Here is a 72,089-nt window from a genome sequence, read left to right as displayed (position 1 = left end):
ATAGAGCAAAGTAGAACAATAAGAGAGAGAGAGAGAGAGAGGGAGAGAAATGAAACTTTCCGGAAGGCAGAATAATTCTCCTTTCTGTGGAATTTGCTTTGAATGGACCATCTTTCATTTTCAACCAGTGAAACATTATATATCAAAGAAATGGACACCAAGAGTGAAAGGTAGATTATAGACTTTAAAATGTGGGATTGGATAACTAGGAGTGATGAGAAGAAACGAGAATTCTCTCATTCCTGATTGTGAAACTGACCATCATTGCTCTAAACTGTCCCCTCAAATCTTGATTAGGACCACTTCCTACTAAAGATTGATTTTTAGAAGACTTGATAGAAAAATATCAGGATGCTTGAGAGTTTGTAATTTTCTTATAGTTTTTAGCAAACTGCTACAGATTCAGTCAAACCTGTACTGATGGACAGATGAGCGAGAAGAAAATACAACCTTATTATGAGAGTATGAGAGGTCTTTTTGGCCAGTAGGAAGCAATCCAAGATGATTAAGATTCAAAAATATATATCCCACAAATAGTTGGAAAATCTGAATTTTCTGCCCCTAGCCAGTCAATGAAAATGAAAGCAGAGAAACAAGAAACTCAGTATATTAGTTTCTTGTTACTGCTGTAACAAATTGTCACAAATTTAATAGCTTAAAGCAGCACAAATTTATTCCCTTTCAGTTCTGGATGTTGGAAGTCTAAAATCAAGGTGCTGGCAGGGTTGTACTCCATTCAGAGGCTTTGTATTCCATTTTCTTGCCCTTTTCAGCTTTTAGAAATTATTCATGTTTCTTACCTCACGATCCCTTCCTTGTATGACTCCAACCTCTTGCCTTCCTGTGACATCTCCTGTGACATTTTCACCTTCTTACCTCTTTTTATTCAGGGCCCTTGTGATTATTACATTGGATTCAATCTGATAATCCAGGATAATCTCCTTATCTCAAAATCCTTAATCTAATCATGTCTGCAAAGTCCCATTTACCCTGTAAGGTAATGATTCACAGGGTATGGGAATTAGGGCTTGGACACCTTTGTGGGGTGGTCATCATCCAGCCTATCACACTCAGCTGGAAATCTTATGGGACCTAGAAAAAAGTTTCACCCAAATACTTCCTAATCGTCACCTTCCTTGGAACAGAGAGAGAAAGGTTACCTGTGACATTGTTTAAATCCTCAGATCCGTAACAAGTGCAAAGCCAATTCTGGACTTTCTAGTGAAATGATCTGTTAAATCCAGAGTTTAAGATTTTTTTGAATTGAGTTTCTGTAATCTGCAACCCAAACATGCCTGATCTGTACACTGGCTCAGGGTCACAAAACAGCAGAGCAAGATTTCATGCCAGGTCATCTGATGACCGAGTCCATCCTCTTGATCATTATAAGGGTCGCTGATAATGCTCATTTGCCCTTTATTTGAGGGGGGGGCCCTCTTAATTCTTGGTTAGTGCTCTCACTCCCACCTGCCTGCCTTGGCCACAGGGATTTACGTTGTGGCTTCTTGTTCAGGGCTACACTCTCTTCTAATCCTCACCAAATTCCTAGCCCGTTTCTTCCAGTACTTTTTAAAATATGGTAAACAGAGACTCACTGAGAAGCTAGGCCCCAGATTCTAGGGCTGCAAAGACATGTATCTTTCCTGGGGTACAAGAAAGACTTGCTCTTTAGAGAGATAACTAACAATCCCCTTCCAACCGACCCCATCTCCAAGACTGGAATGCATACTTTTAGTAAAAAACAGTTGAATTTTTAAATTTTGTTACATTAAATTCTTAAACCTCAAGTGTTACCCACAGACTTCACTACTGGCTGCCTGGAAGACACCATCCTTTGCTTCAAGACCTTATATTGCCCAAATGACAGCTATTGCTTCAAGCTAGGCTTAAATATAAACACAAGGTACGAAGATGGCATAAGGTAATCAACTTAATCTAATTTATGCAAGGTGGTAGGCAATTATTGTTTTTCGAAGTGAGATATGATTACTGATTGATTTTATGATGTTATAATATTTTGTATTTCTGTAACAGTTCACTTTAGCTGGGCTGTCCTGTCAATTTGGAATGTTAGTCCCTTAAGTGAACCAAATCACGTTATCCTGGCTCCTTAGCTGGACCTAATATAGCCTTAACATTAATCATTTGGCATTTGACAAGTGAAATGTGGGTATTTGCATAATGTAATTTTGATACTTTTTAAGTTCCTATGTGAAGATTCTTTCATTATCATATTTTGTTATAGATTTCAGAATGGTTATATTTATATGACATGCTTTACCATTTAGAATAATAACTAGGGAAAAAAATACTCCAGTAAATTCTCTTTTAAAAAGGTCATATTTCATGCAGTGAAGATTATGCAATGGTATTTTTGAATTGAATGCAAATTCAAACACACTTTACAAATTGTAGGTTGTTACAGTCAATGGGTGACAACATACCTCTTAATGGATAAAATGCCCTGTGTTTTATTTGGTTGTTAGACTCATTTTGGAGCTAAATGGTTTTTGTGTTGCCGTCTATTTGTAGGAAAACTTATACATGTTACAAAACATTTTACCTGGCTTTTTATAGAAGTGAACACGCTGGTTAGCCGAGGCTGATAGAAGTCTGGATCATTTTTCTATATTTCTAAATCTGAAATATTTCTAATGCCAAAAAAAAAAAAAAGTCAAAGCAAGGCATTAGAAAAAAGATAATCCTCCCCCCACCCCCAAATTTTAATCCCCATAAAAACTAAGCTATAGGTACATGTTGCAAGTTGCTATATGGTCATAGTAATCTAAGAGTAAGAGAGAGAAACAAAATTTTGCTGTGTCCCTGAAGTGCTTGGCAGTCTCGAGGGAACTGACAGATGTTGGAGACAGGATTTCAAAGCTAATGTGAGCGCTTCTACATTTTTATGTTTATTGCTGGGCATTCGGTTGAATTAGTACTATTTCCTGCCCTTCTGGATCTCACAATCTAGTATGTCCCCATACTTTCCTAGCTTTGGTGTTAGTCTCTGCATCCTCCCATCTAATCCCCCCTATATTTTCTTCTTGCCCTAGATCTGGACTGACCTGGCCCTGAAGCTCCAGGTTCTGATTTTTGAATTAAGAGAATAGCTCTGTTATTTCTGATGGGAGGGAAACTCCCTGACCCTCCCAACCCTGTCCTCAGCAGCTGGGGTGTCTGTCTTGGGAAGTCCTTGATGACACCTCAGGCCTTCTGTTGCCCTTTCCTGGCTAGAGTTACTTCTGCTGCCTAGACGGTTAATTCATCAGGCTGGAGCCCAGTGGGTTCTCTGGCCCAAGGAAACATTAGCACCCCGACCAGATGGCTCTTGGCTTCATCTAAGCTGCAAACTCTCTCAACAGTAGGTTTACTAGCTGTGTGACCTTCAGCAAGTTTCTTAATCTCTCTGTGTTTAATTTTTCTATTCTGCAAAATGAGGCTAATAATAGCACCTTCCTTACCCTGCTGTTTTGAAGATCAAATGTGTTACTATTTGTGAAGCATTTGAACAGTGCCTAACATGTAATAAATCCTATATGAAAGTTTGTAAAACGAACAAACAAACAAACAAATGAAGAGCATTAGGATATGCCACTCCAAAATATGTCTCTTTGGCATAAAGATTATTTTGAGCTAATTATTTTTGAGAAACTGCAGACACTGGAGAAGCTCAGAAAATAGAAAGTTATCTTTTGTAAGGGAAATTGACACTTATAAAGGAGATCAACCTTTGTAAGGGTGTCTCCCTCTCTGTACCAGGAAGAGAAGGATAACTCTAAAACATAACAGAATCTTGTCAATGGAGAAGGCAGCCACTTAAATCTGCATAACATACCATACCCTTGTTTACTGTGCTTTTCCTGGAAACCTCTAACTGGCCTCCTCTGTTCCACCCCCAGCACACACCTTTCTCTTTTGTCTTTAGCTGGAGATGATATTTATGGGAGTGGCTTAGGCCATCTTAGGGAGTTACTAGGTTTTCCTGGGTCTCTCCTATGTATACATGAGGCATATTTGTTAAATTAATTAGACAAGGAGGCCATTGGACTAATGTGGCTCTAGTGTCTGGTGGCCTCCATAAGCAAACCAAAATAAAAGCCTAGGGCTTCCCTGGTGGCGCAGTGGTTGAGAGTCCGCCTGCCGATGCAGGGGACACGGGTTCGTGCCCCGGTTCGGGAGGATCCCACATGCCGCGGAGCGGCTGGGCCCGTGGGCCATGGCCGCTGAGCCTGCGCGTCTGGAGCCCGTGCTCCGCAACGGGAGAGGCCACAACAGTGAGAAGCCCACGTACCGCAAAAACAAAACAAAACAAAAGCCTATATATTCCTCACGCTTCCGAAATCAAAATGCTAAGGACAGCCAGTCACAAACAGCCAACTAGGTTTTAAGCTGTAGTCAGTCAGTAATTTCCTTACTTTGTTTCTGCCTTTTCTCTATAAAAGTCTCCCCATTTCCTGTCCCATATAGAGCTCCTAGCCACTTCCGGTTTAACATTACCCAGTTAGAATGGATTTTTGCTCAAAAAAACCTCTTAAAAATTTTAATATACGTCAATTTACCTTTTAACAACATATTAATAAATGTCTGTTCCCTTTTCTCTTGTTAATCTATCTTTTATTACAGGGATCTTAGACAAGAACTCAGAAGAAGGTAGAGGGAAAGTTAATTTTCCTCCTGTGCAGAAACAAACAAACAAATAATCAGTGTGTTGGGTAGAGAAGAGTTAGTGATGACAAGGGAGAGAATTCTAGGATCATAGAGATATCCTCCAAGTATATGGGGAAAGGGGATGAGACCAGAGTGCCTTGTATTTGTCATCCCTGATATAGACCCTAATGCATTCAGCCCTAGACACAGTTTTAAAGATGATAAATGTGCAATTACTCTCAAACCTCTATTCTTCTTCCCTTTAGAAAAGATCTTAAATGTATTCTCTAGGGAGTAACATTTATTCATTTATTCAACAGTAATTTTTTTTCTCTATTCAGTACCTACTTATTTCAAGCCAGATGCTACATGCTTACTTACTACATGTAAGTAAGTTAACCATGGTCCCTGCCCATATAAGGCTTAGATTCTAGTTGGTGAGAGACATTATGCAGATAACTGTGCAATTACTTATTTAATCACAACTGTGAAAAGCACTCTGAAGGACAAAGGTAATGTGTAACAGGAGTCCCATCCTAATCCTGTGGGTCAGGGAAAGTGTCTTTAAAGAAATGGTATTTCAGAGGAGCTGGTTAGGCCAGGGGTTTGGCCTTGAGGAAGAGAAGGGCGTTCCAAGCTGCGGGAGCAGCATGGGCAAAGGCTCTGGAATCATTTTGCACTAGATGAGATTCAACAAAGAAAAGAATTAATGTCTTACTTTAAGAAGGAAGGAATGGTAGGTGGCAGATGTTTTATATAATCACCTGTTTCCCACAAAGGCAGACAGTGTTGGTGCCTTATAATTTTACCAGCACCATGAAACAACAGTAGGGAATATTGAAAATAATTCTGATTGGAGGAAGGGAAGATTTCATGGAGGCAATTATACTAGGGTTTTACAGGATGGGTTGAGCTACAATAGACATGAATAAACTAGAGGATAAGAAGCTATAGACCAAATACATCACTGAAATGTAAAATTTTTGATATTAGCAAGACGGCAGAATTTATGCTTGTATTTTCTTAGATCTACTTCTCTGGGCTCCCGAAAGGATACCATGGAATCTGCTGCCAGAGCCACTTACAATAAAGTTGTCCTGTTTACAGGTTTTTGATAAGCTGTTTTTATTCTTTAATAAATAAGAAAAGAGGCCATTGTCCTTTACAAAATAGCTGAGGTTGTACTTGAACAAAATCTGTTTGGAAATGTTAAGCTGGTTACACAGAACTAATATGCCTCAAGGTGGTCATTCTCTCTGGATTAAAGCTGTGGAACAATTGTGGCTCCTGTTACAAGGAAAATGACAAAGGGCCATTATGAAAAGGGACAAAAATCTCTGTTCCCAGAGGGGGACTGACAAGCTGAAAGTCCCCCTGTACATGCCAACACAAAAGGCTGATTGCCTCAGATTGTTTGTTTATGTAAATCAAAAGGCTGCCATTAACTCTGCAAGTGGGACTGCTGAGCAACAAAGAAGGTGGTGATTGGCCAGATTCTTGCTCATGGGTTGGTGGCAAATCTGACAAATTCTATTACTTTTGTGCTATGCTCTATCTGCACACCTTCAGGAAAAGAAGCTTGTTATTATGCACTAAAGGAAGTCATTTGTGTCCTTAGAGTAAGAGCTGGATTTGAAGGCAAGAGAACGTATCAAGGATCTTCCCCAAAGCTCTCTCCAAGTCGGACTCAACTGTACATCATGACAGACGTTCCAGTGACATTCAGTCAGGTTGAGTGTAATGGGGATACACCCCCTGAAAACGGTCAACAAAAAATCACTAAAATCATGGAAGAAGCCAGTGATATGGATGGCACCCCACCATACTGCAGGGTAGAATCTAGTCTTGAAGATGAACCCAGGGAAGGCAATCAGAAGAAAAGTGAAAAATTACAAGAGAACATACTGCTCAACTCGTCCATGGATGAGAAGATTCTAAAAGGTAAAGCATTTTCCTTTTCTATAATTTGCTTGATTTGATTTGTAAACTCACTCAGGAATCTTTGGATGAAGTGTTATGACAGGAATAAGCTGCACATCCTCCCACCCTTGCCCCTGCCCAAGTGCAGTCCCTTATCCTATGGGGGCTGCAGAGCATAAGGACTAAATCTCTGCCCTGGGTCAAATCCAGGCTCATTTATTTGATAGCTCTGTGACCCTAGACAAATCTCTTGGCTTCCCGAAGCCTTGGTTTTCTCATTAGAAGAAGGCAGAATAATAGTTCTGATATTTGTACAGTTGTTGTGAAAATTACTGTTGGTTAAATGTTAACTACTGTTATTTATTATTATATGGACAGCACCATTATTATTCAGTCAGAAGGAATTCATAAATTCAACTTTTCTTTCTAAATCTACCTGAAAGTGTCTGAATTCGTGGTACTATAAACTTATATAGACATTAAAGGAGAGGTTATCGTTATGTTCATAAATAAAAGGAATCAGTGAAAAAATGAGTTTGAAGAATGAAATGGTTATTTTTAGTGACCACAAAAATCAAAGACATCTACCTTGTTAGAGTCTTAGTTGGTAATTTATTTATCTTAGACTACTTAAATGTTAAAATATTAATCTTGTGGGGGGGTTTTCTTCCCAGAAAAACCAGAAGAGGATCTCTATATTGTTCATAAGGCCATCACAGATCTTTCTCTCCAAGAAACAAGTGTCAATGAAATGACATTCAGAGAAGGTAAGAGGAACTTCCATTTCGTACACAGAAATTGTTTGATGGAATGTGGAAGACAGTTTTTGCATGGGATGTTACGTGAGTGTGGTATTGAAAAACCAATCCAGGTAATGCTTTCAAAAACTCAAAGCTGCTATAGGCAGATAAGGGAGTCTGGATTTATCTGTGGGTTCCACCTTAGAAAGCATTACACACTCTTCAAGACTGGGACTGCATGGATCGGTATAACTGATTGGCATGCTTTGACCTGATGATATGATATCTACGTCTTAATAAGTTAGTCTACTAAATAAACCTTTCCTTTTGATTAAGTGTCTTCAAATCTGTGCCAGGCACCTTGCAAGATGTAAACATTTCAAAAATGGGTTTATCTTAAAAGTTTACCATTGGTGGCATACTGTTTAAAATAATCTTATAAATTTATTGGATCTATAGGAAAATTCTAGGCCTCTGCTGTAAGCACAAAATGGTTACCTAATTCTTGTCAAAGAAATCTTCCAGGTGAAGAAGTTAATTTTAATTGTGTTCTTTCAGAAAAATGGGAGAATAAAAACAACATTGATTTTTAAATGACTATATTATTTTTCAAATAAACTCAAGAGTCTAAGAGACACAAAATCTTTCAGACTTCTAAGGAGACACCTACATTCAAACAATTTCAAAATAAAGTGGAAGATAAAAATCTATCAATTAATCATTCATATCCTCTCTTGCAGCCATAAACATCTTATCTCAAAGTTGAAGTAGACCTAAGTGATTTAGCTTAGTTAGCTTAGTTAGGACCTTAACAAGTAAAACATTGAAGAGATTATTGGTTGAAATATTAGAACATCACACAAAATAGTAGATGCCTAGGAGGATAAGGTTGTTGGCAGTTTCCTGGGTTTGTCCCCTTTGCCTGGACACCTCTCAGACTGTCTGCTGACTACATATGGTGGTCCACTGTGTGGTCATTCGAAGAAGAATGTAGTAAGCAACAGTCACTGTCAAGCTCTTACATTATCACAGATAATTTATAAGACCTAAACCCCATGAAATGGACTAAATAACCTCTCACCCTAACCCTTCTACTGCCAATGAACAAGCAAATTCTGAGAGGCAGGGATCTCAACCTTTCAACTAGAGCCCCTTTCAAATTTCTGATCAGAAAGTCACTGGAGACAATAGTTTTCTATGATCTTTCATTTCTTTTAAATAAAGAATAAAAGCAGTCTGGATTTTTAAAGTGGATGGTCTCAGGGTGAGTTTTTCCCTGCATGAATCCTTTCGTGTTTGGTGGAACACGGTCCTCCTGTAGGGTTAGAAGGACACATTTTGGTGTTTTTTATTTTCACAGTGGCAAACAGCTATAAAGTCCCCAAAGAGAATACTCCTGAGTTGAAAAATAGGAAGATGTTAAAAATGCTTAGAAAGAATTATAATTTAAAGTCAAGAAGTAATTTCATGCATGACAACTCCATGCCCAAGTCATGAATATGAGCAAAAAGATCAGCTTCTTTGGTTCTTATGGAAAAGAAGAAAACAAAACAAAGCTTAAAATTATAGCAAACATTCTAATACATATTTATTTATGATGTAAAAAACACTGACTGGATGCCAGTGGCCTGATAGGAGCTGTGCACAGCTAATGAGGAGAGATGAACCACCTCCACTTCTATCTCTTTGTGTAAGTTTACAATCTGATTCCTATAGTTGGGAAAACAAAATGAGAAGAGAATGAAAAATCTCTGATGGAAATGGACTTGTCAACATCTTTCAGTGAAAATAGGAAATTGTGGAGGAGAAGGGCAAAGAAGAACAGTGCCTCTCGCTTTATATAAAGACTGTTATGGTGTTGAAAGGGAATAGTGAACACAACCCTGAGTCATGTGCACTGCAGGCTGAAGCTTCCCACAGAAGTCCTTCAGGGCTGAAAGCTCTGAGAACAACCTCTACTCTCCTATTATTAATTCATTTTTTCATGCTCAATAAATATTATTGAGGATATGCTGATAGGATGTGTTTGAAAAGTGAAATTTGCCATGAATTAAATGAGCCTCTTAAAAGTCACTGCATGGTACCAAATCAGTTAATTAGTTGTCGGTTAAGGACATGTCGAAAATAATAGGCTAACCTAACACTATGTAGATATGACCTCAACATGATTTTTAAATCTTGACTCACTAGAAATCAGTGGCAGATCTTAGGCTATATAGTGTGTCCTTTCGTGGACTTGATGCATCCATTAGCCCAGCACATGACTCTTGGCCATCTGTACTCCTCCTCCATAGCCGGTACTTTAGGACATGAGAACTCTGAGAAGCATGGTGGTAAACACTGAATTTGCTGCTCTGAGTGTGACCAGTCACTGGCAGTCATTATTTCATTATTTTTACTGTTGGAAGAAAGCCTTTTTTCTAATTTTCCTTGAGGAGTGTGTGTGTGTGTGTGTGTGTGTGTGTGTGTGTGTGTGTGTGTGTTTGTAGGAGCTAGGCCCAAATATTTTTTAATATATTCACATATCCACTCATGACAGGCTAGACAGGATTTTTAAAAGTGTGTCTCAGGGAATACCAGTATCACTAGATACAGTAGTCCACAACAAAAATGCTCCATAGTCAAATGAGGTTGGGCTGCTGGATGCTAATATTCATTAGTATTTTAAAGGCTTGGATAAATTCTGAAGAGGCTTACTTAATTGTGTTTAATGCAGTGTTTTCCAAGCTAATTTGATGGTGTAGCCTATCTTTTTGTGTAAAACATATTAATAACCCACAAAACAATATCCCATAAAATTTTGGTGGAAATGATTGTCCAGAAATATAATCTGGAGAATCTGTGGTATTTTGAAATCTCTACACATCTCAATTACCAATTGATTTTGCTACAGGACATCAGTGGGAGAAGATTCCTTTGAGCAGCAGTAACCAAGAACTAAGTAGACGAAAGGAAAGGATTGCTGAACAGCCTTTAGGAGAGAGAGAAGATGAGGATCTGAAGAACAAAACTCAACATCAGGCAGTGGAAATTGAATGGTTAGGATTTCGGAAACCTAGCCAAGCTGGTGTGTTACATTCTAAGCATGATGAGGAGCAAGAGGTTTGGGGTGAAGAAATTAATAATGATGATGATGATGATTGCAGGGATGATGAAGATGAAGTTCGAGTGATAGAATTTAAGAAAAAAAATGAAGAGGGTTCTCAGTTAAAAGAGGAAGGCGATGCAAGTGAGGACTCCCCACTGAGCAGCCCCAGTTCTCAACCTGTCACACCTGATGAGCAGCCAACCTTTGGGAAGAAGGGTGATATTTCCAGAAATGCTTATTCAAGATACAATACGATATCCTATCGGAAGATCAGAAAGGGGAACACCAAGCAAAGAATTGATGAATTCGAGTCTATGATGCATTTATAAACTAACTGGAACTGAGAAGTTCTCATGCCCACTAAAGCAAAAGCTAATTCTATTTTCCTGAGATGCATCTTTGTATGCCTTGAGTCATCCCCTATAAAGAAATGGAAGCTTAGTCTCTGTTTCACTGTAGAATAATGTGGAAATAACCCTAGGCAAAACTCAGTCTGGTAACCTCAAATCAAAAAGCTTTAGATTCATTCTTGGACATTTGCTTTTTAAATCCTCACTAATATAGCCTGTGTGCTAAGCACCAAACGGTTTGACTTGAAAAGTAGCAATGCTGGGAAATGTAGTCATCAAATGAAAGAGGACTATTTGAAATGAAATGTATTTCTTTTGGTGTCTTTCTTCCTGTACACTGAGGGTGATAGAAAGTCTGGTATCAAATCTCTCTTTCCTTAAAACATGGTTTTATAGACTCTGGCAATAAACTTTCCAAAATACTTTGCTTTTCCTATTATCTTCAGATTTTAAGTTGTTTTCCTTGGCATGTACAGAGTGAAATTCTGTATAGGCTGCCTTCCTAGGTGTTACCATTCACTGAATTTTCTCACTAGAGGGGCTGAGCAATTGTCAGTCAGGAAAATTCTGTTTACTAAATGTTGGCTTTATGTTCTCAAGATGAATTAAATCCATTGTGAGATTGCCACAGGGAGGGGCTGGAAGATTGGTGGGCAATTGACTAAAGAGTTATATCAGATAGATTATTTCTGAGACTGAAAATAAAATCTTGTCTAGCACAGTTAATGTCATTAAACATGAAAATGACAGCTTTAGCACAATTTTAAGAAAATACCCCTCTCTATTACTACACTTTCTCCTATTAAGAGTATCTCAGAATAATTTTCTTTCCTTAGAAACCTGAGACAACTCTAGTCATAACTGTACTAGTTACTATGAAAATGGAAATAATTATCTTAGAATATTTTCAAAGTAGAGTGTGAGCATGTATTTTTAGAGAGAAAGCTCTGATGGTTGTTGGGAATATATAATTTACTGGACCTCAGCCCAAATCAAGATGCTTAAAATTGTACTTGTGAAGCTTCACTCAAACCAGTGTGTCAAATAATGTATTGAATATTTATGAAAAGGGAGAGTCTATATTTATATTCTTAGATAGTTCCATAATTTTTCATTTCATGCTTCTATATATATTATCCTGAGCTTTCTGTCACCACAGATAAAGGCATTTCTTTTGGCCCTAGAAATAAAAAGACAATTCCTTATTGTCTGGATGTAATACAGTCTTCATTGTACTATTCAACCCTTTGTTTATTTATTTTTCATTTTGTGAAAAACCCTGGGTTAGCCCTTCTCAGATTATTGCTTATTTATGTGTAACAAATCCCACACATTCTAAAGGCACTTTCTTTAATTCTTTATTATCATATAATATGTTTCCATGGTATCATATACTATTATATAGTGTTTATGAGACTCAATTTTGAATTTTTTCCTTTTATTCTTTCAAACAGATACTTCACAACCTGACCGTATAAAAGTCTGTCACGCTTAATCTATGGAATCTATACATTTCATTCTCGACAATGCAAGTTTTCAGAATAAAGACAGGGAAATCAGTTTTTTATTGACAAATTTAGGTAGAAGATTGATGCACTAGGACAATTACCTGTTTATTTAGAGCCTCTAAATCTTTTCACTTGGACAAGCTATTTGCTTTTTGGATTACTGTTGACCCCTACTATTTTCTACTTAACTTCAAAGCACAGTATTGTGTTATCCATCATGGAACAGGACCATATTCTTAACCTACCATCAACAGAGCCTGGATTTTGAATTATTCCAGCAGAGGCAGCCAATTCCTGTGGAACTTGAGTGAAGTGGGAGGTCTGTGGTCATTTGATGTGGCCAAGCAACTAGCTCTAATCGGGCTCCAAAATATAGTAACCCTGGCCCTTTTAGTTTTGTGCTCTTACCAGATGATTAACCAACTATGAAAGATTTTATCAACAAGACTATTTCAGGGTATGTTCAATGAGTAAATGCTTAATGCTCATGAATGAGGCAATGTAGTTGCAGAAGAGTACTGAAACTATTATTTGGCATTAGTGCCCATTGCCCTATTCTTCCATCTTACACTAAGGCCACAGAGCTTAGTGACTGTAAGTATATAATGGTGATGGGTGGCTGTTTGATTCTTGTAACCTAAGAAAGACAAGGGTCTGGTTCAAATCTCATGGGGGATACTTAACATATTTGAAAAGCATATGGGACACATTAAGAACACAAATTGGTAACTACACATGAAGGTTTACTGCTTTTGTGCTTCAAGGTTCAGGAATAGAAGAAGGACTCTGGTACCTGGTAGGAGGGAGAATTGACCTACTGTGAGAATGCTGATATTTCTTACATGACTTTTTATTTTCCTTAGATCCTGGGTGAACAGGAAGTAATAACAACTCTATTTCTCTGTCAATATAAAACTTAACCCTTCATATAATGCTACCTTTGAAGATACAGAATATATCAGACTCTATCTATCTACCTATTAACAGTTTAAATAAAGAACTGTGTTTGACTTGCTCTCAATAAAAGTCTGTGTCCTTGTTTTTGGTGCCTAGATTTTATTTTATTTATTTATTTATTTTTGTGGTACGCGGGCCTCTCACTGTTGTGGCCTCTCCCGTTGCGGAGCACAGGCTCCGGACGCGCAGGCTCAGTGGCCATGGCTCACGGGCCCAGCCTCTCCGCGGCATGTGGGATCTTCCCGGACCGGGGCACGAACCCGTGTTCCCTGCATCGGCAGGCGGACTCTCAACCACTGCGCCACCAGGGAAGCCCTAGATTTTATTTTTTTTTAATCTGCCTTTTAAAATTTAAAAGAACCCTTGCATATTAGCAGCTATTGAAACCATCAATAAATACCATTTCAGAAATCAAGAGAACACCTCATTTTAATTCATTTGCATTATTTATTTCAAAAAGGTCTTAAAATGCTTGTATATGAAATTGTAAAAAGAATTTCTGATGGATAGATATGTAATGTTCTTGAGACATTTCTATTATTTTTACAGGAAATGAACTATTGTTTTAGATACATCTTAATTCCAACAACTTGAAAAATATATATATCTTTGTAGTCATTAAGGTAATACATTGCTGTAAACTATGCTGACACCTTTATAGTAATTGTTTCTACATATTTACATGGTGGAGTACTTTTGGCACACTTTCAAATGGAGAACAGACATTTGAGTTTTTCAAAATGATAGGAAAAACATTTGAAATAAGTAATAATAGAGAATTATGGAAAAAGATGAAACACCAGCATATCATGAAGAAATATGGCCATATGAGAAAGGCACTACTTCTTTTAAAGCCTAAACTTTCATTCCTCTATAAAAACAAGAGGGCTATAAAAAGTAATGTCAAAAGTTACAGCAAACATTTGTCCATATTAAAATATCAGACAGTAACATAATAAATATGAATACCAAAACATGTACACAGTTCATGAAGAACACAAGGTAAGTAGAACATACAATTGACATAAACACAATGACATGGGTAGTAATGAGCAGTGGAAATCACCCAGATACGTGGCAAACTACAAAATCAAAGCGTTTTGTAATTAACTGCCAGCTTGGATGAGTTTTGGTTATGAATTTGGAAAGTAATTTTTACTTAGAAACTTAAAATTACATGTTTGATTTCTTCTTTATAATAAATTTGGTTGGTCAGAGGCAGAAAATCTGGGTATCTAAAAATGTTCAAATTTATTCCAAATTCCTTTCTACTCCATAGTTTCAATCTAGTTTTTCCACTAACAAATATTTTTAGGTAATCCATAACAAATTCACAAATTTAACCTTTGCCTTCTCTTGTTTTTATGCCCAGCTCTTATAGCTAATATGTATAAAACTAGCAACATTTGGGCAGTTGTTTGAAGGAGAAGAATTAACGCATGTGCATAAATCTAAACTGAATAACAAGCATCCTGATAATTTAGAGTTTGGTTACTCCTTTCAGGTCTGGAAAAAAAATACCCAGAGTGAAAATCTGTGTGAGATACTTTTGTCCAGAAGGCCAGATGCAGATGAAGCTATGCACTTAAGAGAGACTTAAAAACATCCCAAAACTGTTCTTAATTTTTCTTTGTTAGTTAAAACTCTTGGTTTTACTTTCAATTCAAAGCATAAAATATAGAAACATACCCATAGCCATATATATATGTTTTAGTTTCAACAGCTAATATAAAGACTTTGTATAGATATTTATAACCTATATCCTTGAACTGGGAAAACCTATCAGTCAATAACAAAATAGAAAGTCCCAGTTTTCAAAGAAACTATTTGTTACTTATTTGATGGCAACTGTCGTCATTAGAAACTCAGCATATTAGAAGTTGCTCTATTTGCTGGAAAATGAGATTTTTGTGTTTTTGCAAAGCAAAGATTCACATAAACTTGAAAAGCGACCCTAACTGTAGTGATAATTATTAGTTGACCCATTAGGTTGAAAACAGAGGCATTAAATCTTAGTGCGATGGTATTTTTTTCCTTTTTTTTAGGCACGGACAACACCAACACCTGAAATTCCATACATTAAACCTCATCAGGAGTAGATAATACTTTACATGGCTTATTCAAACCTGACCATGGAATGGCTATTTGCCAAAAATAAATATTTTTGTACATTAACTGTGGTTAGTGTTCCTTTTCTCATTTCAAGGCATCTTGGCTTGTAGCAGTTGTTGAGTAAACTTATGCAAAGGTTGTTGTAAAAGCATTATGGTGACAATCTACACATTGGAATGAAAGCTACACGACTTGGTTTTTTGTTTTAAATTAAAGGACTCCAATTTTTCACTTTCTATCTCTGTTCAAATTGAGCAATTTGTCAGCTTTGATTAATGGTTGGGGGAACAAAGAGTTGGTAATACCATTCACAGAGAAGCAATCTCTCTATGTCCACTTCTCCCTCTCATACTTGTTCTAGGAAATGGAAAGGAATATGTCCTGCATGAAGTCAAGGAGATAGACCACTGCGAAGTGTATGAGGATAACTGTCCTTAAGTCTACACTTCAATTGTTTAACAGAGAGGGGTGCAGCCTCTATTTCCTGTCTGTACAACATGCAAGAGAGAGACCAAAGAGGTGTGACTCTATACCAAGGGATTTTAACTAAGCCCACCTGAGTTGTCTGTCCTACTTACAGAAGAAATAGAAAGAGGAGGAGAAGGAGGGGGAGGAGAAGGAGGAAGAGGAGGAGGAGGAGAAGAAGAAGAAGAGGAGGAGGAAGAGGAGAAGAATCAAAGAATCACAGCAGCATGGTTTAGTGAAAGAGGCTCACCTTTTTTTTTTCGAGCCCAATAAAATGGAATCTGGGTTTTAACTCTCACTAGTGGGATGACTTTAGACAATCCCTCTCAGCCATCCTCGTCTGCCTAATGAGGAGAATGAAACTCCCTTCACTGAGTTGCACACAATAGTGAGATCGGGCACAAACAGTGCCTAGCACATAGTAGGTACTCAAAGGTACTTAGTCCCACTTCTTTTCTCTTTACTCCTTGTAATTTCCTTGTTTTTATCCAAGCTCTTGGGGCTTTCTTTTGGGACAGGATTTCTTTTCTATGTTTGAATGTGAAAGTTAAAGATGTTACAACAAATAAAGATGGTACTATCTGGTGCACCTCAACTCCATTCTCTTGCATGAGAGACCCTTGAAAATCATTCTAAGCCATTCATGAAATTAAGGTTGACTGGAAAAATTGAATTCCTATACACCATAACTAGTATCTTTGCTCCTCTACAGTTCCTAAGGCAATCCTAGAGGCAAGGTGTTAATATATAAGAAAGTATTTCCAAATTAGTGTTCAAAGCTAATGATACATTTTGATCATAGTACATGGCGGTTTTTGCCCTTGTGAATGACAGTTGATTAAATGTTGGCAAGAAGAATTGAGCAAATTTGAGGCTGGTGTTAAAACACAGTTGTATCAACAACAGCTGTGTAATCCTTCAAGAGAGTAGGGTAGAATCTCTGGGTAACTGTTGAAAACAAGAAAAGAACTGTGCAAGCTGGAAGGCTCAGAAGCACTCAGATGGTTTGGTAAATTAGTCTTTGATCAAATAAGTCCTGTAAAATATTATCAACTATGTTTGTGTTCAAGGTAACAAGATGCAGAGACATTTTTTTTAAAGAAAAGGCAATAACTTAAGCTAATCCAGGGAAAACTCTGAAGTCCCCAAGAACAGAGCCCCCTATTGAAGAACTTGGGGCTAATTAAGACCCTAATGTGTCCCAGCCAAGGGTTTATCTTTAGAAGTACCAGAAGACCTAGAGGCATTTATACTTTTATAAAGGTCTTCTGAAAACAAAAATTAGAGGGCAATGTTTAAAAGAATGTTGGTAGTAGATTTCACAATTAGTCAATACTCTTACAGTTAGGTCCATAAGATTCCTAACTACTGCTTAGTTCCTTGCTTCTAAGAGTAGTTGAGCAAAAACATGGTAAAAGCTGTTTTTAAAATTCTACCCAAGAACAAATATGTGATGTATGAAAACAGTTCTTTGTTTTATTGACAATATGGATCCAAATATAGCTTCACATAATAAGTATGTCAAGGTAAAGCCAGGAAGAGCATACACTGAACAGACCACAGAAGGTTCTTTTGAGCAAAAACATTCAAATTTCTTCAGCTGGTATACCCAAAGGTAAGTGTATTGAAAACATAATTCATCTTTTCGTGAACAGAGTTGACATTTTTGGTGGAAACTCTTTTTGAATAAAAAGAGATTCTTTAGACTGGCAGAAAACCTTTCAACATTTTTCATTCACACAGAGCATTGCATGAGGCATCCAGCATATTTAGTTTGGTCAGCAACTCAGTCCTTTGGCAACTGACTTGTGTTTTATCCCTCACATGGCTCTGTTTTGAAAATAATTATCTCATTTTCTAGTCATTTTCTTATCTCATCTGCAATGTCAATTATTTACATAAAACATCTTAAATATGTTGCAAATACGTAAAACTATTTCCCCTTCCAACTCTTAGTTATTGTTTTGCTTTTGTGTAATTAATTGGGAGTTAAAATTTAAACAGGAAATCAGAACTAAAGATGCCCAGTTTTACCATCAGCTCAACAGCACAGGTTTGTTTGTTTGTTTTTTTATTTTAATATTAACAAGAATATAGCATGATTGACCTCCAGAGACCCAACTCTAACAAAAAAAATTATGTATATCTTTCTTAAGAATGTTGTGGAGGAGATTTGGCTAAGCTAGTGGCCCTGTCTCTGGAGATCCAAATTCTAATCCTGATTCTCTCACTAACTGGCCTGGGATTTTTGGACAGGCCATCTGCCTTACCAAAATGAATGCAAAGGATATTAGGATTTCTAAGATATCTGCCAGTATGCCTAAGTATTGTCATACCTAAGATTATGTGCTCAATTTGGATCAAAGAAATATTGGAATTTTCCCCAAATTTATCAGTGTTATCTTTAGGTCCACATCTAGGACTTTATTCTTTCCCCCCCCCCCAATAGAGGTGCCAAATCCCCTTCCGTATTTGGACAAGTCTCGGACAATTTTTTCTTAACTCTCTTCCTAACTGTTTTTAGCTCATTCTCTTTCCCTTTCTTTGTTTCCCTCACTTTATTTCTACCTTGAAATCTTTTAGAGCCCATTTTTAGCATTCTTCATCCCTGTGACTACTGCTGAATCTAAAGTAGTATTTTCACATAAAAGAACTTTAATATTTTTCCGTGCTCTATTTCTGCTTTATTCATTTCAACTCCTCTTATTTGGTCCTACATTAGAGTAGGTTCAATGATTAAATGTATTTTTGGTTACTGCGGTGTGCTGTGACCCAGCCTCTATTTCTTTGCATTTTTTTCTTTCTTTTTTAATATCCACATGAGTCTAGAAGTTAGTATGAGTCTAGTATGGCCATTTTTAAAAGTGCAATTTAAAAGCACAGAATGAATGGAAACAACATCCATGTCTAGAATTGAATAAGCATGTGACTTCCTCACTTAAAGTTTTTCCACTGACTCAGATTGGGAAAAACATTATACAGTCATCTAGATCAAAACCCTGCCATCAAGGAGTATTATATCACTACTATTTCAAACTGTTAGGTAAACATGCATGTAGTTGGGAGGGATTTCACCAAGGTGAAAGCTGTGTGTTTCTGAGGTCTTTTAGCCTAGGAACTCAAGTAATTTTCTTTTATTTTTTTTGATGAAAAAACAGCAAATAAAGGATCAGGTTCTCACTGATTATACCTACTTGTGGACCAAAAGAGCTGGTTATGATCAAACTCAGCCTTCATGAGTATCATTGTGCTTCTCCAAGTACTTCTGTCTTCTTTTCCAGTTACCTGTTAGATGGCATGTGGAAACTTGAAGGCTTTGTTCCAGAACAGGGTGGAAAGCAGGCAATTCAAACGCCCATCTAGTGCTGAAGAAGGACTCCAATCTAATGTTGGACTGTTTCCCTGAGTAACTTTTGGCATCTCAAATATTGTGATTTTTAAAAAACCTTCCATTCAAATGTTATTAATTTTGAAGAATCTGAACTAGCATGGAGAAATAGTCACCAAGTTCATAGTCACAGTGTCTAATAGATTTACTAGATAAAGACATCAGTTCCTCCTCAGTCTTCATAATATTTTTCAAATTTCCACTTTTGATATGGCTTCACTGGGTCACAAGCAGCAACTTTCAGGGTCTTCTGAGAGAAATTTCCTTCTAAGCATAACAACTGGTGATAGTTTCCAAAAACAATGTGATTCACCTGGAGAGAAACAGGATCTGAGAATGAGCCACAGACTGAATTTGACAATTGTGATGTAAGAAAATGAAAACCAATAAAAAATTAGGTAATTACAGTTTTGATTTTTCAGGAATTCTCCTGAACAAAATTAATAACATAAACACAGGTTTTAGGCAGTATTAAGTTTGTCTTTATCTCAAACTAAGTTCTCACATTCTCCAAGCTACAAGACTTTTAATTCTTCATGAGGCAAAAGAAGAATTTTCTGATGATATGGCTGATAGCTATATTATTTAAAGGAAATAATTCCAGATGGCATTTACTATATTTGATCACTGGCTGCCTCACTGTTGGTAGTAAGAAAAAATACACACCATTATAAAAAGTGTGTTAGTTAATTTCTTAAGTCTGTGACTTAGAATGCAAATTTGGAATAAAAAGTGCTAGAAATGATGTGTTTTATTTATGAGTTTCCTATCACGATCTCTGAGAGTACATAATGCCTGATGTCCAGAAAGTCCAGACGTGATTAGAGAAAGTCATAGGTATTCCAGAGGTTCTATTATTGCTTAATATTTATTGAATGTCCTAGAAATGGTTGATAACCTACTTAGAACTTGCTCATGGGTTTATAATTTTTTCACTTACCAATCCTCTCAATTACCCATGACTGTGACAAAGATCATTCTAATTATATATATATATATATTTAATTATATATATAATATATATATGTTGTTTTGAAATGCTTTAAAAATTTATCAAACAGGGGTGACTTCATAATAATTTATTTTAGAGATGCTCTTACAAAAACAATGTTACCCTTGTAGGATTTGGGGAATATGATGCTTGAGTATGCTCAAGGTTTTGTAAAAGAGATAACATTGAGAAGTTCATTCTGGATTATCTACAATGTTCTGCTCCTGGGTTGTAAAGAGGTAACTAAATAACTTGTCCCCAACAAAAAACACAATGTGGAAACTGGTATTGGAGGGGCATTCTATATCCAAATCCTAGACGCCACCTGTGAGCCTTTTCCTTTTAGGTGGCCACAGTTCACAGCATTTGAGGAGGGCTGACCTAGAGGACACCTTTTAAATGCAGATTCAGAAATGTATAATTTTAATAGCTCACTGGTATCCGGGGTCAAACTCACTATCACACTTCCGCCTTCCATGAAGCTCTCAATGCCTAACGCTTTCTAAAAGAAGAGACATGTTCCTGTTATTCATAGTCTTATTCTCCATTTCTTTTGTTTTTTAAGACTTATACATCTTGGGGGACCTAGGAGGTTTAGTATGAAAACTACCAAAATACTGAAAAAAGAAGAAAGATAATTGTCAAGATATTCACCTCCATGACACCTAGCATCGTGAAAAGGGGAACCCAAGGCAGAAGGCAGCTATGTAACATGTTACAAAGTCATAGGCACAAACAAGGTAGGGGAACAGCTTTCTGATTTTTGCCAGCTTAATTAAATTACCTTATTTACAAATTGGCTTACCATTAAGGAGACCAGTGTTGGGCCTATACAAAAATCAGCGAATAAAGGCCTAAGTTCTCAGTGGGCCCAATCCAGTTTATAAGTAAGCCCTATGTAATTTAAGGACTGTCAGCTCCTAAATATTTTCTCACCAGCCTAATATCTTTTCTGATAACAGATTCACTTGAAGATGAGAAATGTATTCTTTTTCTCATTCGCAATCTCAATCTTTCCCCCTCTCTCTCTCCCCCTCTCTCCCTTCCTCCCTCCCTCCTTATCTATCTATCTATCTATCTATCTATCCATCTATATCTATCTATCCATCTACCTATCTCTCTCTCCCTCTCTCTGTTGCTCATCTTTGGCACAGGGTTAAGAAAGCAGAAGGTAAGATGTAATTTATTCAATATGTGTTTACAGATTTTCTTAACGCTATGCAATGTGAAATTAGCAGCTCACACACTGGTAATTCCTAATTTTTCTGAATAACTCAATAATAACCATCATCACTAAAAAGAAAAAAATATTGTCCAGAAGGAACTGAAATATAACAGGGATGATCTATAGAAAGAAAGATTGGAGGAGGTGTTGCTTAGGTCCTAATTTTGATCCTGAGCAGGAAGAAAAATGTCATGAAGAGAACAGTCACTGGCTGTGACATCAAAAAGAATGGAGGCGCTCCAAAGAAAAAAGTGTGCTTACTTCAGGGTTCATCCCTGAGCAAAATGATGGTCTCGCATACTCAATGCGTTCAGTGGATTTGGTGGCTACCTGCTAGTGAGATAGCAGAAAATTTGAGAAGGCAGGCTTGAAATTATTCCTGCCACTCCAAGATCCTACACCAAAGCTTATGACTTTGTGTCCTATTAAAATATAATTGGGGGAAACAGAAGACTTTGAGAGTGAATAGAATAGAGCACAGATGTTCTGGTAAATATGCACAACTGGACCTCTGGTAAAACATCCCCGATTTGTAGTATGAAATAAAATTCATATTTATGGCAAGACAAGAAAAATTTAAACATAAAAATTCTTCTCTGCCTTTTGGCCTCCCCTCTCCTCCATCTATGCATTGTGTCTCCACATTATGCATTGACCAAACCTCCCCCATCAGCAGGAATACCTGCTCAACCATAAACAACATTCTTCTAGCGTCAACAACTCCTTAAAAGAGAACAGTCCTTCCTGATCTTGTGAAGGGTCACATGACCCACCACGATGGCACTTAAATCTGGATTGTGTAAATTGTCAATAATTCGTTATTTAATGTGCAGCCCTGTGTCTTAAAAAACTTATATAAACGGTGTCTTGACTTCTAACAGGCAGAACAGTTCTCAGAGCTTTCTGAGATGCTCTTTCTGGGTTATAATCCTCAAATTTGACTCGAATAAAATTTTCCAATTCTTTCTTAGATCGACTGGTTAATTTTTCAACAGTAGCATGGGTATAAATACTTGCATCACGGCTGGTTTCAAGTTACCAATGTGACATTGCTGAATGTGAAGTTGGCAAGAGCTGTGCACAGCCAGCTCCCCCAGGCTGGTTGGAGCTGGTTCCAGCACCCGCTCAGAGCCTAGGCCTCTGGGAACCAGAGGGCATGAGAAAGTCTCTCTACATAGAAAGGAGGCAGGATGTGGAACCAGGTTCACACTAAGTGCAGGGCTTGTGGGAAGCACACTGCTTCTCACTTTTCCCATATACTGTCCCTGTAAACTTTCCTGGTAACCAGTGAGAACCAATTCTAGCTTATACACCTTTCTTTTGGCATTGTTAGTTGACTGAAGCAAATGACTTTTAGAAACAAAGATGGCAATAGCAATTTAACCAAAAGAACCTGGTGACTGTTCTACTTAAAATAACTGATTTGAAATAAATTTTGTGAAAAGAATTTAAAAAGACTCGACAGTTTATAGAAAATATCTGTTTATCTCTCTGTATGAACTTTCACACTGTCTCTATTGTCCCAAACACATTTAAGTCTTCGATTGAGGAAGCTGACAATGAAGGTTTTATGTCCCATTTAATTGAAAGTTGGATTTGTGGTAAGCAACAGGTGCAAATATTCTCTTACCAGCTCTGGATGAAAGACGGATGTTGATTTATGCAGCCATTTTAGCCCTTTGTTTCTGTTATCACAAGGGTGCAGCCTCAGGGCTCCGTTATCAGGGAAGGGAGCTAAACACCATTCTCCTTGTTTAATAAGTCTTAACCAGGTGTAATTAAATTGTTGAAGCTGTAGGTGAAATGAATAAGAAGGTGACTTCCAATGGCACACACAAGTAGCAGCTTTGTCAAACGTTTTTGTTAGCAACGCTTAAGAATACAGGCACTCTAGTCAGATGTTCTGTGTTCAAATCCTGGTGTTGCCACTTTCAATTCTGATCATGTGGGCATATTATTTACCCTGTCTAATCTCATTTTTATCATTTTTAAGTTGGATAGCTATAGTGTCTATCTCAAAACCTTGGGGTAATGACTCTCAAGTGTTGAGCACACAGTAAGGCCTCAATAAGTGTTAGTTGCAATAAAAAAAAGTATTTAGTACAATTAGTATGTATCTGCAAATGGATGTCATTTTAGGTGTTCTGAATGCCAGACTACCTTGTTGCTTGAAGTATTGGAACATTCAGACCAACACATGATTTAGGCCCCTGGCCATTGGGGCTACAGGGAGATCCAAGTTACAGTCCTAAATTACTTTGATGGGAATTATTATGTTTCTTTTTTTTAAGACTAGACATTTGGACTCCTAGAGGCTTTGTTCTATTATAGGAAAGGTTAAAAATCTTTCTTTGCTGGTAGCATAAGGAATCGCCATTTTGCTACTATGTCAGCATCCCCCAGTTCACAGGAACGGCTCTTGGAGATGTCCAGTTTTGGGGAGTCGCCAACTGTATGTTTAAAATAAATACTGTTTTAGGTAATGGAACGATGTTCTTAATTTTTATAAATACTTCTCTCCAGTTTTCTTACAATCTAGTACTATCTGCCTCGTCAATATACTCTAAATGTCTAGGTGTGTGGGAAATTTGTTGTTTTGCACCAATGTAAACATATTTTAAGAAAATAGACTGCTGGTAAAATCTATCTAAATACTTTTATCTAATGGATCATTTGTAACGTAACTGAGATTTGACTTAGATTATCAAGTATGTTATTGTGTTAGAACTCTCCATTCAAAGGGTAGTACCTGGACCAAAATTAGCATCTCCTGGGAGCTACTTAGAAACGCTGAATCTCAGTCCCCACTATGGACCTATTAAATCAGAATCTGCATTGTAACAAACTCCCCAGGTGATCTGAGTGCACATTAAATTTGAGAAGCACGAACATGTCATAATACAAGGATTTATGTGGCTACTAGAAGAAGGTAACTCTTACCTTGAAAAGGGACATTTCAACTAGTAGAAAAGTTAATAACTAAGGAGACATTTTAAGTAAGGTGACGGATAGGGCTTGATGGTTCAATGCTAGGGTTTTATTCCTTTTGAGCTTTTTTGGATGAATGCTACAGTCACTGGCTTAATATTAAGCCTCATTAATTCTGCTAAAAATAAGTTAACTTCCTCCATGTTCCTTTACTTTTTATTACTCAAACCAACCAAAAGAAGCAGAAACTAAAAATGAGTAACAAAACAAAAAGGAAAATGGGCGTTTGTGAAAAGCAGGGGCTCCATGATTCATACTTTTTGTCTCCTAGCATCCCTTCGAGAGACTTAGTGGTTATTGAGAACTTGGATTTCAGATAAAATACCAGTTAATCAGACACAGAAAGTCACTATAATGATGAGTCTTGAAGGATTGCATTAGTTAATATTTTACTTTCATATAATTAGGACTGCTTATGGTTTTGTTTTACAATTTACTACTTTATTTCCTCTTTGAATTGTTAATACGTGAAAATTACTTCTTTCAATTGATTTTTGACACTTTTCTCTTTCCTCTGTCTCCTCTTTCCTAATTAAGAACGAATTCCATTAGCTTCAAGTTTACAATCCATAGCTGAATTATACCAGCTTTGAATTAAGAGGTAGAGGTGGGATGTGCTTGAAAATACAAGCAATACCTCTAAGTCAAAGCCAAGGAGTAAGTCTTGGAAAGCCTAGATTCTCATCACAAAAAATTTCTCTATCAAAGAATTTACCTGCAATTTTAGGGGGTGAGTTCAACTCCTGAGTGTATGTTCCTGTGAGTCCTATTTGGTACCCAAACTGATAACTGTCCCCACAGAATGAGTTGTTAGGAAACATATGTTGGAGAGGGAGGTGCCAGCACTCAGAGCTCACCTCCAGCCCTGCAGAGTCCTTGCTCTGTTCTCCCTGGCCCTACTCCCTCCCCTAAATTTGTGCTCTGAGTCTGTTGAAATTCTGCTTAGAGTTTTCCACCATGGATCATGAATTGTGCAATTTGTATTACTCCCTTAAGATGTAGGATAACGTGTGTGTGGGGGGGTGGGTGGAATCAGAGAGTAAAATTGCTCCCTTAGATTAATTATTTTAAAATATGTACCATCTTTAGTTTCTTTATCATTTTGTCTTTATATGTAATGAGTTACTTTTCCCATTTTTGTCTTTATTACTATAGCAGTGAAAATTTGTGGAGCAGCAAATGTTAGATATTCTTTTACAGGCTTCACTTGTGTTATCTAATTCCATCCTCACACCAGCTTTGGAGTAGGCACTATTATTACTGCCATTTACCTAAGGGTTAAGACATTTCCAGTTGACACATTTTTTACAAGGGATGGAACCAGAACTGGGTCGCCGGTGGGTTGACTACAGTATCCACCTTTATTCCCTCAGTCACTGTCTTTTATATTTAGAAGTGGACCCTGTTGTCACCAACCCTATCATTACACAGAAATGTAGAAACTAATTATTGTTTCTGTAGGCGAAAATGAATTTCTCAAGTGAATGATGAATATGTCATAGCCTGCACCTATCAACGACACCTGCACCTACTATCAACTGTACCTACCATGAGAGAAAAAAACCCAACTCAGCATACCTTGCTGCTCCCATCACAGTCTTCCAGAATGGCTGTGGTGTTTTTGATGGAAATGCATTTACCCAAGGCCTCATTAATAAGCTAGGAAGCGAAATATAAAACATGCGTTAAGAAAAGATATTTTAAAGTAGAACAAGACATTCAGAAAACACAAAACATAAAACTATAATAGGGTTAAAAGATAGTTAAGTTAATAGCATTACTTAGCACTATACAATTTTATTGGTTGCTATCTCTAACACAGACATAATGTAATCTTGCTAAAGTACGGCTTCCATCTGTCAATTCAGGCCTGCGATTCAGCCACAGAGCCAACAGAGGCTCTTAAGTAACCCTTGCCTGGAATGCTGAATAGGAAAGGAGAAAAAGGTGGCATGAAAAGTAGTTATTTTCTTGTCTCAAGTTTGTCTGATGCATATATTAAAAGTCAATGCACATACTTACAATTTAATCAAAGCAGCGGTTATGGGCTCTGTTCCCTGGCTGACCCCTCCAAGCTATTTGACTGCTTAGGCACTGAATCATAGATAAATTGAGTCCTTCAAAAACAGCAGATTCCAGCTGACTCCTGGTCAGAATCTTCCTAATGACTCAGGCAAGCAACAATTCATTATAGGGAAGTTACGCAAGTTAATACAGAGCCAAGCTTAAAGGCACTTTCTGGCAGGGCCCCAGGTTTTTAATGGATTTCTAAGGTCCAGTATGGAGGCAGCTTTCTATAAGTCATCATTTAATGTGGAAAAATATTGATTCTCTTGCTCCCTTTGACATTCTGGGCAGGTCTAACGAGATGGTGGGTTAATAACACAATTTGGACTTCTCAGATATCTAAAAGAGCTGTGTAGAGCTAAGTGTCTACACTCAGGGAAGCCCCCTGTGCTGGGAAGTGGGGAGGTCTTTGTTGCCAGGGACTTTGTTTGTGTCCTTTCTGTTCCAGGGCGCCTAACAAAGAGCTCTAACCCTGGAGGGCTGTAGGACGCAGGCTATGTAGCTCACAGAGTTGCCAGACTTCATAACACAGTGCTCAGCGGGTTGGTTCTCACTTTTACATACATAACTTTTCTTGCAAGAAAGTTAAGGGGCATCTTTAGGGTCCAGAAAGTGCAGAAAAAAATGTGAAAACAAGAGAGAAAATTGCAAATACTGGCAAGCAGGGGACCAATAGTGAGCATGGATAAGCCAGAGTTGGAATTGAGGTCTTCCACACATGATGGAAAGCTAAAAAGTTAGACCCTCAGTGGAATGGTATACTGGGAAAAAACAATTTACCCATTAGCACAGGGGGACAAAGGGGAAGCTAGGTTCTCCCGTGGGAATCTGAAACCTTACATCAACCTTCATTTTGGTTTGAGATGCACACTTACACCACTAGCATTGGCTAGGAACACTGATAGAACCCTCAAAGCACAAAAATAAACATAAAAATCTACCAGTTTTGTTACCTCTGGGGTGACTGGCAAGCAAAACATTTCTAGAAGAAGAGAATCTCCATCAGAAATCCTCAAAGGAAGCTCTATTCACAATTTAAATTGTGACTGGACAATGACAAATTTGGGAGGAGACAACCCATCATTAGTAAGCGACAGCAGTCAGAACCTATGGAAGGAATCCACCACCATGAACTTCAGAGAAAGGATTAATAAATAAAAGTGCACGGAGGTAGAATAATCCTGGAGTTGAAAGAAAGGAAATGCTGTCCCAATTGCTCTCTGGATCTTAACAGAAATAAATATAAACTCCTGTACTTGTAGATTATGCAGAAAATATCTTATTTCAAATGAATTTGGAAAACTCTGGCTTCAGTACAGTTGAACAGGTTGCCTTAGTCCAGAACTTCTCAGAACCTTCGGTACTGAGTGTAGGTTAATGTTTAGCTCGCGGCTCTGAAAGGCAACATGGTACGAGAGTTTGCCAAATACATTTGACCACGGAATCCTATTTCTGACTGCACAACTAATAACTTCGCTCAGAACAGTGTTTGGGAACCCCTGGTTTAATTGATTTCTTTGTATTTATTTCTCACAATCCCTTCTTCCAAGCACTGAAAGCCTTAGAAAGAGAGAAAACTTTTCTATCCCTTGCCTCCCCTCTCCCACTTCATATGAAGATCTGTTTCCCTTCCCTTCTTTTGGAAATTACTGGAGAAACTGCTTTCCTTCATATAGGAATGGTCTATGAAGTGCTATGGAATTGTTATTCTTTATCTCATTATGAATAGTTTTGAAAACTGGTTTTTAACTTTTCATTTTAAAAAAATTATATCCATGCTTTTATTGTAAACTATGTCAATCTTTTTTTTTTTAAATTAGGAAGTACACAAATTTTAAATTATCCATTTTGAATTATTTCATTTCCAATTTAGGAGGTGGGAGTTCCCTATGGTTTATCTCAGAATCGTTAAACACTAGGCTAGAAGCTGTTTGCTGAGTTTTATCCAATATGAATACGAATTATTGGTGAGGTTCTTTTACTTTATTATTTTCAAATATTTTTGGTTCAGTGAGAAAAGATTTGTTCTTATTTTTAAAAAGTCAAACTTTCCTTAGTGTGTAGGTTGAAAGAAGGGGAAAATATGGAGCAAGTAAAAAAAAGCTGTGGATTTTATTTTCTTGGAACTTTACATGATTATCTATCCAAAATAATGGTCTAGTTAATCTTACTCTGAATTGCCTGGAGAAAGGTTTTTTGTTTGTTTGTTTGTTTGTTTTAATAGGAATAATACTCCCTACTGGTTGCTCCAGAAGGGAGCAAATGTCATTTTATTAAAATTTGTCTAAGGAAGGCGGCAAATAGGGAGGAAAATAGAAAGAATTTGTTAAAATCATTTAAAAAATATTTTCCACATTTTGTTGTATTAAAGCTCAGGCATCAGCAGAAGGCTGTTTCATTAGGAGAGCTCTTCAAAAATTTCACGGGAACTATTATACAAGCTAGCCTCAAAGAGGAGCAAAAGATAGTTTTTTAGTTCCCTCTGGTGGTTAAAGTTCAGTAATGCTCTTGCTGAGATTCTGTGCTGTTAGGACAGGAAAAAGTTACTACGCTGATAATTTCTTTTTATTTTATCCTGCTCAGGAAATAGCGTCTTAAAAATGTAAATTTATTTTACAAGCATGTTATTTGAACAGTGTATAAACCAGGTTATTCTTCCTAATGAGTTATCTAAGATAAAATATCAGGTTGAACCATCTGAAGTAGCAACTATTGCATTTTGACCTACAAAGGTGGCAATTATGTCATACACAAACAGGTTACATATACTTATTTGTCAGTTGAATTTTATAAAAGCAGAGCAAATTCCCAGACTGGTTTCCTCTCTTTCTCGCTTTTCTGGGATCTCTTTATATCATCAAGGGGAATGGCCTTACTAAGTGTCCTTGTCATCAGGAGATTTTCTAGGCAGAGAAAGACTGGGTTTGTACAATCCACTTTCTAGGAAGAACTGAAAAAATATGACCTAAAAAGAGATTAAAAATTTGCATTACTGGAGAAGACCTCTAGGTCAAGGCTTGACTAACCATCTCTAAACCCAGTCTATGATAAGTGTTCTCATATCTTGTCATCCTCTTCAAATTAAGCCTCGCTCCTAGAAAGGTTTTGAAATGGCTTTTTTTTTCTTTCTTTCTTTCTTTTTTTTTTTTAGAGTTTCTCTCCTTCCTTGACTTTTCTTAGCTTTGTACTCTATCCAACCTATCAAGTTTGGCTTCTTTCCTTTTGGTATGTTATCTTGTGCCCTGGAATTTTCCCTGCTATTGCCTGACAATTTCTGTTATTTTCAATTCCTCTTTGAAATCTCTAAAATTCTAATTAAATCACGCCACCCCATTGCTTAACCCTACTCAGCAACTTCCAATTACATTCTGAAGAAAGAAAGAGAGAGAGAGAGAGAGAGGGAGAGAGAAAATCCTTACTCTGCCTGCAAGGACCTGTGTGATGCATCTCCTTCCTCTCTCTTCACCTTCATCTGGTGCCATCCTTCCCTCCTTCACACCCTGATAACAACATCCATCTTCTTTCCAGTTCTTGAAATCCTCAAATTTTCACCCATCTTAGAGTTTTTGCACAAAGGGCATCCTCTGCCCATGGCTCTCTTCTTTACAGCTTGGCCACGCTTGGTCTTTCAGGCCTGGCCTTCAATGTCTCCACAGAGTTGACTACTCTAAGAATAATTCATGACTTGTGGCCAGTTCCCTAAATAAAAGCTATTATATTTTTTATTTACAGTTTACTTGCTTATTTGTTTATTATCTTTCTATCCTACCCAACTTTAAGCTCCACAGAGAAGGGATCAAGTCTACTTCATTCATCACCCTACAATCCAGTCCTGAATACTGCCTGGTTTCTTGACACTCGGGACGTGTTCACTGAATTGATCAATGAACATGGCCGCCTGGAAGCCTTCCTCAAGTTTACCCAATGTATGTAGTCCTCAACCACGCCTGGTCTCCTCTGCACTCATTTTTGCTGTTTATTTATAATGTAATAATTCATTCTTCCCCATGCATTTTCAAAAGGGTTTTTGCATTGTCTTTTTACGAGGTCAGATTTTAAATTGCTGCTTGAACTTACCACACCACTTGCCCTCACTATGGGAGCCTTCAAGTCTGGAAAAACATTCTCCAAGTACCACTTGAAGCTTTTGCATTTTAGTTTCTTTCGAAGTTCCCGTTGTTGTGTGAGGTTTCCGACATCTAACCCTTGGTCTATGAGGTGATCTCCATGGCCGTAGAAGAGGTCCTTGTACTCATCAAGCCAGACCTCAGCCACCCTCACCAAGTTCCGTTCCACTGTCTTCATCCGGTCTTTGGGGAAGGAATATGGGTTGTCATTTCGGAATATGTGGCCCACTCGGGAACAGGGAATGATCTCAATTTCGCCACCACACATCCACACCTGGAACAATTTGATGACACGCACCAATTATCCAGTGATTGTCCACAAATCATGGGCAATTAATGACAAGAAGCCACCTGGCAACTTTTTACCCCTGTTGAAGTACTACTCTTCACTTCTGAAATCCTTTTCAACAGAAAATTAAACTCAACAGGTTTATTTAGTTTTGTATATTGCTGTGGACCATTTTAGGATTCTTAAAAAATATATATATTTCTCTTTTCCTATCCTGTGTAAATCTTGTTTTTTTCTAAAAATATCCTAACAGAATCCCAATGTATGAAATATGTAACATGAGTTCCTGCTTTAGTCAGATCAAGGAAAGGAATATATATTTCCATTTTTTCAATGTCCCCTTCTCACATCTTGGAATGATCTGTATGACTTGTGGACACAACTGAAGACAATTCTTCCTGATCAAGAGCTCAAAGTAATACTCCTGTTACTATATACGCCCCACTCCATAGGAAATCAGGTGCTTTGGATGCTCTCCACTATGGCTGCTGGCACCGCTTTCTCAGATATGAATCAATGGTTATATAAATATCCAGAGTTATCTGAGACGTCCTAAGATGCTGTACTATCGCCTGTTGGTGGCCTTCCCTAGTAGCTCTTTTTATTCTTCTGTCACTTGTGCTCTCCAAGACGGCCCATTACTAAACAATTTCGTTATTTCTAATATATTAGAAAAACCTATGAGAGTAATTTTATGTCAAGTATGCATCCCACATCATTTACACTGAATGGCAGACAGTTATTTTCCCCACATTCAGATGCAGAAACCATGTTGTGAAATATGAGGGAACTCCAATAAATTTCATGAGAGTTATTGATTCTTCCAAATTCAATCTGGAATATGAAGACATTAATCCAGAGGCCCTAATATTTCTGTGAAATTTCCTCCCAGAGGCAGTAACATATCTGATTGTATTAGTAAAATGAAACTGTTTAAAAATGATAAACTCTTAATTGTAAAGAGAATTTGAGAAACACTTGGTGATACCTTGAAAGAGAGCTCCATATTTTCTCCACCCCAAACATCGAGCCCAGGATCATATGTTCCAAGTTCAAAAAAGTATTTTTTATCAATAGAAAATAATCCACCTGCCATGACGGGGCATCTACAAAAAGAAAAGTTGGTTTTTTAATCTTGCATGTCATGGGAGCTCAACTTTTAGAGTGGGTTCCCTACTAGGAGGCATTTTAGAATATTTACCAAGTATGGGGAGGTCTTGAAAGAAGTCACTCAGCATCTAAGTGACAAATTCCCTGGTTTATGTGACAGAACTTGACTAGGGTCAGCAAAGATGGGGCCTGGAACTAGGATTCTTACTTGTCGTGTATGCCCTGACACAAATTCTCCAGAGATGTTATTTTTAATAACAGTTATTTAGTGCTGTTTAGGGAAGACCCGGCAGGCACTGTTGTAAGTGTTATATATGTATTAACTCAGGCCTCACAAAAATCCTGTATGTAACACTAAGAAACTACAACCCAGAAAAGGTAACGAAGTTTCCTAAGGTCACAGACTGGTAGGCTGTACAGCTGGGGTTCAAATTTGGGTGATCTGGCTTGACTCTATGATTTCTCCCCCGCTATACTGCCTCAACTGTACACAAACTTTACTGACAGCTTGTTATGTGGCAAACACTTTTTAAAGCGCTTTATATATAGTATTATCTGATTTAATTCTCAAAACAATCCAAGAGGTAGCTACTTCTGTTAGTCTTAAAGTAAAAATGAGGAAACAGAGACTCAAAGAGGTTAAGAAACTTTTTAAAAGTCACCACTAGTACCTAGTAGAGTTCAGATTTAAACCCAAAGGGTCTGACTCCAGAGCCTTCACTGCTGTTATTGGTCATGGGGAACAGAAACTACATTTGAGTCAGCAGTTAGACAAGGCAGTCATCACTTCCCATGGTGGTCACCATGGAGCCAGCTGAAAGCGGTTTGTGTGGAGAGCCTGCCTTGCTTTTAGGCTGTGCAGCAATCTCAAGGGTGAAGTAATTCCTCCTGCACACTTACCTCCCTTCCCCATGATTTAAGTGCATATTCTATCTGTATCCCAAATGTCCTTTCCAGATTATCCAGAATGTATTCCCTTTCTAACATTATGTTGAATGTAATCTGAATTCAATCACTACATTGACCCTCAAAATGGGAGACTGAAAAAGGCAAAGAGGTTCTTTAGATGTAAGATCAGAGCAAGATTATTAAATCCAGGAAGATCTGTGTTTGAATCCCAGTTTCTTCTTGTACAAGCTGTACATCCCCAGGAAAATTACTTAACTCTCTTAAGTCTCAATTTCCTTATCTCTAATGGGAAAACCACAACCTCTCTCCTAGGGTTATAGAGAGGTTGCACAGTGCTTAATAAATGATCATACCCTTACTTCGCTTGCTAGGAGTATCAATTGTGAAAAGCATCACATCTGGCAGGACATGAGGTGTGTTTTTCTGAGGGGTAAGTTCAGGAAAAGGATGCTGCAATGCACAGGCTAGGCTCAGGCTTTCTTTGGGGACTTGCTGGCTTATGTCTACTCACGTTCTCTCTCCAACAGGGAAAGCTTCAGGGCTCCCCCTGCTCTGCCTGAGGCTGGCTGAGTGCTCGTCCTGCAAGTCTAGACTTTGGGGGAAGTGTTAGAAAGCTCCCGCCACTTTGGCTTCAGGTCTAAGCTGTGTTCTTCAATGCAGTTTCTCCAGCAATGAAGTCCCAATTATCATTCGCATCCAGCTTCTGTGTCTCTTTCTCAATTTATTCACAGAATTTGGCACCCCTCCCATAGAAAGTACAGGATTAGACTCAAAAAGAATTAGAATGATATCTCTATTACTATTATTTACTCTTAATTTTTACTCATGTTGACTTTAATATTATGTGTGTTTATATAGCATTTATGCAGCACATTTAAGCGGCTTATATTTCTTAGTTTGCAAATCCCAGAGAACAGGAGTAGTGTTTGTGAATTTCTCTGGTTCAGGGCTGGATAGGGTGCAATTGCCCACTGAAAACGTGAGTTTTGGTTGTGGGAAACTAACTTCTCAGGAAAACTTTTTTTGCTTTTGGTCATTTATTGGCTAGAACTGTAATTCTTGGTGTTCTATAGACTGATAGCATATACTAGTTTTGTGGGATTGCTTCCTATGCCTTTATAAGAAAGATACATGATGCCTTCCTAATCTTAAGTTTCACACACTTACCTTATTATATCAGTTTCTTTAATTTTGTTTTTTGCAACAACGTCTGGAGGAATTGTTCTCCAACCAAAGTTCATTGGCCACACAAAGATGCCTCTTTGAAAGTTGTCCACTGTCATGTAACTAGTCCAGGAAAAAAAACCAAAGGGCTACCTGAGATCATACACATACGCTTAATCAACCCGACATCAAGTCTTGTGCAAGTGAATGAAACAAGTGCTTACGCAGATGATTTTAGATCATCACAAACTTTTTAACAACGTTTCAATAAAATGTATGAGTATAATTTGCATCAGTGACCAACTGGCTGGATTGCTCACTTTTAACTTACACTTCTCTTTTAATAATGTTCTGGCCATTTTTGAGGAAAAAAACCCACTTAGGAATATATGTGTGTATGTGTACATATATACAGGTATACATACAGATACCACAAAAAGAAAAACTAATCTTAAGGAAAATAAATATTTTGGGGTTCAGTTGAATAGAAAGAGGAAAGACCTGGACAATGAGTATTAGTATTTATTGGCATTAAGGGTTAAGAATGTGTGATGATCAAATAAACAATTGGATTGATCAGCTTTCATCTCAAGATATTTATCATGTATTTCCATTTATTTAAACAGATAAATTGTGTATTACTTAGATTTGCAAAAATGTACATATTAGGAGTATGACCAGTACTTTCTGCTGCTGGTTAAAACTCACTTAAGTATCTTGTGGAATATGACAATATTACCTCATATCCTTATCATTGATGACTTCAATTACTGGACAGGCTACTTTCTTTCTACTTAAATAAACTCTTTCCAGAAGAGGTTCCAACCAACCAACATTACATTCCACGTGAGAATCTAAGAATGTCAACACGTCACCTACAGAGCCAGAAGAAAAACAATTATTTGAAAATGCAATACACTGAATAAGTAAACTTCATGTTCAAAGGTCCTGGGGATTGATCCAGAAATGTGGTTGTAAAGGCAGTGTCTTTTCTTCTCACTGAATTTCTTCCTTGTCTCTCTAATTTCATTCCATAATGACATGAAAGAAATTTTGTTTCTAGCAGTCCCTTGGGGCAAGCATTATTTATGTTTGGAAAAAATTGATCAGCCACTTAGAATGCGGAGCCAAGGCTCTGAAGGGAATATTTAGTATTAAAGTTAGTTGCTTTTGTCCCTTCTAAGGAAGGTGGGTCCCATTAACTCTGGGGTGGAGGACTGGGACTTTGTTTTGCAGAAGACAAGGAAGAGTTTGAGATTCCAAGTTTGGCCTTAGGAATGATGAAAAGGAAAAATCGCTCCACATTATAAGAGTGAAAAGGAATTAAAGTGGGGGAACTAGTAAGACTAGGAGGTAGTTTTAAAAGGGTTACAGAGGGGGGAATGGGGAGTTGTTTAATGGGTATAGAGTTTTAGTTTCATGAGATGAAAAGAGTGCTGGAGATTGGGTGCCCGACAGTGTGAATGTACTTGACAGTGAACTGTACATTTGAAAAATTGTCTGTCCTTGTTGAGCACAGACCCCCACTTATACTTAGGTGACCAACTTAGGATACTGCTGCTAGCACCAATTAGTGCTAGAGCATTGTGCTTAGAGTTCCTTGATGAATGTGGACCTGCTGCCCATTTAATTTTACAGAATGATTTGTAAGTGATGGTGAGGAAAGCATGTGTCTTCCCTGCACTGCAGCAGAAACAAGTTGTAGAAATTTACAGAAAGACTGTTGCTCTTCAGGAGACCTGAGAGTTGGTCAGAAGTTAGATGTCACTTGTTGTCCACATACTAAAAGTTAACCAGAGAGTTACAGTTTTGCCTTATTATTTTGTAGAAGACTCTTTCAGCCTCTCAGAGAGCCTGATATTACTCTGAGACCAAATGTGGCCAACTTGACTTCTGTTTCTTCATGTCCTTGGATAGCTAATCTCAACCTTGCCTGTGGCTTCTCTTCCCTCCTCTCTGAATCCTAAAGGGTAAGTCTTTAGGAAGCAGTAGCTGTCAAGGACTCTCAGATTTTGGATTCAGAGTCTTATCTTTGATCTCTTTGTTTGGTCAGGCATTCTAGAGGAGATTTCTACACTGGTATCTTTGCTGATCTCTGATTATAGAGACTCTTCAAATTCACCGCAGGCTGCTGCCTATGCTCTACTTGTGAAGTCAGGGGAATGCCTGGGAGAGTTTGGGAGGACTCACTAGGCTGGCCAGCCCTGCTCAGTGCCATCCTTGAATGGTCCCTGAATTACATCCTTGACTAAATCTGGTACAGGACCTCCTGAGTTCCCTTAAACTCTCCACAGGGTTCAGGTGCATTTCACGGCAGCTGGATTTATCTTTAGATGAGGCTGTTATTAACCCCATCAAACAGACATTTCTGCTTCTTTCCAAACTCAGACAGCAGCCCTCCACTAATGCTGCTCAAAGTATGGGCCATAGACACTGCCATCCATAGGGAGATAGGGACAGAAACTGAGAACAAATGTTTTGAAACTTTATAGCAGTTTGCCAGAGTAATTGGTTAATTTATTGTCTATTTCATATACATGTGTGTTATATATACACACACACATATGTATAATTATGTATATATCTATATGTGTGTATGGATGTATGTATATATAATTGTGTATATAGCTATTTTTTTCCCATTTCTTTTTTAAGTAATTCATTTTTATTATCATTTATAAAGGTGTCCACAAAAAATGGAAATGAAAAGAAGTCCTTCTGTGATAGTTTGGGAAGTCACTCTCTGCTGCATAGTGGCAAGCAATTAAGATGCACCTCGCTGAAGTTTTTCAGAGTTGTGCCCCCTTAGTGAGTCATTAAAACAATTTATTGGCATTGGCCAGAATCTAAAAAAAATAAATAAAACAGAAAAGAAGATATTAGGATCCGTCATGCATTTCTTAACATGGGTCACGGTCAAAAGAGTTTGAAAGTTACTAAACTAAGGCTGAGCTAATGTGTTCAAGGGTGTTAATGAATGACTGAGAAACAAATTTACACTTTTACATTTGGATTTACTAAATTCAAAGAAATCATTTTATGGTGTAACTACAAGTTACTGAGAAGGCCAATGGCAATAACTTTGATCAAGCTCATTGCACCCCTTCTGAAGGTGGCCTCTCATACTGTCTAACAATTTGGGCTGTTCTGGAGATCATTACCAGCAGGGCTTGTGCTCCAGGCAGGCAGAGAGACAGTTTTTATAAGCAGCACAGTTTTGGTCCTGTATTCATCAGCTTTCTCTGTATAGATGTCTAATTTTCATCTCAAACTGAGATGGACAAAATCAGAGCTCAGTTGCAATCCCAAACCTGTTCCTCTGGTCATAGCCCCACCATCCACCAACTTGTTCAGATTCCAATCCTAGGGTTTTTTGTTTTCTGTTTTTGCAGTACGCGGGCCTCTCACTGTTGTGGCCTCTCCCGTTGTGGAGCACAGGCTCTGGACGCGCAGGCTCAGTGGCCATGGCTCACGGGCCCAGCCGCTCAGCGGCATGTGGAATCTTCCTGGACCGGGACACGAACCTGTGTCTCCTGCATCGGCAGGCGGACTCTCAACCACTGCGCCACCAGGGAAGCCCTCTAGGGGTTTTTTTGACTCCTCATATTAACACTCTCTTCACATCTTACCTGATGGCAAGTCCTGTAGGCTCTGTGTCCACAGTAATTCTAAATCTGACCACTTCCTCTATCTGCCCTAGTACATTTCTGGTACCTGGACAACTACAGTAGTCTCCTAACTGGTCTCCCTACATCCTCTCTGACTTCCCTAATATCTATTCTCTACAAAATGGCCAGAATGAGCTTTTAAAATGTAAGTCAGACAATTTTATTCTCCTTTTTAATGTCCTCATTGGCTTCACATTATACCAAGAATATCACCTGCATTTCTTAAGTGACTCAGAAAACTTTACAGAAGACTGCCTTTGCCTTTCTCCCCAAATGCATCTCTTACCACTCCCTCCACGGTCAGCACCCATCAGCCATAATAAACTTCTTTCTTTAATTTGAATATACAGAGCTTGTTTCTGCATTGAGACATTTGCATTTCTTGTTCCTTTTGCCTGGGAATGTTCATCACACAGATCTCAGCTCAAAAGTTATCCACTTGGACTATTTCTTGACTATTTTATTTTTGTATCATTTGTGGATAATGACTTTCCAAAGGAAATCAAATGGAGAATTTCATTAAATTTTTCCAAATGCAGTCCATAATTAACAATCTTAGCTGTCACCACAATGCCCATTTTGGTGTGATGTGCTTGTTTTCAATTTAAAACTTCCATTATAGAGAGAAGAAAATTGTTAGCAAACCAATGGGATAAGAAAAGTTTCAAATCTGGGGTCTAGTTGCAAGACAGTGAAACTCAGGTGAGCAGATAACTCGGCATCAGACAATGCTTGAATCCAAGCTGGTGGAAGTCTGCAATGCTATGGCTTATGGGGCAGAGTGGTGGCTAAATGTCTAGAAGCAACAAAATGTAGTAGAAACGAGTGTAGGTTCTAAAGCCAAGGTTTCTGGGTTCTAATCCTGGCTCTACCACTTACTAGCTGGGAGAACTTGTCATAACTTCAGTGTGCCTCCTTATTCTCACCTATAAAATGAGGGAAATGATTGTACCTACTTCATAGAGTTATTGTAAGGATTAAATCAATTAGTATAGAAAGTGTGTAGAATGCTACCTAGTACATAAGGTCAACTATTATTATGGGGTACAAGTGTATCCAGAGAGGATGCGAAAATGAACCAAAATGTTTGATGCTATTTTTAGAATACTTATGGAGAGAAAAGATATACCTTCTCCCCCAGTCACCCACTAATACCCACACACTAAAAAGAGGTGAGGAAAAGAAGGCATGTTGCTCTTTGGGAAGAGAGGGCAATTGGAAGAGCAGACAAAAGTCAGGGGAGAGATAATTAATTCTGAAGTTCTTCAAAACCGATGGGGTCAGGTCAAAAAGTCACAGGCTTGAAGGGGCGCCTAGTGCTCAAATTTGGGATGATTTGAGCACACACACAAATATGAGTACTAATACTAATACTAATGCTGATAATATACACATTGACTTTTTCAAGGCATAAATCCTTAGTGATGGGGGCATAACGGGGGGTTAGAAAGGAGGAAGAGAAAGAGGGAGAGAGGGGAGAGAGAGGCAAAGAGAAAAAGAAAAAGAGAGATGTCTTCTTTACAAGTGAATGCCAGCTATAAAAGAAGAAGGAATGAGAGATTTAGAAAAACAGATTTGCAGTCCTCTGTGTAATAATTGATTCAAGCAATGATCATCAATGGCTGCTAGATTATTGTATAAAATGTTGTGAAGGCAGACTTAGAGAATGAAATTATGGTTACCAGAGGGGGAAGGGTAGGGGGGGAGGGATAGATTGGGAGTTTGGGATTGACATGTACACATTGTTAAACTTAAAATAAAACGCGTTTCCATAAGAAATTTTAAAATATAAGAAAGAATGTTAGCAGTGAAAAAAAATGTTGTCAGGAAACAGAATACTCACATGGATTAAAGTATCACCCACAAATTACTTCCTACTCTGAGGAAAACTCTAGCTGTCAACATCTTAACCAAGTGCTTAAAATTAGTATCACCAACACTGGGACGACCTGACATCATGTGTCTCTTGATGTGAAGTGATAAGAAGTCCACAATTCCCATCACCTATGTAATAGAATTCTATATGGTATTCATGAAAAACATCCTGTGAGATAACAGTGAGAACATTTCCGAACATGGTCAATTGCACGAAGTAAATGGCCTGTACTCTTCAAAAAAAAAACAACTCAAGGGTAAGTAAGCAATATATGTGGACTTGTCTATTTTAGACTGAGAGACTAGGAAGACCAAGCAACCAAATGAGTGCATGACACTGAAGTAGATTTCTAATTTCAAAAGTGAGAAACAGTTATTAAAAAATGGGGGAGCAATGAGGAAATTTGAAAAGATCATTTATCGGATGATATTTAGATGATGAAAGTTGTGCTAATGTAAGAGAATGTCTCTGTTCTTCAGAGATGTCTACTGAGGTACTTAGAGATATGGTGTCATGATGTCTGTAAATTCCTTTTCAAAAGTTCAGAAAAAGAGTATGTGTATGTGTGTGATGAAGCACATAAAACTTTGTGGCATGAAATGATGGATATATGAGTGTTCACTGTATTATTATTATTTCAAATTTTCTGTATATTTGGGAAACAAACTAAAATAAAAATGTAACCAAAACAAAAAGTTAGCAGCTTCCTACCTGTTGCGTTCTGTGCCCCTGCCAGCCTGGCTCTTATTAAGCCATGTCTCTCTTTGAGGTGAAGAATCCGAACTTTTGGAAACTGAGACATGTATTTATCCAAGTTATCTTTCAGGTAGTCTATATCAGGGAAAGGATAGACAAGGAAACACTTTAATTAATGAGATCTGGACCATACCAGAAGTGCCTCTTCAATATCAAATTCCCAAAACTATGACATTTACTATAGTCACTAAACTTTATTCTTTGAGCCATGATGTCATTTTCTTGGATGAATTTTTCTCTGGGTTCAATACTCTAAGCTCTCCGTTTTCCCAAAACCCGAATCCGTCTTTTCAGTGTAGCCAAGTTACCGAGAGGAAGGCTCGCCTTTTCTGAGGACTTGTCAGGACAGGTACAAATTTACCTTGAAATAAATAAAGCTCAGGTTTCTGCACAACCTTTTCCCCTTGCTAAGGCCCCTTCTAAGACCTAGGGGAGAGTCTAAGAATTGTATGCAAAGTGAAAAACTTGCAAAAGAAATATATTGTAACTGCAATTGGCTAAGACCACTGTCACTTCCTACTATGACACCCTCTTTATCACACCTCTGCTCTCTTGCTCTTTTGGGGGGTTTTGTGGGGTATATTTATGTAGCTTGCAGTTACTTCTATGTGCAATTAAGTTATTGACATATCCCAGGTAGGAATGGCTTCTAGGAATACTTCTGCTGGTAACTTTTCTACTAATTGTGAATTCTTTTTCTTAAAGAGGACCCCATAGAAGCTTTGGGTCCCACAAAATCCGAATAGGTCATTCCTAAAGGGACTATTATCTGCTTGGTAACTAGATGCTATTTCTGTTTATGCTATCGAGACTACTTCTTAAAATTTTCAACCAGTTTTCTTTAGGTATATCCCTGCTCCTGGAGCTCAGTGTGACCCTGGTAGGTACTCTGAGGCTGAGGGAAATGGCTCCTGTCCTTGGGGTCATGACCAGGGCTAAGCTGCTCTATTAAGATAGTTGTCTCTTTGCTGTTTTCTAAAATTTTCTGAAGTGGGTTGCATTTTGGGAATTTGTAATGTGGTCTAGGACCTCTGGCAGTCATGGGACCATTTACATACACAATTTTTTTGACATTCCAAAGAGAGAGATTCTTCACTGTAATAAACACAAAAGTAAAGACAGTGGTGGATTCTGCCTTTGAACTCTGTTGGAACCTCATTTTTCTTGTCCCTTTGGCAATCTGTCTTCTCAACACTTAGCTGAACATATAATAGGCTTTGCTCTTGAAGAAGAGGACATAGGCCTTCCATTTCATTGTTTACTATAACTCTAGCTATTATCAGTAGGAAAGGCATCCCGTTAATTACGGAGTCTTTGCTTGTTAGGTTCCATAAAAAGTTATTTATGCAACTGTAGAGAACATCTTATGGTCTCTGGAAATTCAAGGAGCTGTAGTTAGAAAATCACTTCTACATGGTAGAGAAGTCATAGCTAAAGGGAAGTCTGCGGTGGCTAGTTGAACAAGGCCCTGGATAGTTGTGCTGAATTTCTGTATCCCATAGACGTTTGGACTTAGGCCTCTAAGGCACAACATGAAAAAATGATTTGGCATTTGTAAAATGTTTATCAAATTATCCTGTAATTTTTGTAATTTCCATCCAAACTGCTATTGCCTTATATCAAAGTTTGATTTTCCAGGGGGTAGTTTTCTTACCTTTGGTGCTGAAGTCATCCACCAGTAGAATCTCCTTGATGAGGTGCAGAGGAGAGCGGTTGAGGACACTATGAACAGACCTCAGGAGAGTGGACCACACCTCATCCACAAAGCACATGATGACACTGGTGGTTGGGAGGTTATTGTGTACAAGTTGCTCTGCACACCTGGGCCATAACACAAGCAGAGCACAAAAGATGTGCCAACAAGATCCACAAGGTGGTTTTAAAAGTCACAGAGTGCAATTGTCTGTAAATACACATACACTCACACTATCTATCCATCTATCTATCTATCTATCTATCCATCCATCCATCCATCATCTATTTATATCTTTATCTTTATATTTATCTATCCATAAGATGACTTTCTCATGTGCTTTTGTTGGGGAGAGTTATAAACAAAATAAAAGAGCAGAGGAAGGATACCAAATGACAATTGTTGCTATAAGAGACCTAGACATGCAAGACATGAGAATGGCCTGTGGAGGCATTACCCTGTAGTGGAAACAACGTTGGCTTTGCAGGTAGTTAAGACACTACTTTGAAGCCCACAGCCAATATTTCTCAGATATTTATCTATTGATACTTTACTTAATCTCTCTGTGCCTCAGTTTCCTCATCTGTAAAGTGAGGTAATGGTTCTTATTGAACAGAGGTTTACAGCTTAGCGAGAATGCACATAAAACGTCTAGCACAGTTTCTGGGCACAGGAATTCACCAAATGGTAGCTATTGCTATCCTAATTAGGTTATATACCACAAGAGAACATGCCTATTCTCTTATTTAATGTTACTTAATTAACATTAATTCAGCTAATGCTACCAAGTAGCTTATGATTGCCTTCCCAATTGGCCTTCAGCCAAATGCCAAAGAAAATATTGTTTCCCACTGCATGTGAATGTATTTATGGATATAGATAATATGTATTCTATACTAAGTAAACTCTTAAGTAGCTAGCTTCTCTATCTATTTAAGGGGTCTTTGCTGAGACCCTCTGTGCTACAGGGTAGCCACAGTTGAAATAATTTTGCTGGCATGGAAGTGAGATGATGGCTACAGTGGGAGTTGGTATTCAGGTGGGATGTAATTGGTCTTGGGATTTCTCCATGCTCTGAAGTGCATTGTGCCTCAGTGCTGACATTCTTCCATCTCCCACCTGAGTAACTCTTCACAGGATAGAACCCAGTGGAAACTCGCAAAGAGTATTTGCCATATTTCTAATGCAGCTACTCTTAGTAACGTGATAGTTAAATTACAGTGATCATAAATAAATATTATCAGCCTTCTGCATTATTTCATTTTAAACCTCAGACTAACAGCATCTCTTCCCCTTTTTATAGAAGAATAATTGAAATCATGGGGAGTCTAGTCCATGATTAGACTGTTAGTAAATGGCAGAGTTGGGACTCTAGCTCTGGTCCAGTTTGGCTCCAGAAATAACTATTCAGGAAATATTAAGTCCACAAGAATAAAAGCAGCTGGCTGTACATGTGGCATTTTGTGGGAGCAGGTACTTCTGCCAGACAACATAACTACACTGTGCTTAGTCTGAAAAAAAGAAATAGATAAGAGTAAAAGCCATAGAAAAAAACACATTAGAATGGCACTTTGCAGTTGTAAAATACTATTATGTACATAGTTAAATTCAAACTTTATAACAACTAATTGAAATATATACTATTATACTCTTCTTCAAATAGAGCAAACTGAAGCTTAAGAAGTTAAATGAACTACCAAATGTAACATCCTTCACTGGAAAGAATGTATATGGAATGTGAACAAATAGTTTAATCCAGATCTAGGTCATCAGAGAAAATGAGGTAAAAAGGAAAGTGGTAGAGGATTTTGAAGGTACTGTGGAAGAATGGTTAAATATTCCATCTTGGGCTCTAAGTTGGGAAAGAGGAAGTAAAGCTAAGAGGAGTTTATTGGCTTGAGTGAAAGGAAGAGTATAGAAAACATCAGTGACCTCCTGTGACTCTCTCATCTCTAATTTTATAGTGTAAATGAATGGGAAATGCACATTTCACACATAAATATTCTTTACAACATTTGGTCCTGAAAAAAATAAATCAATTCTAAAAAGGAAGGGTAGTATATATAAGTCCATGCCACTCTCTCTACTAAATGTAAAATAGCTAGCTAGTGGGAAGCAGCTGCATAGCACAGGGAGATCAGCTCAGTGCTTTGTGATCACCTAGAGGGGTGGAATAGGGAAGGTGGGAGAGAGGCCCAAGAGGGAGGGGATATGGGGATTCATGTATATGTACAGCTGATTCACTTTGTTACACAGCAGAAACTAACACACCATGGTAAAACAATTATACTCCAATAAAGATGTTAAAAAAATAAAATAAAAAGGAAGGGTCAGCTGCACAAATTCTGCCTGAGCCATCTGAATCAACAGGCCTTAGCTGTGAAGTCCTAGAGCTGCTTTATTATTAAAGTTAGGTCGACTTTAGAAACATCTAGTTACAAATGAAAATACATTGGGGAAAGTCAACTAAGCAGGCTAACTCATGTTATATAACCCGGAAATGAATCTTCTCATCTTGTAAAACAGTCGATGTTTTTGGCCTCTTTTAGAAGAAAGTTCTAAGTGGTAATGTGAGCCAGTCTGAAATTGGAGGTTGAAAGAATGCTCAGGGATTTGAGAGGTTTGGGGAAGGCACCTCCCTTCACCAAATACCTGCTCCTTCTTTCCTCCTTTTCTCTCCATTATCTGTTGTGATGCCTTAATTTCCCCATCAGGAGTCTATATAGGTAGATCATGAAGGATTCCACTAAATCCAATGTGGATTTCTATCCCAGGAAATAATACCTCTGCCAGTTATGGACAAATATATATTTTAGATGCATTTGAGGAATCACATTGAAGATGACCCTGTGGAAGATTATGCTATGCAGATCATATTGGTGCCTGGAAAAGGGGGTGGCATTAATAGATGGGGAAGAGGGGCACAGAAGGATATGTGAGAGGTTTCAAATACAAAGTTTCGTAGTGTGTCTTGGTTTGGGTGGCTGAGATGCCAGGCGACTATGTCATTTATAGGTACCTGGTTTCCTGCATTACTAAACAGGTTAAACATGTTTCCAGCTGTGTAGAAAACCCAGCATGCTTGTTTTGTTCAAAGGCACAGTGGGTCAGACCGGAAAGACTTTCAGCCTTATTAACTCTTGCATCATTCTTAAACATGGACTGTCATCTACTTCCCATAGGTGGTGAAACTGTTTCAAGTTATCCTACATTAACCCAGCTGAAGCAAATTTCCTTTCCTCCAGTTTGCCCATTGGAAACCTTTCTGCCATATTGGAGGGAGGAGTTGAAGCTCAAGTCAAGTCTAATTTAAATGCAAGATATTTCTGAGTTTGTAATCTTTTTTGAGGTTAAGAATTCATATTTGTATTGTATATGCCCAGTCATCACACAAGTGAGGTACTTAGAGTCTACAGGCCTTGTGCTATACTTTAAAATTAACCCAACCTGTAACCTGTATGTTTGGGGGAAGTCTAGACTGAGATTACTGTAGTCCGTCCAGGTACTAAAAATAAAGGGGGATTCTAATGTGGGGGGCTCCACTGTCCTGCACACAGTGGGTCCACTACTGTGTGGGAGAGAAACACTCTGGACTTGAGGAAGATGACTAAATACTGAGACCTTTCTGATACTTATTGGCTGCACGACTATGGACAAGTCACATAACTTTTCAGAACCTCAGTTTCCTCGCTGTTAGGATGAAGATTACAATGCCTTCATCACCGAATGTCTGTAAAGATTTGATGATATAATGGAGATAAAAATACTTCTGTAAGTTCCATGGTAAAAAACCCGTGCAAGGTCCTATGATTATGCAAAAGCACATGCACTTATTTTGACTACGTGCACTGCCCTTTTCCCAGGCTGTCCTTTAATCCAAATCTACCAAGGGCTCATCATTTACCAAGAGACTCAGAAAGTGATGCGTTTTGTCTTCTTGGCTTGTATGTGCTGAAGCCTCAGCCACTAACATGATTTGTATGTAGCCTATCGAATAAGGAAGGTTTTAAATCAGATGATTGAGGAAATGATAATATTCCCTCATGTCTATGAATTTTTCATTTTTATTCCAAAACAGTCAAAATGGACTATGTGTGTCAAGTCTCAGTGTTCACAGGTTTGAACAGAAGGTCGAGGAGAATATTTTCTCAGCTTCTATTTGCAATTCAACTACTGCCTCAGTGTGAGCCTTCAGGGGCCTTCCCTCTCCAAGCTCTGGTATCTTTGGGAGGATCAGAAAGAGAATAGAGCATCTAGCTGAGGAGCTCTGTCCAGAATTATATTCTTTTCTGCAAGACCTTAGAATTATTGAAGCTTCTTTTCCTCTCACTGATAAGAGGGTATAGTGATATAAAATTTTTACTTTTATGTTTTGTTCTTTCTAGGGTAGACTAGCCCTCACATTTAGTCAGAATTGCCTGACTACTAAGTTAGAAGTTTTCAGTCACACTCAGCACTCATATTCCAAAGGCTGAAGCTGTGTTTCCTGAGGTAACTGCCTACCCATCAAAGCTACTGGACTCAGGCTTAGAAATATAAGCCACCAGCATCAATATTCACCAGTTCAACAATAGTCTATTTTGAGCAGGCAGCTGTCAGAGTGAGGTAGGGATGGCAGGGAGAAGAGCAGGAGGTGGGGGCTTCCCTGGTGGCACGGTGGTTAAGAATCTGCCTGCCAATGCAGGGGACACAGGTTCGAGCCCTGGTCCGGGAAGATCCCACATGCCGTGGAGCAACGAAGCCAGTGTGCCACAACTACTGAGCCTGTGCTCTAGAGCCCGCGAGCCACAACTACTGAGCCCACGTGCCACAACTACTGAAGCCCGCACACCTAGAGCCAGTGCTCTGCAACTAGAGAAGCCACAGCAATAAGCCCGTGCACCGCAATGAAGAGCAGCCCCCCTTCGCCGCAACTAGAGAAAGCCCGTGAGCAGCAATGAAGACCCAAAGCAGCCAAAATAAATAAATAAAAATAATAAATAAAATTTTTAAAAAAAGAGCAGGAGGTGGTGTGATGTGGCAGAGATAGTTCTGGGTGGAGGTTAGGGCACCTTTCAGGTAGTTCTGTCCCTCCTGGGGTCTGTGACCTTGGGCAAGTCACTTCCTTCCTCAGACTTCTCTGTAACGCAGGGGACAGGATTAGAGTTCTTCTGAAGCTTCATCTAGTATTAACTTTCGGTGAGGCTCTATGTAATTTTAACCTCCTAAGTGCTTCCCTCTGGGTCATGAGAGCCAGAGCAAAGGTAAATTAAAGTGTTGTTTTGGGCTTTAAATCTTTGGACATTTTCTCTCTGGTCCTTAGAAGCACCTTAACAAGGCCCTGCGTGATCTGGACTCTGCTTACTTCTATGGTCTCATTTCTACCCTCCCTGCTCTCCCCAACCCTATGTCAGATTTCCCTCAGTTTCTCAATGGATTATTCTTTTTACCCCCTTGGCCATGTCACTAACTCCCTACCCCTTCAGGCTGCAGATGAAACCCTTTGCCCTCTATCAGGCCAGGCTCCACCTTTCTCTTCCTTGCCCCAGTAGTTTACTCTGCTTCCGAAGAACGTTTTCATGTGTTTGCCTTGAAGCCAGGACCCATGCTCAGATGTTAGATTGCAGAGTAGGTAGGCACTCAGAGATATTTGTCCACTGCTGAGCTGTGGTTCTTGGGCAGTTTTAAAGAGTCACCTTTGTTTAGTGCTGTATAGAAAATGATTTCCTGTAAATTTTCTCCCTGACAAGGTACCTGACGTGCAAAACTAATTCCCCTCATATACCTCTGACCCTATCCCCCTCCCTGCAGCTACCCACCCCGAGTATAAGGAAGAGAGATGTTTTAATTTCTGCTAAAGTCATATGATTATAAGGAAACAAAAGAAAGAGGAGCTGTATCCTATGGAAAGAGCACTAGAATTAGAAGTCAGAAAATTTTCTTGCTGGGACAGCAGACCTATCAGTTAATCTTTTAGAGCCTCACTTTTCTCATCTGTAAATCATATGAGAGATAGTATGTCTTTCATAGTGTTGTTGTGAGGATTGTTTAGAATAAAAAAAACTCCACACACATATAAAGTCTACACACACACACACACACACACACACACACACAATCACTGCCTGGAACATAAATAAGCACCTTTTTGGTGAGGCTCAGCAAGGGACAGATTCTCTTTATTCAGAGAGGCTTGGCAAACCCAGGCGAGGTAGAGGTGTGGATGGTCACTATAAGGGCAAAGCGGGTGGGGTGGGGAGAGAGCCGACCTGGTGTAGTTGAATTATTGCCGAGTGAAGAAGAATCAGAAGACTGAAGGTTGGATCCCAAGCCTAGCATTTATGAGCTGTGAGTCCCTGGGGAAGTTACCTTTCCCTGTGCTTTCTTCCTCATCTGTAGCACTTTTATCAATCTGGCATGGCTGTTGTGAGGATCAAACAAGATGACGTACATGGAGAACGGAAGGTCCCAGCTGCCCAGCTCATGGCAGGCAGTGAGCAAACAGGCGTGGAATGAAATGAACTGCCAGCAGCTGCATTGCCTGCTGCAATCTAAAACCTCAGCTTCCTCTCTAAGTCTCAGCTTCTCTACAGGTGAAGCTGGGACAGCGACAGTACCTGCCTTGAAGAATAATTTTAAGGAACAAATGAGAAGGCAAGTCATAAAGGCCTTTTTAAATACTGTACTCAAGTTTCTCTGCATTGACCCTTCTCACACATACCCGTACACCAACGTTTTAGAAGCAGGGCCAACTTAGAAGATATTTTAGTTTAGAATAATATAGATTTTTTTAAAACATAAAGGAGACTCTAAAAAGCTCCCTTTATTCTGAAAGCAAACAACAAAACAGAGCTTCTAAACAAACATTGCTATTTCTCCCCCATTTTCTGAGCCTTGAGCAAAAAATGTTGCCTTCTTGAAAGGCTCTGCTCTGAATGGGTCACCCAGAAGAGCCCAACAGGAGTTATTTTCTGGGAAAAGAGTACTCGGGGCAGTATCACCATAAGAATTTGATAAATAATTTTATGATGGTTAAACTGGGCCCTGGATGAGGTGTGTAAAAAAGAAGTGTACACAGCTTTGAATTTCTACATTCACAAATTCCTCTCTCGCATAAATATTTCTAGGTCTTTGGCAGTATTTAGGAGACAAAGTCACGGATTTGCTTTAACATTTCTCAGTTTTACATTAATTAGACACTGTTTTCTTCTCTTTGAATCAGTAGTAGAAGTGTGTTTTATATCCTCTGATCATCTCTCTCCTTATCATTCCCCTAGTTGTGGGGAGAATGTGATAAGTAAAAATGTCAAAAGCTCTATAGTCATCTTTTGGCCACATTTAAACTTTGTCTTGTTATGGTCTAGCCTGCACCCTTTAAACAAAGTTTGCTTTATATTTCCAGCTTCCTGATACAACTTTTTAGTGAAATAGCACACTGTGCTCTAACACACATGAACACACTAATGTGCATGAACATGTACACAAACACAATTCAAAAACAACATTGCTTTGTGTACACTCATGGAAGGGAAAGCAGGAAATAACCCTTTTAAATCGATCTTGCGAGATTTTTTTTCCCCCTGCCCTTGTTTGGTTTCTCAGGGAGGTCTCAGAGCTTTTCCAGTCAATTTTAGATAATGTTCTCCCATCACTATTAGTCACAAAAGCTATCTCATTTCACCAATTAAAATACTAATCTTATGTAAAACTAAGGACATTGAACTTCATATAACAGTAAAGTTTCTCTTTTCTCTCAGCCTGATACACACATCTAGAAACATGAAGTTTGGAAGGCTATGTGGTCAGTTTACTTTCAGTAATTCATTAGTTGTGGTTTTTGACCTCACTAGGATTGGGAGAGTAGGGGAGAGGTGGAAATTTAGGTTCTATAAAGGTTTTTCTTTCCCCTCAGTAAATTGGACTGGTTTGTGACAAACGCACAGTGCTTTTGCTTTTCATATGTGCCAAAAGAAAACTCTCTTTAACTGTGTAGGAAGGAATCAAATGATTGGTTGACAGTCCCAGCTCTGGGCTAAGAGAATAGGCCCATTCTAGTTGCTTTATTGAGGGGCTTGCCAGAGTACTGTAGGAAAAGCAAAGCATTAAAATAAACAATTGGCTAACATCGTGATGACACAGCAGTGCTAGAAGAGCATGCTGTAATTCTTACTGTCCTCTAAAAAACTAAATGTTGGCAGCAAACATGTCTTTGAGTCATTTTTCTCTAAATGCTGATTCAGGAAGTGCACTCTTAAAATAAGTTCATTTCTGGAGTTACATCTTCACTCTAGCTGCAGGCCACAGGACAGACGTCTCTAAGTAGAATTGCCCTGCATTTCCAGTAGATAGGACCATGTTTTACCAAAGCCTGTGTGTATGTATTGATTATTGCTGGCTAAAACAAACTTCAATAATTAATAGTAAGAACTGCAAGGATTAGCTTTTTATAAAGAAAGGGCTAAATATGGAAATTTGAAATAACTGTCATAACAGTATTTTATCTGAAGCATATTTTATAGGCAAAAATTCTAAGCCAAATGAAATTGTATTTTATTTACTAGCATAAAACATTCTCATAAATAAGATAAGGAGATTTTCATCCATTGAAAGTCAAAACATTAAAATGACAAACCAAACAACAACAAAAATATGAATTAATGAATGAACATGAATTAATGAATAGACAATAGTGTTAGAATAGAATGTATTTACCTTAAACGAGACACTAATATATTCCATATATTCAAAATGAAAAATTAGGAAGTCATTATTAATTTGTAAAATGACTTCTTGCAAGCCTAATTTGAATAGTTATCTATCATTTATTTTTTTAAAAATAGTATCAATATTCAAAAATCATTTCAGAGAATCTTATCTTTAAAACCATATTGTGTAAACTTGTATCTTTTGAGTCCACAGCACTGTGCTCAGTGCTAAATGGATACAAAATAAAGTAAAAGACAGAGTTTCCTTCCTAAGCTTAGAATTTCACTAAGAAGTTGAAACAGATTCTCAAGGCCACGGTTAGTGAAGGACACACAGCAATGAGTGTTTCAGTAACCAGGAGAGTGCATTAATGGTCATTGGAATTTAGAGGTCACAGTCAAATCGTGGTCTAGATGGAGGTAAGATACAATTAGATTTTGAGCAATGTCAGGTCAAGATGTTCTAGGAGAAATGGTGAGGACTGTGAAAGGTGAGGATGGGGGGAAGCCGTGGGAAGGGACCAGTTAAGAAAAATATCAGTGGATCAGTGGATGGTAACAAACGTGATGAGTAGAGAAAGATAATAAGGCTAACTATCCTTATGCTGAAGGCCCACATTAGAGAGCATGTCACATGCAGCAAGCGACAGCCACACAGCAAGGGTCAGATATCAGGGTGGCACTGAAAAGGACAGTGAGAATAATGCTAATGACAGAAAGGAGTTTTTGTGCTTTTGGAAAAGGCCAGGACTATATCTCCACATCTCAGAAATGGTTCTTTGGGACTCAGGAGAAAAGGAGAGAAGAGCAGTTTGGGAAAAGAGAGTCTGATTTTAGAACAAGAGCAAGTGAAGTTGTCCTGGGAACGCTGCTTCTCTCTTCTCCTTCTCAATGTCAACCTCATCCTAGCATATTGGTTAAATCATCATCCTTAAGAACTATTAACTACTTATTATCTTTACTGAGGGGACCTAAATGTAAACAAACATACTAGCAAATCTATGGTTTTTATCCTTGTTTTGGTTCAATGTATATTCAATAGTCAGTTATGATACATCAGTTATACTGTGTTAATCAATCCATAACGTGGATTCGGGGGAAATGAAAGAAGCAGTAAGGGAGATATTTCCCAGAACTCTTAAAATTTAAAGGTTCCAGTGGGTTGCTACCATAGCTAATTTTAAGGCCAGTCCTTCCGCATTCTAATAGATTCTTTCTCTCTCCCTTTCTTTCTTTCTTTTTCTTTTTCTTTCTTTTTCTTTCTTTCTTTCTTTTTCTTTCTTTCTTTCTTTCTCTCTTTCTTTTTCTTTTTGCCTCTCTCACATGCATGTGCATGCACACACACACACACACACACACACACACATTCTTATTATATTCTATAACAATTTCCCCCATGCTGACTTTTAAAATTTATTATCTCAAAAAATCTTATTGTGTGTTTTCTTACAAGCATGTCATATACCTTTTGAGCAAAGCTGAAAAAAATAAAATCAAAGTAAGAGAACTTTAAATCATGCCAACCTGATGAATCAAATGTTTTTCATTTGTATTTTCTTCCAAACTTTATCCATATGAATACATAATTTGCACATACTTGTAGTCAGAGTGTTTGGGTAAAAGAAAAGAAAAATAATTTATTCTCTTTCCTGTAAGAATGGCACAAAAGGGGTTCTTTACACAGGATCCCTGATGGCTTAAAACTGTCACCTCCATCCTGTTGGAAGAGTAGAGCATCAGGTAGGCACCTTGCTAAGAGCACATATATTTATCCAAGGTGGGTTGTGTGATAAGAGGGAGGGGCCTGGCCACATGTTGTCTGACTCATCCTCTCAAGCACACGTGTCACTCACTTTCTCCTACTGTTGGGACAGCCTCCTTCAGAAGACAGAGTCTGACTATGACTTCCCTGGGCAGCAACCCTTAATTTCCACAGACCAAATTTCAGAAACGAACAAGCACTGGGAGCTACTGAGCCTTCAGTAAATCACATGGACGCTAACATCATTATTACTTGCTTTTGGCCCTCACACAATTGTCCTTTCTCTGGTTTGGAATTGCAGCCTGGGCTTCTGTGCAGTGTCTGATTTTTCTCCAAGCTCCATAGCAGTCTGCCAGGCCACAGAAGGGATGTTAAAATAAAGCTACTTTCCTACTTCATTCTCTGGTGTTTTGTGTTCAAAGTTGGCATGTATAGTATATGGTCATATAGTATATACTATATAGGATATGTATAGTAATGTGCCATACATAGTATGGCATATATAGTATATGCCCTATACTGGCATATTTGGATGTGCCATACATAGTGTACATGTGTAGTAATATAGTGATATATCATAAATATATGTGATATATGTGATATGTGATATACAGGATTTCAGATCAGAGCTGGTGCAGCATAACTTTTGGGATCATTTTGGTAGTAATTAGTAAGATATGCACTATCAACAGCACAACATAATTTTGAGCATGGATTTTAATAATTTCTCTATAATTGCTAGCTCTATGACCACAGACAATATAACTTCCCAGGGTCTCAGTTTCTTCATCTTTACTTTGGGTATATTTGTGTTCTCCTCAAGGTTGTGAGTTTCACCAGGGTGAGGAACATGAATGGCAGAGTGCTTGGCCTAAACAAGTGATTAGTGCATGGCCAATAGCCATCTGCCAATGGCTAAGAGCTGAAAATGGCTAACATCCCAATGAAGAGGCCCCTCTCACCAATATGAATACAGGCACATCTATATCTGCCTTCCTCTTAGTAACACTGAATACCTAGATCACAGAGAAGGGTTGTTTTCCTTTTTTTTTTTTTTTTTACAGAAGCCAAACGAGGGCGTTCTTTACAGACCACATGTGCTAAATCTGAATCTTGATATTCCCTAATTCCACCTTCTCGGCAAACATTGTTTGGCTCAGGAATTGCATATCAAGGCATACAAGGAGTTGTATTATCAATTAATGGGTAGTGAACATATGGTTATGAGGTACCCTCACTTATGAGTGGGCCAAAAAGAGCCAGAAACCAAATATATTTGAATCAGATTAAATATTTGTGATCTACTTTCTAGTTAAAGGAATATAATTTTTTTAAAACTGGTTTATAAGGCTCACTGGGCACCTTCAGAGATGTGCTCTCTTGGAAGACTGAAGTAATTTCTGAGTGCCCTTACTTGTTGATTTGAACACATAATATCTGCTGCCTCCTTTGCAGAGCTCTTGTGAAATTCATGTGATTTGTGTGCAGTTGCTTCATAAATGGTGAAACTCTAGAAATATAAAATATTATATTCTTGTATGTCCTGTGGGTGTTTGCTCCTTATTGGCTGATTGACTTTTTCCAAAATTATTATTCCTGTATCACTGAACTCCTGAACTATCTACCATTCTCATCTATAAAGGATATTAAATTCTAAGAAGTAGAGTCACTTCTTCACTTACGGTGATCATTACTCATGATTAGGCAGAATTCTGCTGGCTAAGACATGATTCCAGAGAGGCCTAGAAGGCTCCTCCTCTGTGCTCCTTTCCCAAATATACTCCTGACAAACTTGCTAATAATAAAAAATTCTGAAACTGAGAATTCACTTCATTGTTACTGTTTTAACGGAATTACATTTTAAGCTCCACCATTCATATACACCTTATTAGGAATTGAGCTCCCCTAATCATTTTGATAGGTTTTCAGTACAGAAAAGGGAACAGGACATGAGCTAATAGGGATGAGGGCCAAAGTCTCAGAGAAATAAATGTATAAAGAGAGTGCAATGGGTATGTTGATATCGGAATTTTTCTCTGTGTAGGTGGTAGACTATTTGAACTGTGCCTAGTGATTATTGTTGCTCTAATTCTCTAGGTGACCAAAAATCACACAGAATTATCTAGAAATAAGTCTTCTCTATGTAAGACCCAAAATACTTGGGGCTGGGGAAAGAGAAGAAAAATGGATCTTACCCAGAAGGTCTTGTGTCTTCAATGGCTCTGTCCACTGGGATCAAATCACTGAGGTAAACGTTGAAATTTCCTTCTTTCCATCTTCTTTCTACCTCCTTCTCCTTTCCATGGGGAACAACTACCGGACGTCCAAACTGACCTGGAGCTTTGGGGTCCCTTGGAGAAAGTGTCACATCAATTCTTAACACACGGTGCATTCCACCATCTTCAGGCGAATGAGCTTTTCTGTGACTTTGGTTGAGTTGTTCAGGCTGGGTTTTGGCAGTTAAGTTGATTCTTGCTGGCCCCAGCCCACCAGCTAAGGCTTGATTGGTTTGCGACACTGCTGCTCCCTGGAGAGCAAGAGAAGAGAAAGATGTCTCCCTGCTCTTCCCGGCAATGAGTTCCTCTTGGCTTTTGCGCAGTACTGTAGGAAATATAGTTTTGGTTTTGGAATTGGGGACCTCTTTGGTGTCTGTCTTTAGCTCCTCCTCCTTGGTTATAATCACAATATGGCTTTCAGACAAATTGAGTTTCTTCCCATCAGCCACTTTGGCTGCATCATCCTTTGGCAAGCCTCCCAACTGTGCCTCATTAATAGATTGCTTCTTTAAGCGACTTGAATTGGCAATGAACTTGGAAAAGGGAAGGTTCTTACTGGCTTTGTGTTTATTTGCATTCAGTTCTTTGCTCTGAGTCTCAGTTTTATTTAAGGCTATGGCTTCCCTGGGTTTTGGCACTGGTGGGCTGGCAGGGTAGGTCCTTTCATTTGCTACTGCTTGGAATTGCTGCTTTGATCTGTCAATATTAAGACGGATGGTCACATTTGGGTTCCTCTCAGCTGCTTGTTTTGATGTTTCACTGCTGAGACTAAGACTCTTCAGGCCCTCCTGGTTTATACCAACAGGTCCTGTGTGTACAGATATTTTGGCCAGTGGAGTTCCCCTTGCTGCTGTGAATGGGGTTTTCTCAGCCCCCTGGGCTGTCTTTTGCTTTGGCGTCACGTGCGAGGAAACTTCAGGTCTGACGTCTCGCCCCTCTGTCTTCCGCTTGGTAAAAGTCACTGGGGGGGTCTGCTGATATGCAGGACGCCACAAAGGTGCAACCTTGCCCCTTCCGGGGGCATTCTGCACTTTCCTTTCCTTCTGGGTTTGGTCCAAATCATCCTCAACCTTGAGCTTACTCTTTTCAGTCTTTCTAAAGTTCTCTTTGCCCCATACGCCCTTCCCGTGTCCCTTCGAGGGGGGCTTCATCTCTTTCACGCTGCCGTCAAGGCTCTTCACCTGGTATGGCTGAACTCTGAACCCTTTCCTCTCTCTCCGGACGATGTCGTCCTTCAGGACCCGAGTGTTGATCTCACTGAATGAGAGGCGGAGAGCTGCCATGTCAAAGAGCAGCCAGATGACAGAAGCTACAAATATAAATGCCAGGACTCGCCCACTTCCTCGGAAAAACTTTCGGATCTTGTTCATGGTACAAAGGCTTCCCTCGCAGCCTGCCCTCCCTCTGAGCCTGCTTACCTTGAGGGGAGAGGGAGCTGACGTAGTAGCAATAGCAGCAGCAGCAGCAGCAGCAGCAAAGTTGCCAGAAAGTGGCCCCCTCCCCTGAACAGAGCAGGAAGCAGCAGTCCAAAGGGAGAGCTCAGCTCCTACTGCTTCAGTCTCTGCCTGCGTGGCATTTCACAGCAGAGCATCCGTGCCTGCTTGGCTGGCCCCTGGCTAAGCCCTGCTAAACATTGCCCTTTGGTCACCCTGGGAGCGGTCGATTCCAGCCACCAGACAGGTCAACAGATCACTCGCCTTGTCTCCATGAGCCCATGTCCACCTTCCTACAAACCCAAGAAAAGGTGGGGTCCGGGCTGCGCCTTCTCTCCTCGCAGTTCTCGGTCTGCACGCTGTAACCCAACACCACTTCTCAGAAGGAAAACATTTCAAGCCATTAACCAGAAAACTTCATTCAGCTCTCACCTTCCGTGTTATGTGAGAGTGTGTGTGTTTTCAGGGCAATTAAAGAAAACTGTCTAACTTGGAGGGCATGTGTTCCTGGTTTGTAACCCCACCTACCCCATTCCTGCTTATTAACCCTATTGTACCCAGGTCTCCAAGTGATTTGCCCCAGCAATTCATCACTGAACTTAATGTTTCAACTTGGAGAGGTAACAGCTTATAGAAGGGGCTGAGCATAACCTCAATACCAAAGGTGGGTGTTTGATTATTCAGAACCTTCTTGGGGGGGACATCAAAATCTTTGTTTGTAAGTCAACTTTTTGTTTTAAATGAGTCTATCTATTTTTATTATTAGATTCAGTAGACATAAACTTAATTTGTCATATTGCTGTAAAAGTTTTAAAACTCTTACTCTTGGTTTGGATACTTGTCCCAGATGTAACAGCTTGCTGAGTGAACCAGAACTTGGACCAGACTCTGAGTGGCACTGGTAGACTGGTAGAACACTGGTTCCGACAGCTTTATGGTAGAATCACACTAAAGAAATCCTCCCAAATTCTGATTAATTGATGGGGGGGGAGGGGCAAAGATGACCATTGGTCTGCATTGTGTTTTTAGAAGCTTCCCAGGTCTTTCTAATGTACAGCCAAAGTTGAGAAACACTGGTCTAGAATAAAATGCCTCACCATTATTTTTTGGGTTTTGGAACACTGCGCACAATTTTTGTGAAATTTTCTCCCAGACAGAGTAAAACCTAATAAAAACTATACATTCCCAGGACAACTGAATCAGAATCTGCATTTTTATAAATTTAATTTTTATTTTATATTGGAGTACAGTTGATTTACAATGTTGTGTTAGTTTCAGGTGTTACAGCAAAGTGATTCAGTTATACACGCACATGTATCCACTCTTTGTCAAGAATCTGCATTTTAACCTCACCTGCTATAAACATTGTCCCTAAAGTTTGAGAAGCACAGCCCAGGAGCACTGTTCTCCGAGGAGCTCTGAGTGATTTGCAGACAGAGATGCCACTTATTTCTCCAGTGTTAGGAGGGGTATAGCATCCCCGCTTTGAGATAAACTTAGGCTCCCAAAGACTTGGGAAGGGAAGAAGGGAAGATTCTGAATAATTTATACTTATGCATTGCCTTCCACAACATTTTAACTTTAAGTTTGTACTTTACCCCATGGGAGGGAACCCAGATAAGTGCAGCTATGGTAACATGTTTCTTAAATCTCTGATTCTCCTTTTTATTCCGTGCCTGCTCACTCCAGTTTGGAATATCCACATGGATGGCAGCACTGGTGGCTCAGCCATTTCCTCCATGCACCCCTGCCCTCCATTTGTCCATCCTTCCAATATTTGCTGAGTCTGTCCCATTGCTCAGGCCCTGTGTTGGGTGTTGAACGATATTGAGTAAAAAGGACATAGTTCTTGTCTTTGAGATCTCACAGTCTATTGGTGGACACAGACAGGTAGGCACGTATACAATACACAGTAAATAATATGAGAGAACCATATCCTGGATTCTTTGGGAATGATTTTTGGAGAGGCTATCCTTAGACTTGAGGGATGAACAAGAACATAATTATCTCTGCTCATACTGTGGTCAGAGAAGGGACGTATTAGTTGGATGGTGAAAGGCAGATAAATTAGCAAAAACATAAGAGTGAAGAGAGAGTATAGTACTATGGGAAGCACACATTTCTGAGAACCAGCATGATTGGAAACTCAGGCATGTGTGTGTGAGTGTGTGTGAGTGAGTGTGTGTGTGTGTGTGTACCCCATATGCCCCAAACTGTTTGCTAAGCTCTTTCCATTGAGTATCTCATTCGATCTTGACAACAATCCAATGGTGACAAATGCGTGGTGAAAAAGCACCTCTAAAGGTCTCTTCCCAGCCTTTTCCACATCTTTTTCCTGGTTAGTCTATGAGAATCTGTAAGGATGACAAAAGTTGGTTATAAGCAGCTCTACAGACTCAATACTATGGATCTTCAGAAAATCAGTAACAATCTCTACTGGTGGTTCTCACCAGCTATGTATTTCTCCTCTTTTTTTTCCTCTTAGCTGGGCTTCCATGATGTTCAGAGCAATGAAAAAGTATGGATAAAAAGGAATAGAAAACAAAGAAATTAAGAAATTTTACCTTTTATAGAAGTCAATACACACATTATTCAACAGATGACCTTTCATATAGATACATGATGCTGCTTTTTGGTTTAGTTGTATTAGTTTCCATATTACTAGCAGAAAACTAAATATATAGGTGGGTTGGCTGTTTAAGGTACTTCTGGCTGTCATCCCAAATGGTAGACTTACCTGGTCAAATTCCTCAAGAATCTGCATATACTTAGTTGGAGTGGGTATCATTCTAAAAAACCAGGGCTATGAAGTGGTCCTTGGGAGGCTTTTGGAGGGGTTTTTCTAATTCATTTTGACTTCCTTTTGACACTTGTGTAGTAAAAAATTAAAAATATATTTTTAGTTTCTTCTTCTGTAAAAGAGGTATATTAGTAGGAGGACCTGTCCTTAAACTCTACATGGTTGATGTCAGGATTATCATGTTAATAGCTACCATTTATTGAGAATTTACTGAGTGCCTGACACTGGATTCTCCTAGATTAAATCATGAACTGTTTAGCAGGACAGCTTTGTATATAGTTAGAGTGAAATCTGTGTTCCTTTGTTCTGTTTCCAAGGTGAATATCTCTGAATCATGCTCATTGATAATCAGTAGGAGTTCAATAAACATTTTAAAAAATTTCTATTCTCCAATTTCCCCAGTCAGAATGCAGAATATTAGAAGTACTGGTTCCAGTTCCCTGGCTTTGTGTCTAAAGTAACTCTCTCAGAATATTTGAAAGTTGTTTTTTTTTTTTGACTATGTAAGTATATTCTGAGTAACTAATACTTATTTTCTTTTATAATATGTACTCAGTTGCTTACCCTTAATTATAAAAGATATAAAAAGAAAATATATTTAAACATATATTCTTTAGAGAATAATGAGAATCTACAGATGCATCACTGAATTTGAATGTAGATTTAAATTTGGAGATTCCAATTAAAGACAATATGGGATGAGGATATTATTCATTTAGGAAATTTGAATGGGAGAATCAAGTAAATATTAAATATCATTTTGCTTTTGTATTTTAATATGATCATTTTTTCCTTCAAAATTCTTTTTTTTTTTTTGAGAAAAAGAGAAATTGTATTCAAGAAGATAACACTGTCCTGTGAACAAAATTCACAAAAAAAGAGAGAAAGTTGAAAATCATAATTTTTTATATCATAAGTTTTTATAAAGTCCATAGGTACCATAAATATAAAAATGATAATTTTACTCCAGTTTAACTGGTGCTTCCAGTGAAGATGGATGAATACAATTTCTGGCAGCCATTTAAGCTTCAGCGTATGTATCCTTTGTTATAAGATTTAGAAGCTGGTTAAGAAACAGCCTCACTATCTAACACCCAGAGAATGAGGACTGCTGTGATCTTCCCTCCGACATTTGTCCTTGAAAAATTTTCCCATATTAGTGGTGGTAAATCATAATCCATTAAGCCTGAGTTTGAAGAAAGCAAGGCCACTACCATTGAAAGATAATACACTGTGTTTAGATCTCAGGCTTCATTGATTTTTTAAAAATTAATTTTTATTGGAGTATAGTTGCTTTACAACGTTGTCTTCATTTCTACTGTGCAACAAAGTGAATCAGCTATATGTATACATATATCCCCTCTTTTTTGGATTTCCTTCCCATTTAGGTCACCACAGAGCACTGAGTAGATTTCCCTGAGCTATGCAGTAGGTTCTCATTAGTTATCTTTCTTATACATAGTATCAGTAGTGTGTATATGTCAATCCCAATCTCCCAATTCACCCCACCCCCACTTCTCCCCCCCTCGGTGTCCATACGTTTGTTCTCTACATCTGTGTCTCTATTTCTGTTTTGTGAAGAGTGGAGCCAAGCCAGCATCTGTGCTTTTTAGGTCCCTGGCCAATTTAATTGTTTTAATATTTTATTTTGATTAAGAAAAATTTAATAAATTTAAAATAAAACAGGGACTTCCCTGGTGGTCCAGTGGTTAAGCATCCGCCTTCCAATGCAGGGGGTGTGGGTTCGATCTCTGGTTGGGGAACTAAGATCCCATATGCCACAGGGCAACTAAGCCCATGTGCCATGACTACTGGCCTGCACACTCTAGAGCCCATGCGCCACAACTAGAGAGCCTTCATGCTCAGCGCACTGCAACTAGAGAGAGACCAACGCACTGCAACCAAGATCCCGCGTGCCACAACTAAGAACCGACACAGCCAAATAAATAAGTAAATAAATAAATAAATATTTTAAAATTATTTAAAAATTAAAAATAAAATACAACATTAACTGAGCATCCACCTTGGGAAAAGAACTGCGCTAGTTGTCAGAAGGAAAAAAATGCCTTAAGAGACAGCTGTCAATGAGCCCGAGACTTTTAACTCAAATACTAAGTTAACAGAGCCATTGGTATTGGTTAATTATAAATTTGGAGAAAAAGGTAAAATAGCTCAGGGTGACTCTGATTAAGGCTTTACTAATTCAGAAGGGAAAGGTAGGAAGAACAATGACAGTTTGGAAGAAAAGAGAAGTTCAGATTTAAACATGTTGTGTTTGAAATATATGTGGAATACATAAACATGTATATATTGAGCAAATATTTGAGTACCAACCGTGTACTAGCCTCTGGGAAAACAAAGAAGCTGAAGCTCACAGTTTAATGTAGTTGTTTTCAATTTTTTGTGCATCAAAAATCTCAAGGGGGCTTCCCTCGTGGCGCAGTGGTTGAGAGTCCGCCTGCCGATGCAGGGGACACAGGTTCGTGCCCTGGTCCGGGAAGATCCCACATGCCGCGGAGCAGCTGGGCCCGTGAGCCATGGCCGCTGAGCCTGCGCGTCCAGAGCCTGTGCTCCTCAGCGAGAGAGGCCACAACAGTGGCCCGCGTACCGCAAAAAAAAAAAAAAAATCTCAAGGGGAGGGACTGTTAAAATATAGATTCTCATGTTCTTCCCTCAGTAATTCTGAGGTTGGCTATAGGGCCTGGGAATCTAGATTTTTAACTATAATATCAGATGATTCTGATATAGGTGGACCAAGACCCACACTTTGAGGTTCATTGGTTCAGTGACAGAGGCAAAATATTAATACAAAAATGGGAAAAGTGAATGAAACAAGCAACTAACCTAAGAAGGAAGAAAAATAAGTCCTGACAAGAAGACAAGTTTAGTGTTTCAGTCTCTTACCATTCCAGGTTGGAGAAGGATGGGAGTAGCCATTAGTATAGCCTGCAATTTTCTAAGAAATCAGGTCCCTAGCTCTCTGGTCCTAAGAAGGACCTGCAGTCCTGTCAGTGGGTCTCAGCAGGGCAATGTGGAATCTATGATTTGTGTTGTGTTTCTTCAGGCTGTCTGGGAGAGCAGACTTCTGTAATTTTAGTTATCACTTATACATTAATTGCATGTTTTCTTGTTTAATCTCTGACTGTCACTAGATTTTAGGTTCCAGGAAAGCAAAGACTGCAGTTCTTTTATTCACCACTATATCCTTAGAGCCTAGTACTCAATCAATACTACTTTTCCCAATGTTCTGGGCACCAAGAATACAACAGTGACTAAACCAGAGAAGTTCCATCACCTTGTAGTTCATTCATCATGAAATAAAGAGACAAAAATGTGTAACTTTAGGTAGTCATGTGTGCTAGAAAGAGAATTAAAGGAAATAGGGAAAGAAAAGTGGGAATATAAATCAGGGCAACCTCTTTAAAAGGTAACATCTGAGAAGAAACTTGAATAGAGTAAGGGAGTAAGCCATGAGAAAATCTGGGGGAAGAGATTCCAGATGGTAAGAACAGAAAAATCAAGATGTGACATTGGAAACAAGCCTGACATTTTAGAGATGGGTAAGAATGTGAGTGTAACTGGAGTAGAATGAGTGAGAAGGAGAGTGGGAAGAGATGAAGAGGTAGGCAGGCTCCAGATTTCGTAACTAATTTATTGTATATATGATTCAATTAGTTGAAAGAGTGGGCTAACACTCATAGCATTACCTATATTACCTCAAGTAATCTTTACTTAAAATCAACTTCGTGAATTAGGTGCTAAGATCTCCATTCTACAGGTAAGAAAACTGAGGCACAGTGAAGTTAAGTAGCCTGTCAAAGGTCACACAGCCAGCCAAGCGGTGGTGGGTTCAGGATATAAACCCGGCTGGATCCTATACATCACTGTTTCTCAATCTCTTTCTCATTATCAGATCTTTCTCCCTGAGAGAAAAATTAAATTAAAATTCTCCCTAAAGAGAGAGAATTTAAATACTGAGAAATAATACTTTGTCAAGTAGAGTTCAGCTTTGGAGGGCCAGAAACCATTGTAATATTTTAGAATGTTTTTGCCCCCTAAGAATCAATTTTTGCCCCCTTGAGGGTGACATCACCTCACTGAGAAAAAAGCATATACTACACTATAATATCTCTCATAAAAACATAATTTTGTAATAAAATTTTCTTATAAGTAAATGAATATTTTTTATAAATAAATTATATCTCTCTTATAAATAAATGCTTTTATTGTATAGTTTTCTTACAAACAGGGAAATAAAAGGGATAATTAGGTAGCTTGATGAGACTGCCTTTTCCTTGCAGATGGATTAGACCTGAATGCTTTTGAAGACTAAGGCATAGGGGAGGTAAGATTGAAGATAAAGAGTGGATAAAGCCTTATCAGATTAAAGAGACATCCCAGAGGAGACAGGAAATAAGCTTAAGAACACAGGTGGATTATTTAATTCATTTTAGAAACAACTAGGGGCATGTTTCATTTTGAAATTGTACCTGTTCCACGGCAGGTAAGGATAAGTGGAGATGGAAGGAAAGAAAGTTCAGGGAGTTTGTGTTCGATGGCTTCTGATTATTTTACATAAGCACAAGGCAGATAGTGAAGAGTTGGGAGTGGGTGGGTAGGGGGTCAAGACACGTGCTAAAGGTTGGAATCAGTTGCTATGAAGAGAAGGAAGAGCTGCCAACTCAGAACAGGAGCAAGGACTGTCAGAGAGCTTTGAGCCCTGAGCCCCCAGGAGCCCTATGTGCTCCGCTGAGGCCACCTCTGCCACATTCCAGGTGCCACACCAGTGGTGCCCTCAGAACATGTCCTGACTCTTCTGTCTTCTTCTTATCTGTCCCACCCTGGAACCATTCTGTTCTCTCTATGACCTCCATTTTAACAAAGAGAAGAGAAGGGTGAGGAGAGAAGGGGTAGAGAAGGAAGAGTCGTGGGAGGGGCAGACGGTAGGCACAATGGAGGGCCCTTGAGGGCATTTTCATGTGCTGTGAAGAAGTAGGATGAAATGAAAGCCTTGAAGAAGGGCCAAATGCTGCTTCATATCTCCCCCCTCCACCACCACCTCCAACTCAATTACTGCCCCCAGGAGCAAGATCAAAATAACCTTCTGTGGGATGAAAGGATGACAATGACTTTGGATCCAATTACGTTATCATAACCTGGAAACAACCCTTGCATTTGAGGTCTGCTAAAGTACTGAACCGTGAAACTCAAATCACAATGTGAGATATGAAAGCGATTTGAACTCAGGGCCTTTTGGACATTTTCCTGGATATCAAAGAAGGATTTTTTTTCCTGCTTTCTGAAGATAGAGTAGAAAATGGACAAGTGATGAACTAACCAGAAACGGTGGAAGAAATACTTAATTGGAAATGAAATTAAGAAAGGAAAAGACAAATGGGTTTAGATTAATATCGTGCTTACAGTTATCACAGGATATGAATTTTTTTTACATGATCAAATATCTTCAGAGCTACTCAGCTCCTCTGATGTATAATTCTAAGTGGTTTCCTTACCCTTAGAAGCTGAGGGTTAACTAACTATTCAAGCCTGGGCATGTAGGAGACAGGAGCATGCAAGCATCCACTCATGATTGAACTAAGGAACGTAAATATAACCCCAAAGTCTCCACCTTATTTCCAGAGGGATGAAATAAGCCGGGAAATAAGATGAACTCTCCTCATGAACTTGGACTGGATGGGAGCCATGCAAAAAGAAACACTTGAGAGAAAAGGAAAGATGAGCAATGTGTATATTTTACATGTGTGCACACATATGTGTCTACATATTTATATGCAAACACACAAACTCCATGTGTAGTTTATGCTTGTGTGCACATATTCATATTTATACACATATGAATGTACAGAGTTCACAGAGCACTCCCAAACAAATACACACCAGATGTGCTGATTTTGAGCTCTCCAAGGAAAAGCTTACTATGGAGAAGGAAATGAAACAGGGCTTTTGAGGACATTGGTCATCCTACCAGGTGTACTGATATTTGGAGGGCATATTCTATTGTTTTGCATATGTTTATTTTGGGTTAGAGGGGACTCAGGACAACATAATAACTGCTTCATAATTTTGGAGAGATGTCATGTGGAAGAAGGATTTAACCATTCCATATGGTTCCAGAGGGTAGAAATGAGGCCGAGGCGTAGCAGATTTCTGTTTTAAATGAGAACAACTTTCTAACAATTAGTACTACACAAAAGAGACATGTATTCCTTCTAAAAGTAGATAATGATCTGCCTACTCTTGGAAATGACATGTGGCAGAGGCTGCGTGGCCATCTGTCACAGAAGTTGTAGGGGGCATTCTTCCATTTGGTGAGGGTTTGCACTATCGTTATTTGCTGGGCCATCTCCATTCTGAAATTCAGTGGTTCTAAAATGCATAAAGACATTTTAAGGGAAGTCAAGTCATATATGGTTTTGGTTTTCTGACTGCTTTTATTTTATTCAGTGACTTATGAGCAGCTAACTCCTATCTCAATAAGTACTAGACATAACAATTTCTTCTGTCTTTGTTTGATTTCTGTTTTCCCCTACTTCTTTTCCTCACCTTTAATTTTTGCATTTTCTATTCTCTTTTCCTTGTCTTTTCTTTATCTGCCTGTGCCCTCTAGATGTAAGAGATGGAGGGAAGGCAATGTTCATTGAGACAGTAATATGAGGAAGAAAGTGTTTAACTCGGTTAACTTTTTTTTTTCTCTGAAGGGAAAATCCTAGCTGTGCGATTACGTGAATATGTGTATGTATACTAGAGTGTCTGTGTGTGTCTGTGTGTGTAGACCTTCAGTGAAATGTGGTATTGCCTGGAGAAAAGGCTTATAGAGAAAAGGCTTATAGCAACATAGAGGATTCCTCTCCCAAGTGGATGTTTGGAAGAGATGGGGATTGGGAACCACTTTTGATTGTCACAATACTGGGGGCTGTTACTGACACTGAATGGGAAGAGGGAAAGAATGCAGAATGTCCTACACTGTGTGGGACACTCCCATCCAAGCAAGGATTATGCCATCCCAAATGACAATAGAGCCCCATTGAGGTATATGAAGTGAAGGCTTTGGAGACAGACTATCTAGGTTTGCCCTCTTTAGCTCTGTGATCCTGGACAGGTACTTTAATCTCTCTGGATTTCTGTTTCCTCATCTGCAGTATGGAGGGTAATAAGAGTACCTCCTCACAGTGTTGTTGTGAAGATCAAATGAATTAACAAGTCAACTGCTTAGAGGAGAACAGACGCTAAAACACACTCAACAAGTGTCAGCTATGATTTTGATTTTTCTGAAATGGGTAGGAATCGGCTATTTGGATTCATCTTACATGTTGAGTGTATGAGAGTTTCTATATGCTTTCACCAGGTTTTAGGGAACTAAAACATAATGAACCAATACTTACAAAAGTGTGACCTACGGACCCTTTGAAGTTGCGAAGCTGCTGTGATATCACCATGGACCTATGTGAAGTGAGCCTTGACAAGATAACATCAGTCTGCTTTTCTTTCTCCGCCTTGCACATATGCAAATATGTCCCCAACCATTTCCCTAACACACACACACAGCGTTATATTTAATAAAATATAAAAATTCATTTAAAGTTCTAGGAGTCTTTGACAAAATTCAACACCCATTTATGATAAAAACTCTCCAGAAAGTAGGCATAGAGGGAACCTACTTCAACATAATAAAGGCCATGTATGACAAACCCACAGCGAACATCATTCTCAATGGTGAAAAACTGAAACCATTTCCTCTAAGATCAGGAACAAGACAAGGTTGCCCACTCTCACCACTATTATTCAACATAGTTTTGGAAGTTTTAGCCACAGCAATCAGAGAAGAAAAAGAAATAAAAGGAATCCAAATCGGAAAAGAAGAAGTAAAACTGTCACTGTTTGCATGATACTATACATAGAGAATCCTAAAGATGCTACCAGAAAACTACTAGAGCTAATCAATGAATTTGGTAAAGTAGCAGGGTACAAAATTAATGTACAGAAATCTCTTGCATTCCTATACAATAATGATGAAAAATCTGAAAGAGAAATTAAGGAAACATTCCCATTTACTACTGCAACAAAAAGAATAAAATACCTAGGAGTAAATACCTAGGTCTTTTGTCTCCTCTACCTAAGGAGACAAAAGACCTGTATGCAGAAAACTATAAGACACTGATGAAAGAAATTAAAGATGACACAAACAGATGGAGAGATATACCATGTTCTTGGAATGGAAGAATCAACATTGTGAAAATGACTATACTACCCAAAGCAATCTACAGACTGAATGCAATCCCTATCAAATTACCAATGGCATTTTTCAGAGAACTAGAACAAAAAATTTCACAATTTGTATGGAAATACAAAAGACCCAGAATAGCCAAAGCAATCTTGAGAAAGAAAAATGGAGCTGGAGGAATCAGGCTCCATATCTTCAGACTATACTACAAACCTACAGTAATCAAGACAATATGGTACTGGCACAAAAGTAGAAATATAGATCAATGGAACAGGATAGAAAGCCCAGAGATAAACCCATGCACATATGGTCACCTTATCTTTGATAAAGGAGGCAAGAATATACAGTGGAGAAAAGACAGCCACTTCAATAAGTAGTGCTGGGAAAACTGGACAGCTACGTGTAAAAGAATGATATTAGAACAATCCCTAACACTGTATACAAAAATAAACTAAAAATGGATTAAAGGCCTAAATGTAAGGCCAGACACTATAAAGCTCTTAGAGGAAAACATAGGCAGAACACTCTCTGGCATAAATCACAGATCCTTTTTGACCCATATCCTAGAGAAGTGGAAATAAAAACAAAAATAAACAAATGGGACCTAATGAAACCTAAAAGCTTTTGCACAGCAAAGGAAAACATAAACAAGGTGAAAAGACAACCCTCCGAATGGGAGAAAATATTTGCAAACCAAGCAACTGGCAAAGGATTACTCTCCAAAATATACAAGCAGTTCATGCAGCTCAATAATAAAAAACAAACAACTCAATCCAAAAATGGGCAGAAGACCTAAATAGATATTTCTCCCAAGAAGATATACAGATTGCCAACAAACACATGAAAGAATGCTCAACATCACTAATCATTAGAAAAATGCAAATCAAAACTACAATGAGGTATCACCTCACACCAGTCAGAATGGCCATCATCAAAAAATCTACAAACAATAAATGCTGAAGAGGGTGTGGAGAAAAGGGAACCCTCTTGCCCTGTTGGTGGGTATGTAAATTGATACAGCCACTATGGAGAACAGTATGGAGGTTCCTTAGAAAACTAAAAATAGAACTACCATATGACCCAGCAATCCCACTACTGGACATATACCCTGAGAAAGCCAAAATTCAAAAAGAGACATGTACCACAATGTTCACTGTAGCACTATTTACAATAGTCAGGACATGGAAGCAACCTAAGTGTCCATCGACAGATGAATGCATAAAGAAGCTGTGGCACATATATACAATGGAATATTAGCCATAAAAATAAACGAAATTGAGTTATTTGTAGTGAGGTGGCTGGACCTTGAGTCTGTCATACAGAGTGAAGTAAGTTAGAAAGAGAAAAACAAATACCGTATGCTAACACATATATATATAGAATCTAAAAAAAAAAAAAAAGGTTCTAATGAACCTAGGGGCAGGACAGGAATAAAGATGCAAAGATGCAGATGTAGAGAATGGACTTGAGGACATGGGATGGGGGAAGGGTAAGCTGGGACGAAGTGAGAGAGTGGCATGGACATATGCACACTACCAAATGTAAAATAGATAGCTAGTGGGAAGCAGCTGAATCGCACAGAGAGGTCAGCTCGGTGCTTTGTGACCACCTAGAGGGGTGGGATAGGGAGAGTGGGAGGGAGACGCAAGAGGGAGGGCATTTGGGGATATATGTATATGTATAGCTGATTCACTTTGTTATACAGCAGAAACTAACAACATTGTAAAACAATTATACTCCAATAAAGATGTTAAAAAAAAAGTTCTAGGGGTCTTGTCCCTATGTATTTGCTCAATAAGTGGATACAAAAAATACATTTACAGTATGCAGGGACTATGGAATTTTGGAAAAATTTTTTCTTTAATTCCTATGTTTGAAAAGGTTGTGATTCATACAAGAGACCATTCTTAATCTTGCACCAGTACTGAATGCTATTTTATATTTTGAAAGACTGACTCAGAAGGTGTTTCAAGATTCTACTAATCCCAAGGTTATAATCATGGATTTTAATGATAATTATGTGAAAAGCCAGTTTTAGAAGGTACATTTGATTAAGTGGAATCTGTTAAAACATTGTAATGCTATAAAAATTGTTTTTAGAAACAAGTCCCGGAGGTTAAATTGATTACTTTTCATTTTTAATTTATATTATGAAGACAGAGTCAGAGTCTTTATAGTAGTGTGTCCTTTGGTATGATGAACAATATTTTCAATTTAGTTTGTCCCATCTGTTTACAATGATTTTGTCCCATCCCTTTCCCACTTTGGCTCATTTGCAAGGAAACACAAGTATGTATGACAGTATATGGACTGAACAATATGATTCCCCCATGATGTGACTACTGTATTTTTCAATGAATATATATTGAGAAGTGTTCAACCTTTTCCTGCCTTTCATGGATGCATTTGTTGATCAACCTCTGACACATGGAAACTGCATGTTCTGGGTGCCACAAATTCCATGGAGAAGATGAAGACATTTTATAGTTTGCTAAAACATGTATACTCACCCATTTTTCACTATTTGTTAGGAGGACTAAATGACTTCATACAAGTCAAGGGCTCAGAAAAGCACAAATAAAACACCTTCAGCTAGTGTCAGCTACGATTTTGATTTTTCTGAAAAGGCTGGGAATGAGCTATTTGGATTCACCTTATATGTTGAGTATATGAGAATTTCGGTATGATTTAACCAGTTTTTAGGGAACTAGTACATGATGAGTCCATACTCAATAAATTCCATGGAAACGATGGAGATATAATTTATTAAAATAGGAGTACATCACATACCACTCTGGTGCAAGATCTTGATAGTGCAGGAGGCTGTGCATGTGTGCGACAGAGAGTATATGGGAACTCTCTGTACTTCCCCTCATTTTTCCTTTTGTAGAAATGAAACTGCCCTAAAAAGTAAAGTCTATTAAGTGCTTAAGAAATACTATTGGGATTAAGATTGAGATCTAAAATAATAATAATAATGTTTGAGTAATTCAGGGTCCATAAAACCAAAATTTGAAATTATTTCTTTTCTCTCGTGTATACCTCAACCCCCAACTCCACTGGGGGTAGGGGCAGTTACTAGAATTTGATTTTATGAGGAATTTCATTCACTGAATTGTATCTTTCTGCCTCTGAGGAAGCACAGCCTGGAAAGAAAAGCCAACAAGCAGTCAAATTCATGGCTGTATGACTGGGATACTCAGGATATTGCTGGTTTGTCTGAAGTGCTCCTGGTTCACTGGTTTATATGGCCATAATCTGGGTACCATTTGCACTACTTTCTTTTGTCTTTACTGTTCTGTTTGCTTGTGCTTTTGTGTATCAAAGGTTTAATTACATTAAAATATGCATACTCACCCATCATTCATTTTTTAGTAAAGAAACAAAATCATTGAATAGAGAACCATGTGTACAAAAAGAAGTTCTTTATAGGGAGACAGGCTGGCATAGTAAAGAGCAGACAGAGTCTCAGCTCCATCATTCCTTATGATGTGACTGAGGCACCCCAGTATCCTCAGTGAACTGCAGTTTCCTCATGTGCAAGCTGTGGGTTTTACTGCTCATTTGTTAGTGCTGTTGCGAGAACTGGATACGAGGAGGGTAAAAATACTTAGCTCTGCGTCTGGCACATAGTAGATACTTATTAAATGCTAAGGTAGCAATTAATGGCAGTTAATATTTTTTGTTGAAATTTTTAATAAATAAATTTTGCTAAAGTATTGTCATTTGTTTTCAATCATGACCCTATGAAGTAGTGCCTGCAGCAGTAACAACAACAGCAACAAAAATGATTGGAGAGTAGGCCCAATAATTTGCTATATAGTAAGTAGGCAGTAGCCTATAGTCCCCAGACAATGTTGGCCACAGACATGAAGGACAAGATACAAGAATGCTATCCCACATGACTGAAATGTCCCCAAAACTCCTTAGTGTGCATGAAATTAGCATGTACTTTAAAGTTTCTAAGAAGTAATCCATATTAGACTGTAATTTGGATATGGGCAACAAATGAGCTTTAGGTGTGTGCATATGTGTATATATACATGCATCTTAATGTATAATCAGTAAAAGCCAGATGAAACTGTAACAAAAATAAATGATAAAACAGGACATGATGAATTTATCAACTATTCATTCTACAAATGTTATGTTATAGGTAGTGTGTTATGTGCTAGAAGTGAAGATTGGGAAACTTCTAAGACACTGTCTTTAAAATCAAGTTTCTTAGGCCAAAAACCCAGCATTTTTAACACAGATAAATGATAAATGCTGCAGCTAATAGATATCCACAGAAGAATCTGGTTAGTTTGGAAATATCAGCAGAAATAACTTTAAGGATAAGTAATAAAGATTGAATAACAGCTATCATGAATGTCAAGGGAATTAAGTAATTCCAGTCTGAAGGAACAGTGTGTACAAAGGCACAGAGACTTGAGAGCATGTGGCATATGTAGTAGGTTAGGAAAAATTCAGGAAATAAGCCTAGAGAGGTAAGCAGGGACCAGATCATGACATTGTTTATGAATACCAAAAAGTGTAAGAAGAGGCACAACAATCAGCGGTAGCAGGGAGAAATTTCTCAGTTGCCCCTGTAGGTTAGTGAGCTGAACTCTTCAGGGCCCTGCATCACTTGGGCTTTTATCACAAGTTCTCTTCTGCAGGTTCTTTTTTCCCTGTCCTGGCTCTGCTTCCCCAGGGAATCCCACACACTGTGGTCACACTGATGTTACAGAGCATTTTTGTGCCTTATGTGGAGCACAAACTTCTTAGAAGTGAAGTTTTTGTTAGAAGGAAAGAGGAGATTGTAATAAAATCGTGTAACGTGGTAAAAAAAAAAGAGTCTGTTACAGGAAC

At 38.5% G+C, this 72,089-nt stretch overlaps 2 protein-coding genes across 3 annotated transcripts; one reads left to right on the top strand and one right to left on the bottom strand.

The window, feature by feature from the left end:
* Window positions 1–6,323: 6,323 nt before the first annotated feature.
* On the top strand, window positions 6,324–10,724 carry ERMN (ermin; the record flags this gene model as incomplete). Of its 2 annotated transcripts, none has more annotated exons than XM_079709795.1 (3): window positions 6,324–6,588; window positions 7,242–7,334; window positions 10,201–10,724. In XM_079709795.1, 3 exons carry the CDS (start codon window positions 6,348–6,350, stop codon window positions 10,722–10,724), a joined length of 858 nt encoding a protein of 285 aa, XP_079565921.1. The 2 variants fall into 2 exon arrangements, with proteins under 2 accessions (XP_079565921.1, XP_079565920.1); XM_079709794.1 differs by having other exon boundaries at window positions 6,348–6,588; window positions 7,302–7,334.
* Window positions 10,725–19,347: 8,623 nt separating this feature from the next.
* Window positions 19,348–56,130, bottom strand: GALNT5 (polypeptide N-acetylgalactosaminyltransferase 5; the record flags this gene model as incomplete). Its single annotated transcript, XM_079710585.1, has 10 exons — window positions 19,348–19,488; window positions 23,022–23,183; window positions 25,958–26,038; window positions 30,524–30,847; window positions 31,851–31,968; window positions 34,049–34,168; window positions 34,785–34,920; window positions 40,301–40,420; window positions 42,000–42,166; window positions 54,680–56,130. The coding sequence occupies 10 exons, from the start codon at window positions 56,128–56,130 to the stop codon at window positions 19,348–19,350; spliced, it is 2,820 nt and encodes a 939-aa protein (XP_079566711.1).
* Between the last annotated feature and the right edge of the window lie 15,959 nt (window positions 56,131–72,089).

The sequence above is a fragment of the Hyperoodon ampullatus genome (assembly GCF_949752795.1).
Source record: "Hyperoodon ampullatus genome assembly, chromosome: 8".
NCBI lineage: Eukaryota > Metazoa > Chordata > Mammalia > Artiodactyla > Ziphiidae > Hyperoodon > Hyperoodon ampullatus.
The sequence above is the reverse complement of the archived record's forward strand: the minus strand, read 5'-3'. Positions and strand labels throughout refer to the sequence as shown.